The following is a 72,089-nucleotide window of genomic DNA, read 5'->3' as shown; positions in this document are numbered from 1 at the left end:
TTCAATCGTATAAAATGAATAATTGCAAACATTGTGAAAGTAATGGTCATTTCTACGTTCCGGGCAACCTAGGCATCACTCTAGGTCGTTGCTCCACCAGATCAAATAGCTAGTGACTTACAATTAAACGCCAGAAGCATAGAATACAATAAAAATACAACAGTTTTTCCATCGTATAACAGGACTAATAGCAAACAGTGTGAATGTAATGGTCATTTCTACGTTCCGGGCAACCTAGGATTCACTCTAGAGCGTTGCTCCAACAGATTGAATAGTTAGGTCCTTAAAAGTCAATGACCGAAGCATAAAATGCAATAAAAGCACAACAGTTTTCCATCATATAACAGGAATAACTGCAAACAGTTTGAAAGTGATAGCCATTTCTACGTTCCGGGTAACCTAGGCTTCACTCTAGGGCGTTGTTCCACCAGATCGAAAAGTTAGGCCCTAAGAAGTCAACGCCAGAAACATAAAATACAATATAAATATAACAGTTTTTCAATTGTATAAAACGGATGATAGCTACCAGTGTGAAAGTTATGGTCATTTCTACGGTCCGCGCAACCTGGGCTTTACCCTACGGCGATGTTCCACCAGATGGAACAGTTAGGGCCTAAGAAGTCAACGCCAGAAGCATAAAATACGATATAAATACAACAGCTTTTCCATCGTATAAAGCGAATAATTGCAACCAGTGTGTAAGTAATGGTCATTTCTACGTTCCGAGCAACCTAGGCGTCACTCTAGGGCGTTGCTCCACCAGATCGAATAGCTAGGGACTTAGAATTCAACGCCATAAGAATAAAACACAATATAAGTACAACAGTTTTTCCACCGTATAACAGGAATAATTGCAACCAGTGTGAAAGTTATGGACATTTCTACATTCCGGCCAACCTAGGCTTCACTCTAGCGCGTTGCACCACCAGATCGAATAGTTAGTACCTTAGAAGTCAACGCCAGAAGCATAAAATACAATATGAATACAACAGTTTTTCCATCGTATAAAATGAATAATTGCAAACATTGTGAAAGTAATGGTCATTTCTACGTTCCGGGCAACCTAGGCATCACTCTAGGGCGTTGCTCCACCACATCTAGTAGCTACGGCCTTAGAAGTCAACGCCAGAAGAATAAAATACAATAAAGTTTCAACAGCTTTTCAATCGTATAAAACGAATAATTGCAACCAGTGTGAAAGTTGTGGTCATTTCTACTTTCCGGGCAACCTAGGCTTCACTCTAGGGCGTCGCTCCAACAGATCGAATAGTTAGTACCTTAGAAGTCAACGCCAGAAGCATAAAATACAATATGAATACAACAGTTTTTCCATCGTATAAAATGAATAATTGCAAACATTGTGAAAGTAATGGTCATTTCTACGTTCCGGGCAACCTAGGCATCACTCTAGGGCGTTGCTCCACCACATCTAATAGCTACGGCCTTAGAAGTCAACGCCAGAGGAATAAAATACAATAAAGTTGCAACAGCTTTTCAATCGTATAAAACGAATAATTGCAACCAGTGTGAAAGTTGTGGTCATTTCTACTTTCCGGGCAACCTAGGCTTCACCCTAGGTCGTTGCTCCAACAGATTGAATAGTTAGGACCTTAGAAGTCAATGCCCGAAGCATAAAATGCAATAAAAATACAACTGTTTTTCCATCATATAACAGGAATAATTTCAACCAGTTTGAAAGTGATGGTCATTTCTTCGTTCCGGGCAACCTAGGCTTCACTCTAGGGCGTTGTTCCACTATATCGAACAGTTAGGGCCAAAGAAGTCAACGCCAGAAGCATAAAATACAATATAAATATAACAGTTTTTCCATTGTATAAAACGAATAATAGCAACCAGTGTGAAAGTAATGGTCATTTCTACGTTCCGGGCAACCTAGGCTTCACTCTAGGTCGTTGCTCCACCAGATCAAATAGCTAGTGACTTAGAATTAAACGCCAGAAGCATCGAATACAATAAAAATACAACAGTTTTTCCATCGTATAACAGGAATAACTGCAAACAGTGTGAAAGTACTGGCCATTTCTACGCTCCGGGCAACCTAGGATTCACTCTAGGGCGTTGCTCCAACAGATTGAATAGTTAGGGCCTTAAAAGTCAATGCCCGAAGCATAAAATACAAAATAAATAAAAAAGTTTTTCCATCGTATAAAACGAATAATTGCTACCAGTGTGAAAGTTATGGTCATTTCTACGTTCCGCGCAACCTGAGCTTTACCCTAGGGCGTTGTTCCACCAGATGGAACAGTTAGGGCCTAAGAAGTCAACGCCAGAAGCATAAAATACGATATAAATACAACACATTTTCCATCGTATAAAGCGAATAATTGCAACCAGTGTGGAAGTTATGGTCATTTCTACGTTTCGGGCAACCTAGGCTTCACTCTAGGGCGGTGCTCCATAAGATCAAATAGTTAGGGCCTAAGAAGTCAACGCCAGAAGCATAAAATACAACATAAATACAACAGATTTTCCACCATATATAATGTATATTTGCAAACAGTGTGAAAGTAATGGTCATTTCTACGTACCGGGCAACCTAGGTTCCACTCTAGGACGTTGCTCCACCAAACCGAATAGCTAGGGCCTTAGAAGTCAACGCCAGAAGCATAAAATACAATAAAGATGCAACAGTTTTTCCATCGTATAGCAGGAATATTTTGCAACCAGTGTGATAGTAGTGGTCATTTCTTCGTTCCGGGCAACCTAGGCTTCACTCTAGGGCGTTGTTCCACTATATCGAACAGTTAGGGCCAAAGAAGTCAACGCCAGAAGCATAAAATACAATATAAATATAACAGTTTTTCCATTGTATAAAACGAATAATAGCAACCAGTGTGAAAGTAATGGTCATTTCTACGTTCCAGGCAACCTAGGCTTCACTCTAGGTCGTTGCTCCACCAGATCAAATAGCTAGTGACTTAGAATTAAACGCCAGAAGCATCGAATACAATAAAAATACAACAGTTTTTCCATCGTATAACAGGAATAACTGCAAACAGTGTGAAAGTACTGGCCATTTCTACGCTCCGGGCAACCTAGGATTCACTCTAGGGCGTTGCTCCAACAGATTGAATAGTTAGGGCCTTAAAAGTCAATGCCCGAAGCATAAAATACAAAATAAATAAAAAAGTTTTTCCATCGTATAAAACGAATAATTGCTACCAGTGTGAAAGTTATGGTCATTTCTACGTTCCGCGCAACCTGAGCTTTACCCTAGGGCGTTGTTCCACCAGATGGAACAGTTAGGGCCTAAGAAGTCAACGCCAGAAGCATAAAATACGATATAAATACAACACATTTTCCATCGTATAAAGCGAATAATTGCAACCAGTGTGGAAGTTATGGTCATTTCTACGTTTCGGGCAACCTAGACTTCACTCTAGGGTGGTGCTCCATAAGATCAAATAGTTAGGGCCTAAGAAGTCAACGCCAGAAGCATAAAATACAACATAAATACAACAGATTTTCCACCATATATAATGTATATTTGCAAACAGTGTGAAAGTAATGGTCATTTCTACGTACCGGGCAACCTAGGTTCCACTCTAGGACGTTGCTCCACCAAACCGAATAGCTAGGGCCTTAGAAGTCAACGCCAGAAGCATAAAATACAATAAAGATGCAACAGTTTTTCCATCGTATAGCAGGAATATTTTGCAACCAGTGTGATAGTAGTGGTCATTTCTACGTACCGGGCAACCTAGGTTTCACTCCAGGGCGTTGCTCCACCAGATCGAATAGTTACGGCCTAAGAAGTCAACGCCAGAAGCATAGAATACAATAAAAATACAACAGTTTTTCCATCGTATAACAGGAATAATAGCAAACAGTGTGAATGTAATGGTCATTTCTACGTTCCGGGCAACCTAGGATTCACTCTAGAGCGTTGCTCCAACAGATTGAATAGTTAGGTCCTTAAAAGTCAATGACCGAAGCGTAAAATGCAATAAAAGCACAACAGTTTTTCCATCCTATAACAGGAATAACTGCAAACAGTTTGAAAGTGATGGCCATTTCTACGTTCCGGGTAACCTAGGCTTCACTCTAGGGCGTTGTTCCACCAGATCGAAAAGTTAGGCCCTAAGAAGTCAACGCCAGAAGCATAAAATACAATATAAATATAACAGTTTTTCCATCGTATAAAACGGATGATAGCAACCAGTGTGAAAGTTATGGTCATTTCTACGTTCCGGGCAACCTAGGCTTCACTCTAGAGAGTTGCTCCACCAGATCGAATAGTTAGGGCCTTAGAAGTCAACGCCTGAAGCATAAAATACAAAATAAATAAAACAGTTTTTCCATTGTATAAAACTAATAATTGCTACCAGTGTGAAAGTTATGGTCATTTCTACGGTCCGCGCAACCTGGGCTTTACCCTAGGGCGTTGTTCCACCAGATGGAACAGTTAGGGCCTAAGAAGTCAACGCCAGAAGCATAAAATACGATATAAATACAACAGCTTTTCCATCGTATAAAGCGAATAATTGCAACCAGTGTGTAAGTAATGGTCATTTCTACGTTCCGGGCAACCTAGGCTTCACTCTAGGGCGTTGTTCCACTATATCGAACAGTTAGGGCCAAAGAAGTCAACGCCAGAAGCATAAAATACAATATAAATACAACAGTTTTTCCATTGTATAAAACGAATAATAGCAACCAGTGTGAAAGTAATGGTCATTTCTACGTTCTGGGCAACCTAGGCTTCACTCTAGGTCGTTGCTCCACCAGATCAAATAGCTAGTGACTTAGAATTAAACGCCAGAAGCATAGAATACAATAAAAATACAACAGTTTTTCCATCGTATAACAGGAATAACTGCAAACAGTGTGAAAGTACTGGCCATTTCTACGCTCCGGGCAACCTAGGATTCACTCTAGGGCGTTGCTCCAACAGATTGAATAGTTAGGGCCTTAAAAGTCAATGCCCGAAGCATAAAATACAAAATAAATAAAAAAGTTTTTCCATCGTATAAAACGAATAATTGCTAGCAGTGTGAAAGTTATGCTCATTTCTACGTTCCGCGCAACCTGAGCTTTACCCTAGGGCGTTGTTCCACCAGATGGAACAGTTAGGGCCTAAGAAGTCAACGCCAGAAGCATAAAATACGATATAAATACAACAGCTTTTCCATCGTATAAAGCGAATAATTGCAACCAGTGTGTAAGTAATGGTCATTTCTACGTTCCGGGTAACCTAGGCATCACTCTAGGGCGTTGCTCCACCACATCTAGTAGCTACGGCCTTAGAAGTCAACGCCAGAAGAATAAAATACAATAAAGTTTCAACAGCTTTTCAATCGTATAAAACGGCTAATTGCAACCAGTGTGAAAGTTGTGGTCATTTCTACTTTCCGGGCAACCTAGACTTCACCCTAGGGCGTTGCTCCAACAGATTGAATAGTTAGGGCCTTAGAAGTCAATGCCGGAAGCATAAAATGCAAAATAAATAGAACAGTTTTTCCATCGTATAAAACGAATAATTGCTACCAGTGTGAAAGTAATGGTCATTTCTACGTTCCGAGCAACCTAGGCGTCACTCTAGGGCGTTGCTCCACCAGATCGAATAGCTAGGGACTTATAATTCATCGCTAAAAGCATAAAATACGATATAAATACAACACATTTTCCATCGTATAAAGCGAATAATTGCAACCAGTGTGGAAGTTATGGTCATTTCTACGTTTCGGGCAACCTAGGCTTCACTCTAGGGCGTTGCTCCAACAGATTGAAAAGTTAGGTCCTTAAAAGTCAATGACCGAAGCATAAAATGCAATAAAAGCACAACAGTTTTTCCATCCTATAACAGGAATAACTGCAAACAGTTTGAAAGTGATGGCCATTTCTACGTTCCGGGTAACCTAGGCTTCACTCTAGGGCGTTGTTCCACCAGGTCGAAAAGTTAGGCCCTAAAAAGTCAACGCCAGAAGCATAAAATACAATATAAATATAACAGTTTTTCCATCTTATAGAACGGATGATAGCAACCAGTGTGAAAGTTATGGTCATTTCTACGTTCCGGGCAACCTAGGCTTCACTCTAGAGAGTTGCTCCACCAGATCGAATAGTTAGGGCCTTAGAAGTCAACGCCTGAAGCATAAAATACAAAATAAATAAAACAGTTTTTCCATTGTATAAAACTAATAATTGCTACCAGTGTGTAAGTAATGGTCATTTCTACGTTCCGAGCAACCTAGGCGTCACTCTAGGGCGTTGCTCCACCAGATCGAATAGCTAGGGACTTAGAATTCAACGCCATAAGAATAAAACACAATATAAGTACAACAGTTTTTCCACCGTATAACAGGAATAATTCCAACCAGTGTGAAAGTTATGGACATTTCTACATTCCGGCCAACCTAGGCTTCACTCTAGCGCGTTGCTCCACCAGATCGAATAGTTAGTACCTTAGAAGTCAACGCCAGAAGCATAAAATACAATATGAATACAACAGTTTTTCAATCGTATAAAATGAATAATTGCAAACATTGTGAAAGTAATGGTCATTTCTACGTTCCGGGCAACCTAGGCATCACTCTAGGTCGTTGCTCCACCAGATCAAATAGCTAGTGACTTACAATTAAACGCCAGAAGCATAGAATACAATAAAAATACAACAGTTTTTCCATCGTATAACAGGACTAATAGCAAACAGTGTGAATGTAATGGTCATTTCTACGTTCCGGGCAACCTAGGATTCACTCTAGAGCGTTGCTCCAACAGATTGAATAGTTAGGTCCTTAAAAGTCAATGACCGAAGCATAAAATGCAATAAAAGCACAACAGTTTTCCATCATATAACAGGAATAACTGCAAACAGTTTGAAAGTGATAGCCATTTCTACGTTCCGGGTAACCTAGGCTTCACTCTAGGGCGTTGTTCCACCAGATCGAAAAGTTAGGCCCTAAGAAGTCAACGCCAGAAACATAAAATACAATATAAATATAACAGTTTTTCCATTGTATAAAACGGATGATAGCTACCAGTGTGAAAGTTATGGTCATTTCTACGGTCCGCGCAACCTGGGCTTTACCCTACGGCGATGTTCCACCAGATGGAACAGTTAGGGCCTAAGAAGTCAACGCCAGAAGCATAAAATACGATATAAATACAACAGCTTTTCCATCGTATAAAGCGAATAATTGCAACCAGTGTGTAAGTAATGGTCATTTCTACGTTCCGAGCAACCTAGGCGTCACTCTAGGGCGTTGCTCCACCAGATCGAATAGCTAGGGACTTAGAATTCAACGCCATAAGAATAAAACACAATATAAGTACAACAGTTTTTCCACCGTATAACAGGAATAATTGCAACCAGTGTGAAAGTTATGGACATTTCTACATTCCGGCCAACCTAGGCTTCACTCTAGCGCGTTGCACCACCAGATCGAATAGTTAGTACCTTAGAAGTCAACGCCAGAAGCATAAAATACAATATGAATACAACAGTTTTTCCATCGTATAAAATGAATAATTGCAAACATTGTGAAAGTAATGGTCATTTCTACGTTCCGGGCAACCTAGGCATCACTCTAGGGCGTTGCTCCACCACATCTAGTAGCTACGGCCTTAGAAGTCAACGCCAGAAGAATAAAATACAATAAAGTTTCAACAGCTTTTCAATCGTATAAAACGAATAATTGCAACCAGTGTGAAAGTTGTGGTCATTTCTACTTTCCGGGCAACCTAGGCTTCACTCTAGGGCGTCGCTCCAACAGATCGAATAGTTAGTACCTTAGAAGTCAACGCCAGAAGCATAAAATACAACATGAATACAACAGTTTTTCCATCGTATAAAATGAATAATTGCAAACATTGTGAAAGTAATGGTCATTTCTACGTTCCGGGCAACCTAGGCATCACTCTAGGGCGTTGCTCCACCACATCTAATAGCTACGGCCTTAGAAGTCAACGCCAGAGGAATAAAATACAATAAAGTTGCAACAGCTTTTCAATCGTATAAAACGAATAATTGCAACCAGTGTGAAAGTTGTGGTCATTTCTACTTTCCGGGCAACCTAGGCTTCACCCTAGGTCGTTGCTCCAACAGATTGAATAGTTAGGACCTTAGAAGTCAATGCCCGAAGCATAAAATGCAATAAAAATACAACTGTTTTTCCATCATATAACAGGAATAATTTCAACCAGTTTGAAAGTGATGGTCATTTCTTCGTTCCGGGCAAGCTAGGCTTCACTCTAGGGCGTTGTTCCACTATATCGAACAGTTAGGGCCAAAGAAGTCAACGCCAGAAGCATAAAATACAATATAAATACAACAGTTTTTCCATTGTATAAAACGAATAATAGCAACCAGTGTGAAAGTAATGGTCATTTCTACGTTCCGGGCAACCTGGGCTTCACTCTAGGTCGTTGCTCCACCAGATCAAATAGCTAGTGACTTAGAATTAAACGCCAGAAGCATAGAATACAATAAAAATACAACAGTTTTTCCATCGTATAACAGGAATAACTGCAAACAGTGTGAAAGTACTGGCCATTTCTACGCTCCGGGCAACCTAGGATTCACTCTAGGGCGTTGCTCCAACAGATTGAATAGTTAGGGCCTTAAAAGTCAATGCCCGAAGCATAAAATACAAAATAAATAAAAAAGTTTTTCCATCGTATAAAACGAATAATTGCTACCAGTGTGAAAGTTATGCTCATTTCTACGTTCCGCGCAACCTGAGCTTTACCCTAGGGCGTTGTTCCACCAGATGGAACAGTTAGGGCCTAAGAAGTCAACGCCAGAAGCATAAAATACGATATAAATACAACACATTTTCCATCGTATAAAGCGAATAATTGCAACCAGTGTGGAAGTTATGGTCATTTCTACGTTTCGGGCAACCTAGGCTTCACTCTAGGGCGGTGCTCCATAAGATCAAATAGTTAGGGCCTAAGAAGTCAACGCCAGAAGCATAAAATACAACATAAATACAACAGATTTTCCACCATATATAATGTATATTTGCAAACAGTGTGAAAGTAATGGTCATTTCTACGTACCGGGCAACCTAGGTTCCACTCTAGGACGTTGCTCCACCAAACCGAATAGCTAGGGCCTTAGAAGTCAACGCCAGAAGCATAAAATACAATAAAGATGCAACAGTTTTTCCATCGTATAGCAGGAATATTTTGCAACCAGTGTGATAGTAGTGGTCATTTCTACGTACCGGGCAACCTAGGTTTCACTCCAGGGCGTTGCTCCACCAGATCGAATAGTTACGGCCTAAGAAGTCAACGCCAGAAGCATAGAATACAATAAAAATACAACAGTTTTTCCATCGTATAACAGGAATAATAGCAAACAGTGTGAATGTAATGGTCATTTCTACGTTCCGGGCAACCTAGGATTCACTCTAGAGCGTTGCTCCAACAGATTGAATAGTTAGGTCCTTAAAAGTCAATGACCGAAGCGTAAAATGCAATAAAAGCACAACAGTTTTTCCATCCTATAACAGGAATAACTGCAAACAGTTTGAAAGTGATGGCCATTTCTACGTTCCGGGTAACCTAGGCTTCACTCTAGGGCGTTGTTCCACCAGATCGAAAAGTTAGGCCCTAAGAAGTCAACGCCAGAAGCATAAAATACAATATAAATATAACAGTTTTTCCATCGTATAAAACGGATGATAGCAACCAGTGTGAAAGTTATGGTCATTTCTACGTTCCGGGCAACCTAGGCTTCACTCTAGAGAGTTGCTCCACCAGATCGAATAGTTAGGGCCTTAGAAGTCAACGCCTGAAGCATAAAATACAAAATAAATAAAACAGTTTTTCCATTGTATAAAACTAGTAATTGCTACCAGTGTGAAAGTTATGGTCATTTCTACGGTCCGCGCAACCTGGGCTTTACCCTAGGGCGTTGTTCCACCAGATGGAACAGTTAGGGCCTAAGAAGTCAACGCCAGAAGCATAAAATACGATATAAATACAACAGCTTTTCCATCGTATAAAGCGAATAATTGCAACCAGTGTGTAAGTAATGGTCATTTCTACGTTCCGGGTAACCTAGGCATCACTCTAGGGCGTTGCTCCACCACATCTAGTAGCTACGGCCTTAGAAGTCAACGCCAGAAGAATAAAATACAATAAAGTTTCAACAGCTTTTCAATCGTATAAAACGGCTAATTGCAACCAGTGTGAAAGTTGTGGTCATTTCTACTTTCCGGGCAACCTAGACTTCACCCTAGGGCGTTGCTCCAACAGATTGAATAGTTAGGGCCTTAGAAGTCAATGCCGGAAGCATAAAATGCAAAATAAATAGAACAGTTTTTCCATCGTATAAAACGAATAATTGCTACCAGTGTGAAAGTAATGGTCATTTCTACGTTCCGAGCAACCTAGGCGTCACTCTAGGGCGTTGCTCCAACAGATTGAAAAGTTAGGTCCTTAAAAGTCAATGACCGAAGCATAAAATGCAATAAAAGCACAACAGTTTTTCCATCCTATAACAGGAATAACTGCAAACAGTTTGAAAGTGATGGCCATTTCTACGTTCCGGGTAACCTAGGCTTCACTCTAGGGCGTTGTTCCACCAGGTCGAAAAGTTAGGCCCTAAAAAGTCAACGCCAGAAGCATAAAATACAATATGAATACAACAGTTTTTCCATCGTATAAAATGAATAATTGCAAACATTGTGAAAGTAATGGTCATTTCTACGTTCCGGGCAACCTAGGATTCACTCTAGAGCGTTGCTCCAACAGATTGAATAGTTAGGTCCTTAAAAGTCAATGACCGAAGCATAAAATGCAATAAAAGCACAACAGTTTTCCATCATATAACAGGAATAACTGCAAACAGTTTGAAGGTGATAGCCATTTCTACGTTCCGGGTAACCTAGGCTTCACTCTAGGGCGTTGTTCCACCAGATCGAAAAGTTAGGCCCTAAGAAGTCAACGCCAGAAACATAAAATACAATATAAATATAACAGTTTTTCCATTGTATAAAACGAATAATAGCAACCAGTGTGAAAGTAATGGTCATTTCTACGTTCCGGGCAACCTGGGCTTCACTCTAGGTCGTTGCTCCACCAGATCAAATAGCTAGTGACTTAGAATTAAACGCCAGAAGCATAGAATACAATAAAAATACAACAGTTTTTCCATCGTATAACAGGAATAACTGCAAACAGTGTGAAAGTACTGGCCATTTCTACGCTCCGGGCAACCTAGGATTCACTCTAGGGCGTTGCTCCAACAGATTGAATAGTTAGGGCCTTAAAAGTCAATGCCCGAAGCATAAAATACAAAATAAATAAAAAAGTTTTTCCATCGTATAAAACGAATAATTGCTACCAGTGTGAAAGTTATGCTCATTTCTACGTTCCGCGCAACCTGAGCTTTACCCTAGGGCGTTGTTCCACCAGATGGAACAGTTAGGGCCTAAGAAGTCAACGCCAGAAGCATAAAATACGATATAAATACAACACATTTTCCATCGTATAAAGCGAATAATTGCAACCAGTGTGGAAGTTATGGTCATTTCTACGTTTCGGGCAACCTAGGCTTCACTCTAGGGCGGTGCTCCATAAGATCAAATAGTTAGGGCCTAAGAAGTCAACGCCAGAAGCATAAAATACAACATAAATACAACAGATTTTCCACCATATGTAATGTATATTTGCAAACAGTGTGAAAGTAATGGTCATTTCTACGTACCGGGCAACCTAGGTTCCACTCTAGGACGTTGCTCCACCAAACCGAATAGCTAGGGCCTTAGAAGTCAACGCCAGAAGCATAAAATACAATAAAGATGCAACAGTTTTTCCATCGTATAGCAGGAATATTTTGCAACCAGTGTGATAGTAGTGGTCATTTCTACGTACCGGGCAACCTAGGTTTCACTCCAGGGCGTTGCTCCACCAGATCGAATAGTTACGGCCTAAGAAGTCAACGCCAGAAGCATAGAATACAATAAAAATACAACAGTTTTTCCATCGTATAACAGGAATAATAGCAAACAGTGTGAATGTAATGGTCATTTCTACGTTCCGGGCAACCTAGGATTCACTCTAGAGCGTTGCTCCAACAGATTGAATAGTTAGGTCCTTAAAAGTCAATGACCGAAGCGTAAAATGCAATAAAAGCACAACAGTTTTTCCATCCTATAACAGGAATAACTGCAAACAGTTTGAAAGTGATGGCCATTTCTACGTTCCGGGTAACCTAGGCTTCACTCTAGGGCGTTGTTCCACCAGATCGAAAAGTTAGGCCCTAAGAAGTCAACGCCAGAAGCATAAAATACAATATAAATATAACAGTTTTTCCATCGTATAAAACGGATGATAGCAACCAGTGTGAAAGTTATGGTCATTTCTACGTTCCGGGCAACCTAGGCTTCACTCTAGAGAGTTGCTCCACCAGATCGAATAGTTAGGGCCTTAGAAGTCAACGCCTGAAGCATAAAATACAAAATAAATAAAACAGTTTTTCCATTGTATAAAACTAGTAATTGCTACCAGTGTGAAAGTTATGGTCATTTCTACGGTCCGCGCAACCTGGGCTTTACCCTAGGGCGTTGTTCCACCAGATGGAACAGTTAGGGCCTAAGAAGTCAACGCCAGAAGCATAAAATACGATATAAATACAACAGCTTTTCCATCGTATAAAGCGAATAATTGCAACCAGTGTGTAAGTAATGGTCATTTCTACGTTCCGGGTAACCTAGGCATCACTCTAGGGCGTTGCTCCACCACATCTAGTAGCTACGGCCTTAGAAGTCAACGCCAGAAGAATAAAATACAATAAAGTTTCAACAGCTTTTCAATCGTATAAAACGGCTAATTGCAACCAGTGTGAAAGTTGTGGTCATTTCTACTTTCCGGGCAACCTAGACTTCACCCTAGGGCGTTGCTCCAACAGATTGAATAGTTAGGGCCTTAGAAGTCAATGCCGGAAGCATAAAATGCAAAATAAATAGAACAGTTTTTCCATCGTATAAAACGAATAATTGCTACCAGTGTGAAAGTAATGGTCATTTCTACGTTCCGAGCAACCTAGGCGTCACTCTAGGGCGTTGCTCCAACAGATTGAAAAGTTAGGTCCTTAAAAGTCAATGACCGAAGCATAAAATGCAATAAAAGCACAACAGTTTTTCCATCCTATAACAGGAATAACTGCAAACAGTTTGAAAGTGATGGCCATTTCTACGTTCCGGGTAACCTAGGCTTCACTCTAGGGCGTTGTTCCACCAGGTCGAAAAGTTAGGCCCTAAAAAGTCAACGCCAGAAGCATAAAATACAATATGAATACAACAGTTTTTCCATCGTATAAAATGAATAATTGCAAACATTGTGAAAGTAATGGTCATTTCTACGTTCCGGGCAACCTAGGATTCACTCTAGAGCGTTGCTCCAACAGATTGAATAGTTAGGTCCTTAAAAGTCAATGACCGAAGCATAAAATGCAATAAAAGCACAACAGTTTTCCATCATATAACAGGAATAACTGCAAACAGTTTGAAGGTGATAGCCATTTCTACGTTCCGGGTAACCTAGGCTTCACTCTAGGGCGTTGTTCCACCAGATCGAAAAGTTAGGCCCTAAGAAGTCAACGCCAGAAACATAAAATACAATATAAATATAACAGTTTTTCCATTGTATAAAACGGATGATAGCTACCAGTGTGAAAGTTATGGTCATTTCTACGGTCCGCGCAACCTGGGCTTTACCCTACGGCGTTGTTCCACCAGATGGAACAGTTAGGGCCTAAGAAGTCAACGCCAGAAGCATAAAATACGATATAAATACAACAGCTTTTCCATCGTATAAAGCGAATAATTGCAACCAGTGTGTAAGTAATGGTCATTTCTACGTTCCGAGCAACCTAGGCGTCACTCTAGGGCGTTGCTCCACCAGATGGAATAGCTAGGGACTTAGAATTCAACGCCATAAGAATAAAACACAATATAAGTACAACAGTTTTTCCACCGTATAACAGGAATAATTGCAACCAGTGTGAAAGTTATGGACATTTCTACATTCCGGCCAACCTCGGCTTCACTCTAGCGCGTTGCTCCACCAGATCGAATAGTTAGTACCTTAGAAGTCAACGCCAGAAGCATAAAATACAATATGAATACAACAGTTTTTCCATCGTATAAAATGAATAATTGCAAACATTGTGAAAGTAATGGTCATTTCTACGTTCCGGGCAACCTAGGCATCACTCTAGGGCGTTGCTCCACCACATCTAGTAGCTACGGCCTTAGAAGTCAACGCCAGAAGAATAAAATACAATAAAGTTTCAACAGCTTTTCAATCGTATAAAACGAATAATTGCAACCAGTGTGAAAGTTGTGGTCATTTCTACTTTCCGGGCAACCTAGGCTTCACCCTAGGTCGCTGCTGCAACAGATTGAATAGTTAGGACCTTAGAAGTCAATGCCCGAAGCATAAAATGCAATAAAAATACAACAGTTTTTTCATCATATAACAGGAATAATTGGAAGCAGTTTGAAAGTGATGGTCATTTCTTCGTTCCGGGCAACCTAGGCTTCACTCTAGGGCGTTGTTCCACTATATCGAACAGTTAGGGCCAAAGAAGTCAACGCCAGAAGCATAAAATACAATATAAATATAACAGTTTTTCCATTGTATAAAACGAATAATAGCAACCAGTGTGAATGTACTGGTCATTTCTACGTTCCGGGCAACCTAGGCGTCACTCTAGGGCGTTCCTCCACCACATCTAATAGCTACGGCCTTAGAAGTCAACGCCAGAGGCATAAAATACAATACAAATTCAACAGCTTTTCCATCGTACAAAACGAATAATAGCAAATAGTGTGAAAGTAATGGTCACTTCTACGTTCCGGGCAACCTAGGCTTCACTCTAGGTCGTTGCTCCGCCAGATCAAATAGCTAGCGACTTAGAATTAAACGCCAGAAGCATAGAATACAATAAAAATACAACAGTTTTTCCATCGTATAACAGAAATAATAGCAAACAGTGTGAATGTAATGGTCATTTCTACGTTCCGGGCAACCTAGGATTCACTCTAGAGCGTTGCTCCAACATATTGAATAGTTAGGTCCTTAAAAGTCAATGACCGAAGCATAAAATGCAATAAAAACACAACAGTTCTTCCATCATATAACAGGAATAACTGCAAACAGTTTGAAACTGATGGCCATTTCTACGTTCCGGGTAACCTAGGCTTCACTCTAGGGCGTTGTTCCACCAGATCGAAAAGTTAGGCCCTAAGAAGTCAACGCCAGAAGCATAAAATACAATATAAATATAACAGTTTTTCCATCGTATAAAACGAATGATAGCAAGCAGTGTGAAAGTTATGGTCATTTCTACGTTCCGGGCAACCTAGGCTTCTCTCTAGAGAGTTGCTCCACCAGATCGAATAGTTAGGGCCTTAGAAGTCAACGCCTGAAGCATAAAATACAAAATAAGTAAAACAGTTTTTCCATCGTATAAAACTAATAATTGCTACCAGTGTGAAAGTTATGGTCATTTCTACGGTCCGCGCAACCTGGGCTTTACCCTAGGGCGTTGTTCCACCAGATGGAACAGTTAGGGCCTAAGAAGTCAACGCCAGAAGCATAAAATACGATATAAATACAACAGCTTTTCCATCGTATAAAGCGAATAATGGCAACCTGTGTGTAAGTAATGGTCATTTCTACGTTCCGGGTAACCTAGGCATCACTCTAGGGCGTTGCTCCACCACATCTAGTAGCTACGGCCTTAGAAGTCAACGCCAGAAGAATAAAATACAATAAAGTTTCAACAGCTTTTCAATCGTATAAAACGACTAATTGCAACCAGTGTGAAAGTTGTGGTCATTTCTACTTTCCGGGCAACCTAGACTTCACCCTAGGGCGTTGCTCCAACAGATTGAATAGTTAGGGCCTTAGAAGTCAATGCCGGAAGCATAAAATGCAAAATAAATAGAACAGTTTTTCCATCGTATAAAACGAATAATTGCTACCAGTGTGAAAGTAATGGTCATTTCTACGTTCTGAGCAACCTAGGCGTCACTCTAGGGCGTTGCTCCACCAGATCGAATAGCTAGGGACTTATAATTCATCGCTAAAAGCATAAAATACAATTAAAATACAACAGTTTTTCCATCGTATAACAGGAATAATTGCAACCAGTGTGAAAGTAATGGTCATTTCTACGTTCCGGGCAACATAGGTTTCAATCCAGGGCGATGCACACCAGATTGAATAGTTATGTCCTAAGAAGTCAACGCCAGAAGCATAAAATACGATATAAATACAACAGCTTTACCATCGTATAAAACGAATAATTGCAACCAGTTTGAAAGTGATGGTCATTTCTTCGTTCCGGGCAACCTAGGCTTCACTCTAGGGCGTCGCTCCACCAGATCGAATAGTTAGTACCTTAGAAGTCAACGCCAGAAGCATAAAATACAATATGAATACAACAGTTTTTCCATCGTATAAAACGAATAATTGCAAACATTGTGAAAGTAATGGTCATTTCTACGTTCCGGGCAACCTAGGCATCACTCTAGGGCGTTGCTCCACCACATCTAATAGCTACGGCCTTAGAAGTGAACGCCAGAGGAATAAAATACAATAAAGTTGCAACAGCTTTTCAATCGTATAAAACGAATAATTGCAACCAGTGTGAAAGTTGTGGTCATTTCTACTTTCCGGGCAACCTAGGCTTCACCCTAGGTCGTTGCTCCAACAGATTGAATAGTTAGGACCTTAGAAGTCAATGCCCGAAGCATAAAATGCAATAAAAATACAACTGTTTTTCCATCATATAACAGGAATAATTTCAACCAGTTTGAAAGTGATGGTCATTTCTTCGTTCCGGGCAACCTAGGCTTCACTCTAGGGCGTTGTTCCACTTTATCGAACAGTTAGGGCCAAAGAAGTCAACGCCAGAAGCATAAAATACAATATAAATATAACAGTTTTTCCATTGTATAAAACGAATAATAGCAACCAGTGTGAAAGTAATGGTCATTTCTACGTTCCGGGCAACCTAGGCTTCACTCTAGGTCGTTGCTCCACCAGATCAAATAGCTAGCGACTTAGAATTAAACGCCAGAAGCATAGAATACAATAAAAATACAACAGTTTTTCCATCGTATAACAGGAATAATAGCAAACAGTGTGAATGTAATGGTCATTTCTACGTTCCGGGCAACCTAGGATTCACTCTAGAGCGTTGCTCCAACATATTGAATAGTTAGGTCCTTAAAAGTCAATGACCGAAGCATAAAATGCAATAAAAACACAACAGTTCTTCCATCATATAACAGGAATAACTGCAAACAGTTTGAAACTGATGGCCATTTCTACGTTCCGGGTAACCTAGGCTTCACTCTAGGGCGTTGTTCCACCAGATCGAAAAGTTAGGCCCTAAGAAGTCAACGCCAGAAGCATAAAATACAATATAAATATAACAGTTTTTCCATCGTATAAAACGAATGATAGCAAGCAGTGTGAAAGTTATGGTCATTTCTACGTTCCGGGCAACCTAGGCTTCTCTCTAGAGAGTTGCTCCACCAGATCGAATAGTTAGGGCCTTAGAAGTCAACGCCTGAAGCATAAAATACAAAATAAGTAAAACAGTTTTTCCATCGTATAAAACTAATAATTGCTACCAGTGTGAAAGTTATGGTCATTTCTACGGTCCGCGCAACCTGGGCTTTACCCTAGGGCGTTGTTCCACCAGATGGAACAGTTAGGGCCTAAGAAGTCAACGCCAGAAGCATAAAATAAATAAAGATGCAAAAGTTTTTCCATCGTATAACAGGAATAACTGCAAACAGTATGAAAGTACTGGTCATTTCTACGTTCCGGGTAACCTAGGTTTCACGCTAGGGCGTTGCTCCACCAGATCGAATAGCTAGGGACTTAGAATTCAACGCCATAAGAATAAAATACAAAATAAGTACAACAGTTTTTCCATCGTATAAAATGAATAATTGCAACCAGTGTGAAAGTTATGGTCATTTCTACGTTCCGGGCAACCTAGGCTTCACCCTAGGGCGTTGTTCCACCAGATCGAATAGTTAGGGCCTAAGAAGTGAACGCCAGAAGCATAAAATACAATATAAATACAACAGTTTTTTCATCTTATAAAACGAATAATTGCAACCAGTATTGAAGATGTGGTCATTTCTACTTTCCGGGCAACCTAGACTTCACCCTAGGGCGTTGCTCCAACAGATTGAATAGTTAGGGCCTTAGAAGTCAATGCCGGAAGCATAAAATGCAAAATAAATAGAACAGTTTTTCCATCGTATAAAACGAATAATTGCTACCAGTGTGAAAGTAATGGTCATTTCTACGTTCCGAGCAACCTAGGCGTCACTCTAGGGCGTTGCTCCACCAGATCGAATAGCTAGGGACTTAGAATTCAACGCCATAAGAATAAAACACAATATAAGTACAACAGTTTTTCCACCGTATAACAGGAATAATTCCAACCAGTGTGAAAGTTATGGACATTTCTACATTCCGGCCAACCTAGGCTTCACTCTAGCGCGTTGCTCCACCAGATCGAATAGTTAGTACCTTAGAAGTCAACGCCAGAAGCATAAAATACAATATGAATACAACAGTTTTTCCATCGTATAAAATGAATAATTGCAACCAGTGTGAAAGTAATGGTCATTTCTACGTTCCGGGCAACCTAGGCTTCACTCTAGGTCGTTGCTCCACCAGATCAAATAGCTAGTGACTTAGAATTAAACGCCAGAAGCATAGAATACAATAAAAATACAACAGTTTTTCCATCGTATAACAGGAATAACTGCAAAAAGTGTGAAAGTACTGGCCATTTCTACGCTCCGGGCAACCTAGGATTCACTCTAGGGCGTTGCTCCAACAGATTGAATAGTTAGGGCCTTAAAAGTCAATGCCCGAAGCATAAAATACAAAATAAATAAAAAAGTTTTTCCATCGTATAAAACGAATAATTGCAACCAGTGTGGAAGTTATGGTCATTTCTACGTTTCGGGCAACCTAGGCTTCACTCTAGGGCGGTGCTCCATAAGATCAAATAGTTGGGGCCTAAGAAGTCAACGCCAGAAGCATAAAATACAACATAAATACAACAGATTTTCCACCATATATAATGTATATTTGCAAACAGTGTGAAAGTAATGGTCATTTCTACGTACCGGGCAACCTAGGTTCCACTCTAGGACGTTGCTCCACCAAACCGAATAGCTAGGGCCTTAGAAGTCAACGCCAGAAGCATAAAATACAATAAAGATGCAACAGTTTTTCCATCGTATAGCAGGAATATTTTGCAACCAGTGTGATAGTAGTGGTCATTTCTACGTACCGGGCAACCTAGGTTTCACTCCAGGGCGTTGCTCCACCAGATCGAATAGTTACGGCCTAAGAAGTCAACGCCAGAAGCATAGAATACAATAAAAATACAACAGTTTTTCCATCGTATAACAGGAATAATAGCAAACAGTGTGAATGTAATGGTCATTTCTATGTTCCGGGCAACCTAGGATTCACTCTAGAGCGTTGCTCCAACAGATTGAATAGTTAGGTCCTTAAAAGTCAATGACCGAAGCGTAAAATGCAATAAAAGCACAACAGTTTTTCCATCCTATAACAGGAATAACTGCAAACAGTTTGAAAGTGATGGCCATTTCTACGTTCCGGGTAACCTAGGCTTCACTCTAGGGCGTTGTTCCACCAGATCGAAAAGTTAGGCCCTAAGAAGTCAACGCCAGAAGCATAAAATACAATATAAATATAACAGTTTTTCCATCGTATAAAACGGATGATAGCAACCAGTGTGAAAGTTATGGTCATTTCTACGTTCCGGGCAACCTAGGCTTCACTCTAGAGAGTTGCTCCACCAGATCGAATAGTTAGGGCCTTAGAAGTCAACGCCTGAAGCATAAAATACAAAATAAATAAAACAGTTTTTCCATTGTATAAAACTAATAATTGCTACCAGTGTGAAAGTTATGGTCATTTCTACGGTCCGCGCAACCTGGGCTTTACCCTAGTGCGTTGTTCCACCAGATGGAACAGTTAGGGCCTAAGAAGTCAACGCCAGAAGCATAAAATACGATATAAATACAACAGCTTTTCCATCGTATAAAGCGAATAATTGCAACCAGTTTGAAAGTGATGGTCATTTCTTCGTTCCGGGCAACCTAGGCTTCACTCTAGGGCGTCGCTCCACCAGATCGAGTAGTTAGTACCTTAGAAGTCAACGCCAGAAGCATAAAATACGACATAAATACAACAGCTTTTCCATCCTATAAAAGGAATAATTGCAAACAGTGTGAAAGTAATGGTCATTTCTACGTTCCGGGCAACCTAGGCTTCACTCTGCGGTGTTGTTCCACCAGATCGAATAGTTAGGGCCTAAGAAGTCAACACCAGAAAAATAAAATACAAAATAAATGCAACAGCCTTTACACCGTATAAAACGAATAATTGCAACCTGTGTGAAGGTTATGGTCATATCTACGTTTCGGGCAACCTAGGCTTCACTGTAGGGCGTTGCTCCACCAGATCGAAATGTTAGGGCCTAAGAAGTCAACGCCCGAAGCATAAAATACGATATAAATACAACAGCATTTTCATCGTATTAAATGAATAATTGCAAACAGTGTGAAAGTAGTGGTCATTTCTACGTTCCGGGCAACCTAGGTTTCAATCCAGGGCGATGCTCCACCAGATTGAATAGTTATGTCCTAAGAAGTCAACGCCAGAAGCATAAAATACGATATAAATACAACAGCTTTACCATCGTCTAAAACGAATAATTGCAACCAGTGAGAAAGTAATGGTCATTTCTACGTTCCGAGCAACCTAGGCGTCACTCTAGGGCGTTGCTCCACCAGATCGAATAGCTAGGGACTTAGAATTCAGCGCCATAAGAATAAAACACAATATAAGTGCAACAGTTTTTCCATCGTATAAAATGAATAATTGCAACCAGTGTGAAAGTTATGGTCATTTCTACATTCCGAGCAACCTAGGCTTCACTCTAGGGCGTTGCTCCACCTGATCGAATAGTTAGGGCCTTAGAAGTCAACGCCAGAAGCATAAAATACAATAAAGATGCAACAGTTTTTCCATCGTATAGCATGAATATTTTGCAACCAGTGTGATAGTAGTGGTCATTTCTACGTACCGGCCAACCTAGGTTTCACTCCAGGGCGTTGCTCCACCACATCTAATAGCTACGGCCTTAGAAGTCAACGCCAGAAGAATAAAATACAATAAAGTTTCAACAGCTTTTCAATCGTATAAAACGAATAATTGCAACCAGTGTGAAAGTTGTGGTCATTTCTACTTTCCGGGCAACCTAGGCTTCACCCTAGGTCGTTGCTCCAACAGATTGAATAGTTAGGGCCTTAGAAGTCAATGCCGGAAGCATAAAATGCAAAATAAATAGAACAGTTTTTCCATCGTATAAAACGAATAATTGCTACCAGTGTGAAAGTAATGGTCATTTCTACGTTCCGAGCAACCTAGGCTTCACTCTAGGGCGTTGCTCCACCAGATCGAATAGCTAGGGACTTATAATTCATCGCTAAAAGCATAAAATACAATTAAAATACAACAGTTTTTCCATCGTATAACAGGAATAATTGCAACCAGTGTGAAAGTAATGGTCATTTCTACGTTCCGGGCAACCTAGGTTTCAATCCAGGGCGATGCACACCAGATTGAATAGTTATGTCCTAAGAAGTCAACGCCAGAAGCATAAAATACGATATAAATACAACAGCTTTACCATCGTATAAAACGAATAATTGCAACCAGTTTGAAAGTGATGGTCATTTCTTCGTTCCGGGCAACCTAGGCTTCACTCTAGGGCGTCGCTCCACCAGATCGAGTAGTTAGTACCTTAGAAGTCAACGCCAGAAGCATAAAATACAATATGAATACAACAGTTTTTCCATCGTATAAAATGAATAACTGCAAACAGTGTGAAAGTACTGGCCATTTCTACGTTCCGGGCAACCTAGGATTCACTCTAGGGCGTTGCTCCAACAGATTGAATAGTTAGCGCCTTAAAAGTCAATGCCCGAAGCATAAAATACAAAATAAATAAAAAAGTTTTTCCATCGTATAAAACGAATAATTGCTACCAGTGTGAAAGTTATGGTCATTTCTACGTTCCGCGCAACCTGAGCTTTACCCTAGGGCGTTGTTCCACCAGATGGAACAGTTAGGGCCTAAGAAGTCAACGCCAGAAGCATAAAATACGATATAAATACAACACCTTTTCCATCGTATAAAGCGAATAATTGCAACCAGTGTGGAAGTTATGGTCATTTCTACGTTTCGGGCAACCTGGGCTTCACTCTAGGGCGGTGCTCCATAAGATCAAATAGTTAGGGCCTAAGAAGTCAACGCCAGAAGCATAAAATACAACATAAATACAACAGATTTTCCGCCATATATAATGTATATTTGCAAACAGTGTGAAAGTAATGGTCATTTCTACGTACCGGACAACCTAGGTTCCACTCTAGGGCGTTGCTCCACCAAACCGAATAGCTAGGGCCTTAGAAATCAACGCCAGAAGCATAAAATACAATAAAGATGCAACAGTTTTTCCATCGTATAGCAGGAATATTTTGCAACCAGTGTGATAGTAGTGGTCATTTCTACGTACCGGGCAACCTAGGTTTCACTCCAGGGCGTTGCTCCACCAGATCGAATAGTTACGGCCTAAGAAGTCTACGCCAGAAGCATAAAATACGATAAAGATGCAACAGCTTTTCCATCGTATAAAACGAATAATTGCAACCAGTGTGAAAGTTATGGTCATTTCTACATTCCGAGCAACCTAGGCTTCATTCTAGGGCGTTGCTCCACCAGATCGAATAGTTAGATCCTTAGAAGTCAACGCCAGAAGCATAAAATACGACATAAATACAACAGCTTTTCCATCCTATAAAAGGAATAATTGCAAACAGTGTGAAAGTAATGGTCATTTCTACGTTCCGGGCAACCTAGGCTTCACTCTGCGGTGTTGTTCCACCAGATCGAATAGTTAGGGCCTAAGAAGTCAACACCAGAAAAATAAAATACGAAATAAATGCAACAGCCTTTACACCGTATAAATCGAATAATTGCAACCTGTGTGAAGGTTATGGTCATATCTACGTTCCGGGCAACCTAGGCTTCACTGTAGGGCGTTGCTCCACCAGATCGAAATGTTAGGGCCTAAGAAGTCAACGCCCGAAGCATAAAATACGATATAAATACAACAGCATTTTCATCGTATTAAATGAATAATTGCAAACAGTGTGAAAGTAGTGGTCATTTCTACGTTCCGGGCAACCTAGGTTTCAATCCAGGGCGATGCTCCACCAGATTGAATAGTTATGTCCTAAGAAGTCAACGCCAGAAGCATAAAATACGATATAAATACAACAGCTTTACCATCGTCTAAAACGAATAATTGCAACCAGTGTGAAAGTAATGGTCATTTCTACGTTCCGAGCAACCTAGGCGTCACTCTAGGGCGTTGCTCCACCAGATCGAATAGCTAGGGACTTAGAATTCAACGCCATAAGAATAAAACACAATATAAGTACAACAGTTTTTCCATCGTATAAAATGAATAATTGCAACCAGTGTGAAAGTTATGGTCATTTCTACATTCCGAGCAACCTAGGCTTCACTCTAGGGCGTTGCTCCACCTGATCGAATAGTTAGGGCCTTAGAAGTCAACGCCAGAAGCATAAAATACAATAAAGATGCAACAGTTTTTCCATCGTATAGCAGGAATATTTTGCAACCAGTGTGATAGTAGTGGTCATTTCTACGTACCGGGCAACCTAGGTTTCACTCCAGGGCGTTGCTCCACCACATCCAATAGCTACGGCCTTAGAAGTCAACGCCAGAAGAATAAAATACAATAAAGTTTCAACAGCTTTTCAATCGTATAAAACGAATAATTGCAACCAGTGTGAAAGTTGTGGTCATTTCTACTTTCCGGGCAACCTAGGCTTCACCCTAGGTCGTTGCTCCAACAGATTGAATAGTTAGGGCCTTAGAAGTCAATGCCGGAAGCATAAAATGCAAAATAAATAAAACAGTTTTTCCATCGTATAAAACGAATAATTGCTACCAGTGTGAAAGTTATGGTCATTTCTACGTTCCGCGCAACCTGAGCTTTACCCTAGGGCGTTGTTCCACCAGATGGAACAGTTAGGGCCTAAGAAGTCAACGCCAGAAGCATAAAATACGATATAAATACAACACCTTTTCCATCGTATAAAGCGAATAATTGCAACCAGTGTGGAAGTTATGGTCATTTCTACGTTTCGGGCAACCTGCGCTTCACTCTAGGGCGGTGCTCCATAAGATCAAATAGTTAGGGCCTAAGAAGTCAACGCCAGAAGCATAAAATACAACATAAATACAACAGATTTTCCGCCATATATAATGTATATTTGCAAACAGTGTGAAAGTAATGGTCATTTCTACGTACCGGACAACCTAGGTTCCACTCTAGGGCGTTGCTCCACCAAACCGAATAGCTAGGGCCTTAGAAATCAACGCCAGAAGCATAAAATACAATAAAGATGCAACAGTTTTTCCATCGTATAGCAGGAATATTTTGCAACCAGTGTGATAGTAGTGGTCATTTCTACGTACCGGGCAACCTAGGTTTCACTCCAGGGCGTTGCTCCACCAGATCGAATAGTTACGGCCTAAGAAGTCAACGCCAGAAGCATAAAATACGATAAAGATGCAACAGCTTTTCCATCGTATAAAACGAATAATTGCAACCAGTGTGAAAGTTATGGTCATTTCTACATTCCGAGCAACCTAGGCTTCATTCTAGGGCGTTGCTCCACCAGATCGAATAGTTAGATCCTTAGAAGTCAACGCCAGAAGCATAAAATACGACATAAATACAACAGCTTTACCATCCTATAAAAGGAATAATTGCAAACAGTGTGAAAGTAATGGTCATTTCTACGTTCCGGGCAACCTAGGCTTCACTCTGCGGTGTTGTTCCACCAGATCGAATAGTTAGGGCCTAAGAAGTCAACACCAGAAAAATAAAATACGAAATAAATGCAACAGCCTTTACACCGTATAAAACGAATAATTGCAACCTGTGTGAAGGTTATGGTCATATCTACGTTCCGGGCAACCTAGGCTTCACTGTAGGGCGTTGCTCCACCAGATCGAAATGTTAGGGCCTAAGAAGTCAACGCCCGAAGCATAAAATACGATATAAATACAACAGCATTTTCATCGTATTAAATGAATAATTGCAAACAGTGTGAAAGTAGTGGTCATTTCTACGTTCCGGGCAACCTAGGTTTCAATCCAGGGCGATGCTCCACCGGATTGAATAGTTATGTCCTAAGAAGTCAACGCCAGAAGCATAAAATACGATATAAATACAACAGCTGTACCATCGTCTAAAACGAATAATTGCAACCAGTGTGAAAGTAATGGTCATTTCTACGTTCCGAGCAACCTAGGCGTCACTCTAGGGCGTTGCGCCACCAGATCGAATAGCTAGGGACTTAGAATTCAGCGCCATAAGAATAAAACACAATATAAGTGCAACAGTTTTTCCATCGTATAAAATGAATAATTGCAACCAGTGTGAAAGTTATGGACATTTCTACATTCCGGCCAACCTAGGCTTCACTCTAGGGCGTTGCTCCACCTGATCGAATAGTTAGGGCCTTAGAAGTCAACGCCAGAAGCATAAAATACAATAAAGATGCAACAGTTTGTCCATCGTATAGCATGAATATTTTGCAACCAGTGTGATAGTAGTGGTCATTTCTACGTACCGGGCAACCTAGGTTTCACTCCAGGGCGTTGCTCCACCACATCTAATAGCTACGGCCTTAGAAGTCAACGCCAGAAGAATAAAATACAATAAAGTTTCAACAGCTTTTCAATCGTATAAAACGAATAATTGCAACCAGTGTGAAAGTTGTGGTCATTTCTACTTTCCGGGCAACCTAGGCTTCACCCTAGGTCGTTGCTCCAACAGATTGAATAGTTAGGGCCTTAGAAGTCAATGCCGGAAGCATAAAATGCAAAATAAATAGAACAGTTTTTCCATCGTATAAAACGAATAATTGCTACCAGTGTGAAAGTAATGGTCATTTTTACGTTCCGAGCAACCTAGGCGTCACTCTAGGGCGTTGCTCCACCAGATCGAATAGCTAGGGACTTATAATTCATCGCTAAAAGCATAAAATACAATTAAAATACAACAGTTTTTCCATCGTATAACAGGAATAATTGCAACCAGTGTGTAAGTAATGGTCATTTCTACGTTCCGGGCAACCTAGGTTTCAATCCAGGGCGATGCACACCAGATTGAATAGTTATGTCCTAAGAAGTCAACGCCAGAAGCATAAAATACGATATAAATACAACAGCTTTACCATCGTATAAAACGAATAATTGCAACCAGTTTGAAAGTGATGGTCATTTCTTCGTTCCGGGCAACCTAGGCTTCACTCTAGGGCGTCGCTCCACCAGATCGAGTAGTTAGTACCTTAGAAGTCAACGCCAGAAGCATAAAATACAATATAAATATAACAGTTTTTCCATTGTATAAAACGAATAATAGCAACCAGTGTGAAAGTAATGGTCATTTCTACGTTCCGGGCAACCTAGGCTTCACTCTAGGTCGTTGCTCCACCAGATCAAATAGCTAGTGACTTAGAATTAAACGCCAGAAGCATAGAATACAATAAAAATACAACAGTTTTTCCATCGTATAACAGGAATAATTGCAAACAGTGTGAAAGTAATGGTCATTTCTACGTTCCGGGCAACCTAGGCTTCACTCTGCGGCGTTGTTCCACCAGATCGAATAGTTAGGGCCTAAGAAGTCAACACCAGAAAAATAAAATACAAAATAAATCCAACAGCCTTTACACCGTATAAAACGAATAATTGCAACCTGTGTGAATCTTATGGTCATATCTACGTTCCGGGCAACCTAGGCTTCACTGTAGGGCGTTGCTCCACCAGATCGAAATGTTAGGGCCTAAGAAGTCAACGCCCGAAGCATAAAATACGATATAAATACAACAGCATTTTCATCGTATTAAATGAATAATTGCAAACAGTGTGAAAGTAGTGGTCATTTCTACGTTCCGAGGAACCTAGGCTTCACGCTAGGGCAGTGCCCCAACATATCGAATAGCTACGGCCTTAGAAGTCTACGATTGAAGCATAAAATACAAAATAAGTACAACAGTTTTTCCATCGTATAAAATGAATAATTGCAACCAGTGTGAAAGTTATGGTCATTTCTACGTTCCGGGCAACCTAGGCTTCACGCTAGGGCGTTGTACCACCAGACCGAATAGTTAGGGCCTAAGAAGCGAACGCCAGAAGCATAAAATACAATATAAATCCAACAGTCTTTTCATCGTATAAAACGAATAATTGCAACCAGTATTGAAGATGTGGTCATTTCCACTTTCCGGGCAACCTAGACTTCACCCTAGGGCGTTGCTCCAACAGATTGAATACTTAGGGCCTTAGAAGTCAATGCCGGAAGCATAAAATGCACAATAAATAGAACAGTTTTTCCATCGTATAAAACGAATAATTGCTACCAGTGTGAAAGTAATGGTCATTTCTACGTTCCGAGCAACCTAGGCGTCACTCTAGGGCGTTGCTCCACCAGATCGAATAGCTAGGGACTTATAATTCATCGCTAAAAGCATAAAATACAATTAAAATACAACAGCTTTTCCATCGTATAACAGGAATAATTGCAACCAGTGTGTAAGTAATGGTCATTTCTACGTTCCGGGCAACCTAGGCATCACTCTAGGGCGTTGCTCCACCACATCTAATAGCTACGGCCTTAGAAGTCAACGCCAGAGGAATAAAATACAATAAAGTTGCAACAGCTTTGCAATCGTATAAAACGAATAATTGCAACGAGTGTGAAAGTTGTGGTCATTTCTACTTTCCGGGCAACCTAGGTTTCACCCTAGGTCGTTGCTCCAACAGATTGAATAGTTAGGACCTTAGAAGTCAATGCCCGAAGCATAAAATGCAATAAAAATACAACAGTTTGTCCATCATATAACAGGAATAATTTCAACCAGTTTGAAAGTGATGGTCATTTCTTCGTTCCGGGCAACCTAGGCTTCACTCTAGGGCGTTGTTCCACTATATCGAACAGTTAGGGCCAAAGAAGTCAACGCCAGAAGCATAAAATACTATATAAATATAACAGTTTTTGCATTGTATAAAACGAATAATAGCAACCAGTGTGAATGTAATGGTCATTTCTACGTTCCGGGAAACCTAGGCTTCACTCTAGGTCGTTGCTCCACCAGATCAAATAGCTAGTGACTTAGAATTAAACGCCAGAAGCATAGAATACAATAAAAATACAACAGTTTTTCCATCGTATAACAGGAATAACTGCAAACAGTGTGAAAGTACTGGCCATTTCTACTTTCCGGGCAACCTAGGCTTCACCCTAGGTCGCTGCTTCAACAGATTGAATAGTTAGGACCTTAGAAGTCAATGCCCGAAGCATAAAATGCAATAAAAATACAACAGTTTTTCCATCATATAACAGGAATAATTGCAAGCAGTTTGAAAGTGATGGTCATTTCTTCGTTCCGGGCAACCTGGGCTTCACTCTAGGGCGTTGTTCCACTATATCGAACAGTTAGGGCCAAAGAAGTCAACGCCAGAAGCATAAAATGCAATATAAATATAACAGTTTTTCCATTGTATAAAACGAATAATAGCAACCAGTGTGAATGTACTGCTCATTTCTACGTTCCGGATAACCTAGGTTTCACTCTAGGGCGTTGCTCTACCAGATCGAGTAGCTAGGGACTTAGAATTCAACGCCAGAACGATAAAACACAACATAAGTACAACAGTTATTCCATCGTATAAAATGAGTAGTTGCAAACATTGTGAAAGTAATGGTCATTTCTACGTTCCGGGCAACCTAGGCGTCACTCTAGGGCGTTGCTCCACCACATCTAATAGCTACGGCCTTAGAAGTCAACGCCAGAGGCATAAAATACAATATAAATACAACAGCTTTTCGATCGTACAGAATGAATAATAGCAAACAGTGTGAAAGTAATGGTCATTTCTACGTTCCGGGCAACCTAGGCTTCACTCTAGGTCGTTGCTCCACCAGATCAAATAGCTAGTGACTTAGAATTAAACGCCAGAAGCATAGAATACAATAAAAATACAACAGTTTTTCCATCGTATAACAGGAATAATTGCAACCAGTGTGAAAGTAATGGTCATTTCTACGTTCCGAGCAACCTAGGCGTCACTCTAGGGCGTTGCTCCACCAGATCGAATAGCTAGGGACTCATAATTCATCGCTAAAAGCATAAAATACAATTAAAATACATCAGTTTTTCCATCGTATAACAGGAATAATTGCAACCAGTGTGAAAGTAATGGTCATTTCTACGTTCCGGGTAACCTAGGCTTCACTGTAGGGCGTTGTACCACCAGATCAAACAGTTAGGGCCTTAGAAGTCAACGCCCGAAGCATAAAACACGAAATAAATAGAACGGTTTTTCCATTGTATAAAACGAATAATTGCTACCAGTGTAAAAGTTATGGTCATTTCTACGTTCCGGGCAACCTAGGCTTCACCCTAGGGCGTTGCTCCACCTGATCAAATAGCTAGCGACTTAGAATTAAACGCCAGTAGCATAGAATAAAATAAAAATACAACTGTCTTTCCATCCTATAACAGGAATAATTGCAACCCGTGTGAAAGTGATTGTCATTTCTGCGTTCCAGGCAACCTAGGCTTCACTCTAGGGCGTTGCACCACCAGATCGAATGGTTGGTTCCTAAGAAGTGAACGCCAGAAGCATAAAATACAATATAAATACAACAGTTTTTTCATCGTATAAAACGAGTAATTGCAACCTGTATTGAAGATATGGTCATTTCTACTATCCGGGCAACCTAGACTTCACCCTAGGGCGTTGCTCCAACAGATTGAATAGTTAGGGCCTTAGAAGTCAATGCCGGAAGCATAAATTGCAAAATAAATAGAACAGTTTTTCCATCGTATAAAACGAATAATTGCTACCAGTGTGAAAGTAATGGTCATTTCTACGTTCCGACCAACCTAGGCGTCACTCTAGGGCGTTGCTCCACCAGATCGAATAGCTAGGGACTTATAATTCATCGCTAAAAGCATAAAATACTATTAAAATACAACAGAGTTTCCATCGTATAACAGGAATAATTGCAACCAGTGTGAAAGTAATAGTCATTTCTTCGTTCCGGGCATCCTAGGCTTCACTCTAGGGCGTTGTTCCACTATATCGAACAGTTAGGGCCAAAGAAGTCAACGCCAGAAGCATAAAATACAATATAAATATAACAGTTTTTCCATTGTATAAAACGAATAATAGCAACCAGTGTGAAAGTAATGGTCATTTCTACGTTCCGGGCAACCTAGGCTTCACTCTAGGTCGTTGCTCCACCAGATCAAATAGCTAGTGACTTAGAATTAAACGCCAGAAGCATAGAATACAATAAAAATACAACAGTTTTTCCATCGTATAACAGGAATAACTGCAAACAGTGTGAAAGTACTGGCCATTTCTACGTTCCGGGCAACCTAGGATTCACTCTAGGGCGTTGCTCCAACAGATTGAATAGTTAGGGCCTTAAAAGTCAATGCCCGAAGCATAAAATACAAAATAAATAAAAAAGTTTTTCCATCGTATAAAACGAATAATTGCTACCAGTGTGAAAGTTATGGCCATTTCTACGTTCCGCGCAACCTGAGCTTTACCCTAGGGCGTTGTTCCACCAGATGGAACAGTTAGGGCCTAAGAAGTCAACGCCAGAAGCATAAAATACTATATAAATACAACACCTTTTCCATCGTATAAAGCAAATAATTGCAACCAGTGTGGAAGTTATGGTCATTTCTACGTTTCGGGCAACCTAGGCTTCACTCTAGGGCGGTGCTCCATAGGATCAAATAGTTAGGGCCTAAGAAGTCAACGCCAGAAGCATAAAATACAACATAAATACAACAGATTTTCCGCCATATATAATGTATATTTGCAAACAGTGTGAAAGTAATGGTCATTTCTACGTTTCGGGCAACCTAGGCTTCACTCTAGGGCGGTGCTCCATAAGATCAAATAGTTAGGGCCTAAGAAGTCAACGCCAGAAGCATAAAATACGACATAAATACAACAGCTTTTCCATCCTATAAAAGGAATAATTGCAAACAGTGTGAAAGTAATGGTCATTTCTACGTTCCGGGCAACCTAGGCTTCACTCTGCGGTGTTGTTCCACCAGATCGAATAGTTAGGGCCTAAGAAGTCAACACCAGAAAAATAAAATACAAAATAAATGCAACAGCCTTTACACCGTATAAAACGAATAATTGCAACCTGTGTGAAGGTTATGGTCATATCTACGTTCCGGGCAACCTAGGCTTCACTGTAGGGCGTTGCTCCACCAGATCGAAATGTTAGGGCCTAAGAAGTCAACGCCCGAAGCATAAAATACGATATAAATACAACAGCATTTTCATCGTATTAAATGAATAATTGCAAACAGTGTGAAAGTAGTGGTCATTTCTACGTTCCGGGCAACCTAGGTTTCAATCCAGGGCGATGCTCCACCAGATTGAATAGTTATGTCCTAAGAAGTCAACGCCAGAAGCATAAAATACGATATAAATACAACAGCTTTACCATCGTCTAAAACGAATAATTGCAACCAGTGTGAAAGTAATGGTCATTTCTACGTTCCGAGCAACCTAGGCGTCACTCTAGGGCGTTGCTCCACCAGATCGAATAGCTAGGGACTTAGAATTCAACGCCATAAGAATAAAACACAATATAAGTACAACAGTTTTTCCATCGTATAAAATGAATAATTGCAACCAGTGTGAAAGTTATGGTCATTTCTACATTCCGAGCAACCTAGGCTTCACTCTAGGGCGTTGCTCCACCTGATCGAATAGTTAGGGCCTTAGAAGTCAACGCCAGAAGCATAAAATACAATAAAGATGCAACAGTTTTTCCATCGTATAGCATGAATATTTTGCAACCAGTGTGATAGTTGTGGTCATTTCTACGTACCGGGCAACCTAGGTTTCACTCCAGGGCGTTGCTCCACCACATCTAATAGCTACGGCCTTAGAAGTCAACGCCAGAAGAATAAAATACAATAAAGTTTCAACAGCTTTTCAATCGTATAAAACGAATAATTGCAACCAGTGTGAAAGTTGTGGTCATTTCTACTTTCCGGGCAACCTAGGCTTCACCCTAGGTCGTTGCTCCAACAGATTGAATAGTTAGTGCCTTAGAAGTCAATGCCGGAAGCATAAAATGCAAAATAAATAGAACAGTTTTTCCATCGTATAAGACGAATAATTGCTACCAGTGTGAAAGTAATGGTCATTTCTACGTTCCGAGCAACCTAGGCGTCACTCTAGGGCGTTGCTCCACCAGATCGAATAGCTAGGGACTTATAATTCATCGCTAAAAGCATAAAATACAATTAACATACAACAGTTTTTCCATCGTATAACAGGAATAATTGCAACCAGTGTGAATGTAATGGTCATTTCTACGTTCCGGGCAACCTAGGTTTCAATCCAGGGCGATGCACGCCAGATTGAATAGTTATGTCCTAAGAAGTCAACGCCAGAAGCATAAAATACGATATAAATACAACAGCTTTACCATCGTATAAAACGAATAATTGCAACCAGTTTGAAAGTGATGGTCATTTCTTCGTTCCGGGCAACCTGGGCTTCACTCTAGGGCGTCGCTCCACCAGATCGAGTAGTTAGTACCTTAGAAGTCAACGACAGAAGCATAAAATACAATATGAATACAACAGTTTTTCCATCGTATAAAATGAATAACTGCAAACAGTGTGAAAGTACTGGCCATTTCTACGTTCCGGGCAACCTAGGATTCACTCTAGGGCGTTGCTCCAACAGATTGAATAGTTAGGGCCTTAAAAGTCAATGCCCGAAGCATAAAATACAAAATAAATAAAAAAGTTTTTCCATCGTATAAAACGAATAATTGCTACCAGTGTGAAAGTTATGGTCATTTCTACGTTCCGCGCAACCTGAGCTTTACCCTAGGGCGTTGTTCCACCAGATGGAACAGTTAGGGCCTAAGAAGTCAACGCCAGAAGCATAAAATACGATATAAATACAACACCTTTTCCATCGTATAAAGCGAATAATTGCAACCAGTGTGGAAGTTATGGTCATTTCTACGTTTCGGGCAACCTAGGCTTCACTCTAGGGCGGTGCTGCATAAGATCAAATAGTTAGGGCCTAAGAAGTCAACGCCAGAAGCATAAAATACAACATAAATACAACAGATTTTCCGCCATATATAATGTATATTTGCAAACATTGTGAAAGTAATGGTCATTTCTACGTTCCGGGCAACCTAGGCATCACTCTAGGGCGTTGCTCCACCACATCTAATAGCTACGGCCTTAGAAGTCAACGCCAGAGGAATAAAATACAATAAAGTTGCAACAGCTTTTCAATCGTAAAAAACGAATAATTGCAACCAGTGTGAAAGTTGTGGTCATTTCTACTTTCCGGGCAACCTAGGCTTCACCCTAGGTCGTTGCTCCAACAGATTGAATAGTTAGGACCTTAGAAGTCAATGCCCGAAGCATAAAATGCAATAAAAATACAACAGTTTTTCCATCATATAACAGGAATAATTTCAACCAGTTTGAAAGTGATGGTCATTTCTTCGTTCCGGGCAACCTAGGCTTCACTCTAGGGCGTTGTTCCACTATATCGAACAGTTAGGGCCAAAGAAGTCAACGCCAGAAGCATAAAATACAATATAAATATAACAGTTTTTCCATTGTATAAAACGAATAATAGCAACCAGTGTGAAAGTAATGGTCATTTCTACGTTCCGGGCAACCTAGGCTTCACTCTAGGTCGTTGCTCCACCTGATCAAATAGCTAGTGACTTAGAATTAAACGCCAGAAGCATAGAATACAATAAAAATACAACAGTTTTTCCATCGTATAACAGGAATAATTGCAAACAGTGTGAAAGTAATGGTCATTTCTACGTTCCGGGCAACCTAGGCTTCACTCTGCGGCGTTGTTCCACCAGATCGAATACTTAGGGCCTAAGAAGTCAACACCAGAAAAATAAAATACAAAATAAATCCAACAGCCTTTACACCGTATAGAACGAATAATTGCAACCTGTGTGAATCTTATGGTCATATCTACGTTACGGGCAACCTAGGCTTCACTGTAGGGCGTTGCTCCACCAGATCGAAATGTTAGGGCCTAAGAAGTCAACGCCCGAAGCATAAAATACGATATAAATACAACAGCTTTACCATCGTATAAAATGAATAATTGCAACCAGTGTGAAAGTTATGGTCATTTCTACGTTCCAGGCAACCTAGGCTTCACCCTAGGGCGTTGTTCCACCAGATCGAATAGTTAGGGCCTAAGAAGTGAACGCCAGAAGCATAAAATACAATATAAATACAACAGTTTTTTCATCGTATAAAACGAATAATTGCAACCAGCACTGAAGATGTGGTCATTTCTACTTTCCGGGCAACCTAGACTTCACCCTAGGGCGTTGCTCCAACAGATTGAATAGTTAGGGCCTTAGAAGTCAATGCCGGAAACATAAAATGCAAAATAAATAGACCAGTTTTTCCATCGTATAAAACGAATAATTGCTACCAGTGTGAAAGTAATGGTCATTTCTACGTTCCGAGCAACCTAGGCGTCACTCTAGGGCGTTGCTCCACCAGATCGAATAGCTAGGGACTTATACTTCATCGCTAAAAGCATAAAATACAATTAAAATACAACAGTTTTTCCATCGTATAGCAGGAATATTTTGCAACCAGTGTGATAGTAGTGGTCATTTCTACGTACCGGGCATCCTAGGTCTCACTCCAGGGCGTTGCTCCACCAGATCGAATAGTTAAGGCCTAAGAAGTCAACGCCAGAAGCATAAAATACGATATAAATACAACAGCATTTCCATCGTATTAAATGAATAATTGCAACCAGTTTGAAAGTGATGGTCATTTCTTCGTTCCGGGCAACCTAGGCTTGACTCTAGGGCGTCGCTCCAACAGATCGAATAGTTAGTACCTTAGAAGTCAACGCCAGAAGCATAAAATACAATATGAATACAACAGTTTTTCCATCGTATAAAATGAATAATTGCAAACATTGTGAAAGTAATGGTCATTTCTACGTTCCGGGAAACATAGGCATGACTCTAGGGCGTTACTCCACCACATCTAATAGCTACGGCCTTAGAAGTCAACGCCAGAAGAATAAAATACAATAAAGTTGCAACAGCTTTGCAATCGTATAAAACGAATAATTGCAACCAGTGTGAAAGTTGTGGTCGTTTCTACTTTCCGGGCAACCTAGGCTTCACCATAGGTCGTTGCTCTACCAGATCGAGTAGCTAGGGACTTAGAATTCAACGCCAGAACGATAAAACACAACATAAGTACAACAGTTATTCTATCGTATAAAATGAGTAGTTGCATACATTGTGAAAGTAATGGTCATTTCTACGTTCCGGGCAACCTAGGCGTCACTCTAGGGCGTTGCTCCACCACATCTAATAGCTACGGCCTTAGAAGTCAACGCCAGAGGCATAAAATACAATATAAAAACAACATCTTTTCCATCGTACAAAATGAATAATAGCAAACAGTGTGAAAGTAATGGTCATTTCTACGTTCCGGGCAACCTAGGCTTCACTGTAGGGCGTTGTACCACCAGATCAAACAGTTAGGGCCTTAGAAGTCAACGCCCGAAGCATAAAATACGATATAAGTACAACAGCTTTACCATCGTATAAAATGAATAATTGCAACCAGTGTGAAAGTTATGGTCATTTCTACGTTCCAGGCAACCTAGGCTTCACCCTATGGCGTTGTTCCACCAGATCGAATAGTTAGGGCCTAAGAAGTGAACGCCAGAAGCATAAAATACAATATAAATACAACAGTTTTTTCATCGTATAAGACGAATAATTGCAACCAGTACTGAAGATGTGGTCATTTCTACTTTCCGGGCAACCTAGACTTCACCCTAGGTCGTTGCTCCAACAGATTGAATAGTTAGGGCCTTAGAAGTCAATGCCGGAAACATAAAATGCAAAATAAATAGAACAGTTTTTCCATCGTATAAAACGAATAATTGCTACCAGTGTGAAAGTAATGGTCATTGCTACGTTCCGAGCAACCTAGGCGTCACTCTAGGGCGTTGCTCCACCAGATCGAATAGCTAGGGACTTATACTTCATCGCTAAAAGCATAAAATACAATTAAAATACAACAGTTTTTCCATCGTATAGCAGGAATATTTTGCAACCAGTGTGATAGTAGTGGTCATTTCTACGTACCGGGCATCCTAGGTCTCACTCCAGGGCGTTGCTCCACCAGATCGAATAGTTACGGCCTAAGAAGTCAACGCCAGAAGCATAAAATACGATATAAATACAACAGCATTTCCATCGTATTAAATGAATAATTGCAAACAGTGGGAAAGTAGTGGTCATTTCTACGTTCCGAGCAACCTAGGCTTCACGCTAGGGCAGTGCTCCAACATATCGAATAGCTACGGCCTTAGAAGTCTACGACTGAAGCATAAAATACAATAAAAATACAACAGTCTTTTCATCGTATAACAGGAATAATTGCAACAAGCGTGATAGTAATGATCATTTCGGCGTTTCGGGCATCCTAGTCTTATCTCTGAGGCATTGCTCCACCAGATCGAATAGTTAGTACCTTAGAAGTCAACGCCAGAAGCATAAAATACCATATGAATACAACGGTTTTTCCATCGTATAAAATGAATAATTGCAAACATTGTGAAAGTAATGGTCACTTCTACGTTCCGGGCAACATAGGCATCACTCTAGGCCGTTGCTCCACCACATCTAATAGCTACGGCCTAAGAAGTCAACGCCAGAAGCATAAAATACGATAAAGATGCAACAGTTTTTCCATCGTATAAAACGAATAAATGCAACCAGTGTGAAAGTTATGGTCATTTCTACATTCCGAGCAACCTAGGCTTCACTCTAGGGCGTTGCTCCACCAGATCGAATAGTTAGGTCCTTAGAAGTCAACGCCAGAAGCATAAAATACGATATAAATACAACAGCATTTCCATCGTATTAAATGAATAATTGCTACCAGTGTAAAAGTTATGGTCATTTCTACGTTCCGGGCAACCTAGGCTTCACCCAAGGGCGTTGTTCCACCAGATCGAATAGTTCGGGCCTAAGATGTGAACGCCAGAAGAATAAAATACAATATAAATATAACAGTTTTTCCATCGTATAAAACGAATAATAGCAACCAGTGTGAAAGTTATGGTCATTTCTACGTACCGGGCAACCTAGGCTCCACTCTAGGGCGTTGCTCCACCAAATCGAATAGCTAGGTCCCTAGAAGTCAACGCCAGAAGCATAAAATACAATAAAGATGCAAAAGTTTTTCCATCGTATGACAGGAATAACTGCAAACAGTATGAAAGTACTGGTCATTTCTACGTTCCGGGTAACCTAGGTTTCACGCTAGGGCGTTGCTCCACCAGGTCGAATAGCTAGGGACTTAGAATTCAACGCCTTAAGAATAAAATACAATATAAGTACAACAGTTTTTCCATCGTATGAAATGAATAATTGCAACCAGTGTGAAAGTTGTGGCCATTTCTACATTTCGAGCAACCTAGGCTTCACTCTAGGGCGTTGTTCCACCAGATCGAATAGTTAGGGCCTAAGAAGTGAACGCCAGAAGCATAAAATACAATATAAATACAACAGTTTTTCCATCATATAAAACGAATAATTGCAACCAGTACAAAAGTTATGGTCATTTCTACTTTCCGGGCGACCTAGGCTTCACCCTAGGGCGTTGCTCCAACAGATTGAATAGTTAGGGCCTTAGAAGTCAATGCCCGAAGCATAAAATACATTATAAATACAACAGTTTTTCCATCATATAAAACGAATAATTGCAACTAGTATGAAAGTTATGGTCATTTCTACTTTCCGGGCAACCTAGGCTTCACCCTAGGGCGTTGTTCCACCTGATGGAATAGTTAGGGCCTAAGAAGTCAACGCCCGAAGCATAAAATACAAGATAAATAGAAGAGTTTTTCCATTGTGTAAAACGAATAATTGCTACCAGTGTAAAAGTTATGGTCATTTCTACGTTCCGGGCAACCTAGGCTTCACTCTATGGCGTTCTTCCACCACATCGAATAGCTACGGCCTCAGAAGTCAACACCTGAAGTCTAAAATACAATAAAAATACAACAGTCTTGCCATCCTATAACAGGAATAATTGCAACCCGTGTGAAGGTGATGGTCATTTCTGCGTTCCAGGCAACCTAGGCATCACTCTAGGGCGTTGTTCCACCAGATCGAATAGTTAGGGCCTAAGAAGTCAACGCCAGTAGCATAAAATACGATATAAATACAACAACTTTTCCATCGTATAAAACGAATAATTGCAACCAGTTTGAAGGTGATGGTCATTTCTACGTACCGGGCAACCTAGGCTTCACCCTAGGTCGTTGCTCCAACAGATTGAATAGTTAGGGCCTTAGAAGTCAATGCCGGAAGCATAAAATGCAAAATAAATAGAACAGTTTTTCCATCGTATAAAACGAATAATTGCTACCAGTGTGAAAGTAATGGTCATTTCTACGTTCCGAGCAACCTAGGCGTCACTCTAGGGCGTTGCTCCACCAGATCGAATAGCTAGGGACTTATAATTCCTCGCTAAAAGCATAAAATACAATTAAAATACAACAGTTTTTCCATCGTATAACAGGAATAATTGCAACCAGTGTGAAAGTAATGGTCATTTCTACGTTCCGGGCAACCTAGGTTTCAATCCAGGGCGATGCACACCAGATTGAATAGTTATGTCCTAAGAAGTCAACGCCAGAAGCATAAAATACGATATAAATACAACAGCTTTACCATCGTATAAAACGAATAATTGCAACCAGTTTGAAAGTGATGGTCATTTCTTCGTTCCGGGCAACCTAGGCTTCACTCTAGGGCGTCGCTCCACCAGATCGAGTAGTTAGTACCTTAGAAGTCAACGCCAGAAGCATAAAATACAATATGAATACAACAGTTTTTCCATCGTATAAAATGAATAATTGCAAACATTGTGAAAGTAAGGGTCATTTCTACGTTCCGGGCAACCTAGGCATCACTCTAGGGCGTTGCTCCACCACATCTAATAGCTACGGCCTTAGAAGTCAACGCCAGAGGAATAAAATACAATAAAGTTGCAACAGCTTTTCAATCGTATAAAACGAATAATTGCAACCAGTGTGAAAGTTGTGGTCATTTCTACTTTCCGGGCAACCTAGGCTTCACCCTAGGTCGTTGCTCCAACAGATTGAATAGTTAGGACCTTAGAAGTCAATGCCCGAAGCATAAAATGCAATAAAAATACAACAGTTTTTCCATCATATAACAGGAATAATTTCAACCAGTTTGAAAGTGATGGTCATTTCTTCCTTCCGGGCAACCTAGGCTTCACTCTAGGGCGTTGTTCCACTATATCGAACAGTTAGGGCCAAAGAAGTCAACGCCAGAAGCATAAAATACAATATAAATATAACAGTTTTTCCATTGTATAAAACGAATAATAGCAACCAGTGTGAAAGTAATGGTCATTTCTACGTTCCGGGCAACCTAGGCTTCACTCTGCGGCGTTGTTCCACCAGATCGAATAGTTAGGGCCTAAGAAGTCAACACCAGAAAAATAAAATACAAAATAAATCCAACAGCCTTTACACCGTATAAAACGAATAATTGCAACCTGTGTGAATCTTATGGTCATATCTACGTTCCGGGCAACCTAGGCTTCACTGTAGGGCGTTGCTCCACCAGATCGAAATGTTAGGGCCTAAGAAGTCAACGCCCGAAGCATAAAATACGATATAAATACAACAGCATTTTCATCGTATTAAATGAATAATTGCAAACAGTGTGAAAGTAGTGGTCATTTCTACGTTCCGAGCAACCTAGGCTTCACGCTAGGGCAGTGCCCCAACATATCGAATAGCTACGGCCTTAGAAGTCTACGATTGAAGCATAAAATACAATAAAAATACAACAGTCTTTTCATCGTATAACAGGAATAATTGCAACAAGCGTGATAGTAATGATCATTTCGGCGTTTCGGGCATCCTAGTCTTATCTCTGAGGCATTGCTCCACCAGATCGAATAGTTAGTACCTTAGAAGTCAACGCCAGAAGCATAAAATACAATATGAATACAACAGTTTTTCCATCGTATAAAATGAATAATTGCAAACATTGTGAAAGTAATGGTTATTTCTACGTTCCGGGAAACATAGGCATCACTCTAGGGCGTTGCTCCACCACATCGAATAGCTACGGCCTTAGAAGTCAACGCCAGAAGAATAAAATACAATAAAGTTGCAACAGCTTTTCAATCGTATAAAACGAATAATTGCAACCAGTGTGAAAGTTGTGGTCGTTTCTACTTTCCGGGCAACCTAGGCTTCACCATAGGTCGTTGCTCTACCAGATCGAGTAGCTAGGGACTTACAATTCAACGCCAGAACGATAAAACACAACATAAGCACAACAGTTATTCTATCGTATAAAATGAGTAGTTGCATACATTGTGAAAGTAATGGTCATTTCTACGTTCCGGGCAACCTAGGCGTCACTCTAGGGCGTTGCTCCACCACATCTAATAGCTACGGCCTTAGAAGTCAACGCCAGAGGCATAAAATACAATATAAAAACAACATCTTTTCCATCGTACAAAATGAATAATAGCAAACAGTGTGAAAGTAATGGTCATCTCTACGTTCCGGGCAACCTAGGCTTCACTGTAGGGCGTTGTACCACCAGATCAAACAGTTAGGGCCTTAGAAGTCAACGCCCGAAGCATAAAATACGATATAAATACAACAGCTTTACCATCGTATAAAATGAATAATTGCAACCAGTGTGAAAGTTATGGTCATTTCTACGTTCCAGGCAACCTAGGCTTCACCCTAGGGCGTTGTTCCACCAGATCGAATAGTTAGGGCGTAAGAAGTGAACGCCAGAAGCATAAAATACAATATAAATACAACAGTTTTTTCATCGTATAAAACGAATAGTTGCAACCAGTACTGAAGATGTGGTCATTTCTACTTTCCGGGCAACCTAGGCTTCACCCTAGGGCGCTGCACCAACAGATTGTATAGTTAGGGCCTTAGAAGTCAATGCCCGAAGCATATAATGCAATAAAAATACAACAGTATTTCCATCATATAACAGGAATAATTGCAACCAATTTGAAAATGATGGTCATTTATACGTACCGGGCAACCTACGCTTCACTCGAGGGCGTTGCTCCACCAGATCGAATAGTTAGGGCCTTAGAAGTCAACTCCCGAACCATAAAATACAAGATAAATAGAACAGTTTTTCCATCGTATAAAACGAATAATTGCTGCCAGTGTGAAAGTTATGGTCATTTCTACTTGCCGGGCAACCTAGGCTTCACCCTAGGGCGTTGTTCCACCTGATGGAATAGTTAGGACCTAAGAAGTCAACGCCAGAAGCATAAAATACGATATAAATACAACAGCGTTTCCATCGTATAAAACGAATAATTGCAACCAGTTTGAAAGTGATGGTCATTTCTACGTACCGGGCGACCAAGGCTTCACTCTAGGGCGTTGCTCCACCAGACGAAACAGTTAGGGCCTTAGAAGTCAACGCCCGAAGCATAAAATGCAATAAAAATACAACAGCCTTTCCATTATATAACCGGAATAATTGCAACCCGTGTAAGTTATGGTCATTTCTACTTTCCGGGCAACCTAGGCTTCACCCTAGGGCGTTGTTCCACATGATGGAATAGTTAGGGCCTAAGAAGTCAACGCCAGAAGCATAAAATACGATATAGATACAACAGCTTTTCCATCGTATAAAACGAATTATTGCTACCAGTGTGAAAGTTATGGTCATTTCTACTTTCCGGCCAACCTTGGCTACACCCTAGGGCGTTGTTCCACCTGATGGAATAGTTAGGGCCTAAGAAGTCAACGCCAGAAGCATAAAATACGATATAAATACAACAGCTTTTCCATCGTATAAAACGAATAATTGCAACCAGTTTGAAGGTGATGGTCATTTCTACGTACCGGGCAACCTAGGCTTCACTCTAGGGCGTTGCTCCACCAGACGAAACAGTTAGGGCCTTAGAAGTCAACGCCCGAAGCATAAAATACATAATAAATAGAACAGTTATTCCATTGTATAAAACGCATAATTGCTACCAGTGTAAAAGTTATGGTCATTTCTACGTTCCGGGCAACCTAGGCTTCACCCAAGGGCGTTGTTCCACCAGATCGAATAGTTCGGGCCTAAGAAGTGAACGCCAGAAGAATAAAATACAATATAAATATAACAGTTTTTCCATCGTATAAAACGAATAGTTGCAACCAGTGTGAAAGTTATGGTCATTTCTACGTTCCGGGTTACCTAGGTTTCACTCTAGGGCGTTGCTCCACCAGATCAAACAGTTAGGGCCTTAGAAGCCAACGCCCGAAGCATTAAATACAAAATAAGTAGAACAGTTTTTCCATTGTATAAAACGAATAATTGCTACCAGTGTAAACGTTATGGTCACTTCTACGTTCCGGGCAACCCAGGCTTCACTCTATGGCGTTGCTCCACTAGATCGAATAGCTAGGGCCTTTGAAGTCAACGCCAGAAGCATAAAATACAATATAAATACAACACTTGTTCCATCGTATAAAACAAATAATTGCAACCAGTATGAAACTTATGGTCATTTCTACTTTCCGAGCAACCTACACTTCACCCTAGGGCGATGCTCCAACAGATTGAATAGTTAGGGCCTTAGAAGTCAACGCCCGAAGCATAAAATGCAATGAAAATACAACAGTGTTTCCATCATATAACAGGAATAATTGCAATCAGTTTGAAAGTGATGGCCAATTCTACGTTCCGGGCAAACTAGGCTTCACTCTAGGGCGTTGCTCCACCAGATCGAATAGGTAGGGCCTTAGAAGTCAACGCCCGAAGCATAAAATACAGAATAAGTAGAACAGTTTTTCCATCGTATAAAACGAATAATTGCAACCAGTGTGAAAGTTATGGTCATTTCTACTTTCCGGGCAACCTAGGCTTCACCCTAGGGCGTTGCTCCAACAGATTGAATAGTTAGGGCCTTAGAAGTCAATGCCAGAAGCATAAAATACGATATAAATAAAACAGTTTTTCCATTGTATAAAACGAATAATTGCTACCAGTGTGAAAGTTATGGTCATTTCTACGTTCCGCGCAACCTGGGCTTTACCCCAGGGCGATGTTCCACCAGACAGAATAGTTAGGGTTTGGAAGAAGTCAACGCCAGAAGCATAAAATACAATATAAATGCAACAGCTTTTCCATCGTATATAATGTATATTTGCAAACAGTGTCAAATTAATGGTTATTTCTACGTACCGGGCAACCGAGGCTCCACTCTAGGGCGTTGCTCCACCAAATCGAATAGCTAGGTCCCTAGAAGTCAACGCCAGAAGCATAAAATACAATAAAGATGCAAAAGTTTTTCCATCGTATAACAGGAATAACTGCAAACAGTATGAAAGTACTGGTCATTTCTACGTTCCGGGTAACCTAGGTTTCACGCTAGGGCGTTGCTCCACCAGATCGAATAGCTAGGGACTTAGAATTCAACGCCTTAAGAATAAAAACAGTATAAGTACAACAGTTTTTCCATCGTATGAAATGAATAATTGCAACCAGTGTGAAAGTTATGGTCATTTCTACATTTCGAGCAACCTAGGCTTCACTCTAGGGCGTTGTTCCACATGATGGAATAGTTAGGGCCTAAGTAGTCAACGCCAGAAGCATAAAATACGATATAGATACAACACCTTTTCCATCGTATAAAACGAATTATTGCTACCAGTGTGAAAGTTAGGGTCATTTCTACTTTCCGGCCAACCTAGGCTACACCCTAGGGCGTTGTCCCACCTGATGGAATAGTTAGGGCCTAAGAAGTCAACGCCAGAAGCATAAAATACGATATAAATACAACAGCTTTTCCATCGTATAAAACGAATAATTGCAACCAGTATAAAAGTTATGGTCATTTCTACTTTCCGGGCGACCTAGGCTTCACCCTAGGGCGTTGCTCCAACAGATTGAATAGTTAGGGCCTTAGAAGTCAATGCCCGAAGCATAAAATACATTATAAATACAACAGTTTTTCCATGATATAAAACGAATAATTGCAACTAGTATAAATGTTATGGTCATTCCTACTTTCCGGGCAACCTAGGAATCACCCTAGGGCGTTGCTCCAACAGATTGAATAGCTAGGGCCTTAGAAGTCAAAGCCCAAAGCATAAAATGCAATAAAAATACAACAGCCATTCCATCATATATCAGGAATAATTGCAACCCGTGTAAGTTATGGTCATTTCTACTTTCCGGGCAACCTAGGCTTCACCCTAGGGCGTTGTTCCACATGATGGAATAGTTAGGGCCTAAGAAGTCATCGCCAGAAGCATAAAATACGATATAGATACAACAGCTTTTCCATCGTATAAAACGAATTATTGCTACCAGTGTGAAAGTTAGGGTCATTTCTACTTTCCGGCCAACCTAGGCTACACCCTAGGGCGTTGTTCCACCTGATGGAATAGTTAGGGCCTAAGAAGTCAACGCCAGAAGCATAAAATACGATATAAATACAACAGCTTTTCCATCGTATAAAACGAATAATTGCAACCAGTTTGAAAGTGATGGTCATTTCTACGTACCGGGCAACCTAGGCTTCACTCTAGGGCGTTGCTCCACCAGATCAAACAGTTAGGGCCTCAGAAGTCAACGCCCGAGGCATAAAATACAAGATAAATAGAACAGTTTTTCCATCGTATAAAACGAATAATTGCTGCCAGTGTGAAAGTGATGGTCATTTCTACTTGCCGGGCAACCTAGGCTTAATCCTAGGGCGTTGTTCCACCTGTTGGAATAGTTAGGACCTAAGAAGTCAACGCCAGAAGCATAAAATACGATATAAATACAACAGCGTTTCCATCGTATAAAACGAATAATTGCAACCAGTTTGAAAGTGATGGTCATTTCTACGTCCAGAGCACCCTAGGCGTCTCTCGAGGGCGTTGCTCCACCAGATCAAACAGTTAGGGCCTTAGGAGCCAACGCCCGAAGCACTAAATACAAAATAAATACAACAGTTTTTCCATTATATAAAACGAATAATTGCTACCAGTGTGAAAGTTATGGTCATTTCTACTTTCCGGGCAACCTAGACTTCACTCTAGGGCGTTGCTCCCCCAGATCAAACAGTTAGGGCCTCAGAGGTCAACGACCGAAGCATAAAATACAAGATAAATAGAAGAGTTTTTCCATTGTGTAAAACGAATAATTGCTACCAGTGTAAAAGTTATGGTCATTTCTACGTTCCGGGCAACCTAGGCTTCACTCTATGGCGTTCTTCCACCACATCGAATAGCTACGGCCTCAGAAGTCAACACCTGAAGTCTAAAATACAATAAAAATACAACAGTCTTTCCATCCTATAACAGGAATAATTGCAACCCGTGTGAAGGTGATGGTCATTTCTGCGTTCCAGGCAACCTATGCTTCACTCTAGGGCGTTGTTCCACCAGATCGAATAGTTAGGGCCTAAGAAGTCAACGCCAGTAGCATAAAATACGATATAAATACAACAACTTTTCCATCGTATAAAACGTATAATTGCAACTAGTTTGAAGGTGATGGTCATTTCTGCGTTCCGGGCAACCTAGGCTTCACTCTAGGGCGTTGTTCCACGAGACGAAACAGTTAGGGCCTCAGAAGTCAACGCCCGAAGCATAAAATACAAAATAAATAGAACAGTTATTCCATTGTATAAAACGCATAATTGCTACCAGTGTAAAAGTTATGGTCATTTCTACGTTCCGGGCTACCTATGATTCACCCTAGGCCGTTGTTCCACCAGATCGAATCGTTAGGGCCTAAGGAGTGAACGCCAGAAGCATAAAATACAATATAAATACAACAGTTTTTCCATCATATAAAACGAATAATTGCAACCAGTATGAAAGTTATGGTCATTTCTACTTTCCGGGCAACCTAGGCTTCACCCTGGGGCGTTGCGCCAACAGATTGAATAGTTTGGGCCTTAGAAGTCAATGCCCGAAGCATAAAATGCAATAAAAATACAACAGTTTTTCCATCGTAGAACAGGATTAATTGCAACCAGTTTGAAAGTGATGGTCATTTCTACGTTCCGGGCAACCTAGACTTCACTCTAGGGCGTTGCTCCACTAGATCGAAAAGCTAGGGCCTTAGAAGTCAACGCCAGAAGCATAAAATACGATATAAATACAACAGCTTTTCCATCGTATAAAACGAATAATTGCTACCAGTGTGAAAGTTATGGTCATTTCTACTTTCCGGGCAACCTAGGCTTCACCCTAGGGCGTTGTTCCACCTGATGGAATAGTTAGGGCCCAAGAAGTCAACGCCAGAAGCATAAAATACGATATAAATACAACAGCTTTTCCATCGTATAAAACGAATAATTGCAACCAGTTTGAAAGTGATGGTCATTTCTACGTACCGGGCAACCTAGGCTTCACTATAGGGCGTTGCTCCACTAGATCGAATAGGTAGGGCCTTAGAAGTCAACGCCAGAAGCATAAAATACGATAAAGATGCAACAGTTTTTCCATTGTATAAAACGAATAATTGCAACCAGTGTGAAAGTTATGGTCATTTCTACATTCCGAGCTACCTAGGCCTCACTCTAGGGCGTTGTTCCACCAGATCGAATAGTTAGGGCCTAAGAAGTGAACGCCAGAAGCATAAAATGCAATAAAAATACAACAGTTCTTCCATCGTGTAGCAGGAGTAATATGCAACCAGTGTGATAGTAGTGGTCATTTCTACGTTCCGGGCAACCTAGGCATCACTCCACGGCGTTGTTCCACCAGATCGAATAGTTAGGGCCTAAGAAGTCAACACCAGAAGAATAAAATACAAAATAAATACAACAGCCTTTACACCGTATAAAACGAATAATTGCAACCCGTGTGAAAGTGATGGTCATTTCTACGTTCCAGGCAACCTAGGCTTCACTCTAGGGCGTTGTTCCACCAGATCGTATAGCTAGGGCCTAAGAAGTAAACGCCAGAAGCATAAAATACGATATAAATACAACTGCTTTTCCATCGTATAAAACGAATAATTGCAGCCAGTGTGAAAGTAATGGTCATTTCTACGTTCCGGGCAACCTAGGCTTCACTCTAGGGCGTTGCTCCACCACATCTAATAGCTACGGCCTTAGAAGTCAACGCCAGAGGCATAAAATACAATATAAATACAACAGCGTTTCCATCGTATAAAACGAATAATTGCAACCAGTGTGAAAGTTATGGTCATTTCTACATTCCGAGCAACCTTGGCTTCACTCTAGGGCGTTGCTCCACCAGATCGAATAGTTAGGTCCTTAGAAGTAAACGCCAGAAGCATAAAATGCGATATAAATACAACAGCTTTTACATCGTATAAAAGGAATAATTGCAAACAGTGTGAAAGTAATGGTCATTTCTACGTTCCGGCCAACCTGGGCTTCACCCTAGGCCGTTGTTCCACCAGATCGAATAGTTAGGGCCTAAGAACTGAACGCCAGAACCATAAAATGCAATAAAAATACAACAGTTTTTCCATCGTATAACAGGATTAATTGCAACCAGTTTGAAAGTGATGGTCACTTCTCCTTTCCGGGCAACCTAGGCTTCACTCTAGGGCGTTGCTCCACCAGATCGAACAGTTAGGGCCTCAGAAGTCAACGCCCGAAGCATAAAATACAAGATAAATAGAAGAGTTTTTCCATTGTGTAAAACGAATAATTGCTACCAGTGTAAAAGTTATGGTCATTTCTACGTTCCGGGCAACCTAGGCTTCACTCTATGGCGTTCTTCCACCACATCGAATAGCTACGGCCTCAGAAGTCAACACCTGAAGTTTAAAATACAATAAAAATACAACAGTCTTTCCATCCTATAACAGGAATAATTGCAACCCGTGTGAAGGTGATGGTCATTTCTGCGTTCCAGGCAACCTAGGCTTCTCTCTAGGGCGTTGTTCCACCAGATCGAATAGTTAGGGCCTAAGAAGTCAACGCCAGTAGCATAAAATACGATATAAATACAACAGTTTTTCCATCATATAAAACGAATAATTGCAACCTCTATGAAAGTTATAGTCACTTCTACGTTCCGAGCACCCTAGGCGTCACTCGAGGGCGTTGCTCCACCAGATCAAACAGTTAGGGCCTTAGGAGCCAACGCCCGAAGCATTAAATACAAAATAAATACAACAGTTTTTCCATTATATAAAACGAATAATTGCAACCAGTATGAAAGTTATGGTCATTTCTACTTTCCGGGCAACCTAGGCTTCACCCTGGGGCGTTGCGCCAACAGATTGAATAGTTTGGGCCTTAGAAGTCAATGCCCGAATCATAAAATGCAATAAAAGTACAACAGTGTTTCCATCGTATAACAGGATTAATTGCAACCAGTTTGAAAGTGATGGTCATTTCTACGTTCCGGGCAACCTAGGCTTCACTCTAGGGCGTTGCTCCACTAGATCGAAAAGCTAGGGCCTTACAAGTCAACGCCAGAAGCATAAAATACAATATAAATACAACAGCTTTTCCATCGTATAAAACGAATAATTGCTACCAGTGTGAAAGTTATGGTCATTTCTACTTTCCGGGCAACCTAGGCTTCACCCTAGGGCGTTGTTCCACCTGATGGAATAGTTAGATCCCAAGAAGTCAACGCCAGAAGCATAAAATACGATATAAATACAACAGCTTTTCCATCGTATAAAACGAATAATTGCAACCAGTTTGAAAGTGATGGTCATTTCTACGTACCGCGCATCCTAGGCTTCACTATAGGGCGTTGCTCCACCATGTCAAACAGTTAGGGCCTTAGAAGCCAACTCCCGAAGCATTAAATACAAAATAAATAGAACAGTTTTTCCATTGTATAAAACGAATAATTGCTACCAGTGTATAAGTTATGGTTATTTCTACGTTCCGGGCGACATAGGCTTCACCCTAGGCCGTTGTTCCACCAGATCGAATAGTTACGGCCTAAGAAGTGAACGCCAGAAGCATAAAATACAATATAAATACAACAGTTTTTCCATCATATAAAACGAATAATTGCAACCTGTATGAAAGTTGTGGTCATTTCTACTTTCCGGGCAACCTAGGCTTCACCCTAGGTCGTTGCTCCAACAGATTGAATAGTTAGGACCTTAGAAGTCAATGCCCGAAGCATAAAATGCAATAAAAATACAACAGTTTTTCCATCATATAACAGGAATAATTGCAACCATTTTGAAAGTGATGGTCATTTATACGTACCGGGCAACCTACGCTTCACTCGAGGGCGTTGCTCCACCAGATCGAATAGTTAGGGCCTTAGAAGTCAACTCCCGTAGCATAAAATACAAAATAAATAGAACAGTTTTTCCATTGTATAAAACGAATAATTGCTGCCGGTGTGAAAGTTACGGTCATTTCTACTTGCCGGGCAACCTAGGCTTCACCCTAGGGCGTTGTTCCGCCTGATGGAATAGTTAGGGCCTAAGAAGTCAACGCCAGAAGCATAAAATACGATATAAATACAACAGCGTTTCCATCGCATAAAACGAATAATTGCAACCAGTTTGAAAGTGATGGTCATTTCTACTTTCCGCGCAACCTAGGCTTCACCCTAGGGCGCTGCTCCAACAGATTGTATGGTTAGGGCCTTAGAAGTCAATGCCCGAAGCATATAATGCAATAAAAATACAACAGTGTTTCCATCATATAACAGGAATAATTGCAACCATTTTGAAAGTGATGGTCATTTATACGTTCCGAGCACCCTAGGCGTCACTCTAGGCGTTGCTCCACCAGATCGAATAGTTACGGCCTTAGAAGTCAGCGCCAGAAGCATAAAATACGATATAAATACAACAGCTTTTCCATCGTATAAAACGAATAATTGCTACCAGTGTGAAAGTTATGGTCATTTCTACTTTCCGGGCAACCTAGGTTTCACTCTAGGCCGTTGCTCCACCAGATCAAACAGTTAGGGCCTCAGAAGTCAACGCCCGAAGCATAAAATACAAGATAAATAGAAGAGTTTTTCCATTGTGTAAAACGAATAATTGCTACCAGTGTAAAAGTTATGGTCATTTCTACGTTCCGGGCAACCTAGGCTTCACTCTATGGCGTTCTTCCACCACATCGAATAGCTACGGCCTCAGAAGTCAACACCTGAAGTCTACAATACAATAAAAATACAACAGTCTTTCCATCCTATGACAGGAATAATTGCAACCTGTGTGAAGGTGATGGTCATTTCTGCGTTCCAGGCAACCTAGGCTTCACTCTAGGGCGTTGTTCCACCAGATCGAATAGTTAGGGCCTAAGAAGTCAACGCCAGTAGCATAAAATACGATATAAATACAACAACTTTTCCATCGTATAAAACGAATAATTGCAACCAGTTTGAAGGTGATGGTCATTTCTACGTACCGGGCAACCTAGGTTTCACTCTAGGGCGTCGCTCCACCAGATCAAACAGTTAGGGCCTTAGGAGCCAACGCCCGAAGCATTAAATACAAAATAAATAGAACAGTTTTTCCATTTTATAAAATGAATAATTGCTACCAGTGTAAAAGTTATGGTCATTTCTACGTTCCGGGCAACCTAGGCTTCACCCTAGGCCGTTGTTCCACCAGATCGAATAGTTAGGGCCTTAGAAGTCAACGCCAGAAGCATAAAATACGATATAAATACAACAGCTTTTCCATCGTATAAAACGAATAATTGCAACGAGTGTGAAGGTACTGGTCATTTCTACGTTCCGGGTAACCTAGGTTTCACTCTAGGGCGTTGCTCCACCAGATCGAATAGCTAGGGCCTTAGAAGTCAACGCCCGAAGCATAAAATACAAAAAAATAGAACAGTTTTTCCATGTGTAAAACAAATAATTGCCACCAGTGAGAAAGTTATGGTCATTTCTACGTTCCGCGCAACCTAGGCTTCCCTCTAGGGCGTTACTCCACCAGATCAAACGGTTAGGGCCTTAGAAGTCCACGCCCGAAGCATTAAATACAAAATTAATAGAACAGTTTTTCCATTGTATAAAACGTATAATTGCTACCAGTGTAAAAGTTATGGTCATTTCTACGTTCCGGGCAACCTAGGCTTCACCCTAGGCCGTTGCTCCACCAGATCGAATAGTTAGGGCCTATGAAGTGAACGCCAGAAGCATAAAATACGATATAAATACAACAGGTTTTCCATCGTATAAAACAAATAATTGCAACCAGTATGAAGCTTATGGTCATTTCTACTTTCCGAGCAACCTAGGCTTCACCCTAGGGCGATGCTCCAACAGATTGAATGGTTAGGGCCTTAGAAGTCAACGCCCGAACCATAAAATGCAAAAAAAATACAACGGTGTTTCCATCATATAAGAGGAATAATTGCAACCAGTTTGAAAGTGATGGCCAATTCTACGTTCCGGGCAACCTAGGTTTCAATCCAGGGCGTTGCTCCACCAGACCGAATAGTTAGGTCCTTAGAAGTAAACGCCAGAAGCATAAAATACGTTATAAATGCAACAGCTTTTCCATCGTATAAAAGGATTAATTGCAACCAGTTTGAAAGTGATGGACATTTCTCCTTTCCCCGCAACCTAGGCTTCACCCTAGGGCGTTGCTCCAACAGATTGAATAGTTAGGGCCTTAGAAGTCAACGCCCGAAGCATAAAATGCAATAAAAATACAACAGTGTTTCCATCATATAACAGGAATAATTGCAACCCGTGTGAAAGTGATGGTCATTTCCACGTTCCAGGCAACCTAGGCTTCACCCTAGGGCGTTCTTCCACCAGACGGAATAGTTAGGGCATAAGAAGTCAACGCCAGAAGCATAAAACACTATATAAATACAACAGTTTTTCCATCATATAAAACGAATAATTGCAACCAGGATAAAAGTTATGGTCATTTCTACGTTCCCGGTAACCTAGGTTTCACTCTAGGGCGTTGCTCCACCAGATCGAATAGTTAACGCCTCAGAAGTCAACGCCCGAAGCATAAAATGCAAAATAAATAGAACAGCTTTTCCATTGTATAAAACGAATAACTGTAACCTGTGTGAAAGTACTGGTCATTTCTACGGTCCGGGTAACCTAGGTTTCGCCCTAGGTCGTTGCTCCACCAGATCGAATAGCTAGGCACTTAGAATTCAACGCCAGAAGGATAAAATACAATATAAGTACAACAGTTTTTCCATCGTATAAAATGAATAATTGCAGACATTGTGAAAGTAATGACCATTTCTACATTCCGGGCAACCTAGGCGTCGCTCTAGGGCCTTGCTCCACCACATCGAATAGCTACGGCCTTAGAAGTCAACGCCAGAAGCATAAAATACAATATAAATACAACGGCTTTCCCAACGTATAAAACGAATAATTGCAAACAGTGTGAAAGTAATGGTCATTTCTACGTTCCGGGTAACTCAGGCGTCACTCTAGGGCGTTGCTCCACCAGATCGAATAGTTAGGGCTTTAGAAGTCAACGCCAGAAACAGAAAATACAATAAAGATGCAACAGATTTTCCATCGTACAACAGGAGTAACTGCAATCAGTGTGAAGGTACTGGTCATTTCTACGTTCCGGGTAATCTAGGTTTCACTCTAGGGCGTTGCTCCACCAGATCGAATAGCTAGGGCCGTAGAAGTCAACGCCCGAAGCATAAAATACAAAAAAATAGAACAGTTTTTCCATGTGTAAAACAAATAATTGCCACCAGTGAGAAAGTTATGGTCATTTCTACGTTCCGGGCAACCTAGGCTTGACCCTAGGGCGTTGCTCCAACAGATTGAATAATTAGGGCCTTAGAAGTCAACGCCCGAACCATAAAATGCAAAAAAAAATTCAACAGTGTTTCCATCGTATAAAACGAATAATTGCAACCAGTATCAAACTTATGGTCATTTCTACTTTCCGAGCAACCTACGCTTCACCCTAGGCCGTTGTTCCACCAGATCGAATAGTTAGGGCCTATGAAGTGAACGCCAGAAGCATAAAATACGATATAAATACAACAGGTTTTCCATCGTATAAAACAAATAATTGCAACCAGTATGAAGCTTATGGTCATTTCTACTTTCCGAGCAACCTAGGCTTCACCCTAGGGCGATGCTCCATTAGATTGAATGGTTAGGGCCTTAGAAGTCAACGCCCGAACCATAAAATGCAAAAAAAATACAACGGTGTTTCCATCATATAAGAGGATTAATTGCAACCAGTTTGAAAGTGATGGTCATTTCTACGTACCGCGCAACCTAGGCTTCACTATAGGGCGTTGCTCCACCAGGTCAAACAGTTAGGGCCTTAGAAGCCAACTCCCGAAGCATTAAATACAAAATAAATAGAACAGTTTTTCCATTGTATAAAACGAATAATTGCTAACAGTGTAAAAGTTATGGTCATTTCTACGTTCCGGGCGACATAGGCTTCACCCTAGGCCGTTGTTCCACCAGATCGAATAGTTAGGGCCTAAGAAGTGAACGCCAGAAGCATAAAATACAATATAAATACAACAGTTTTTCCATCATATAAAACGAATAATTGCAACCAGTATGAAAGTTATGGTCATTTCTACTTTCCGGGCAACCTAGGCTTCACCCTAGGGCGCTGCTCCAACAGATTGTATAGTTAGGGCCTTAGAAGTCAATGCCAGAAGCACAAAATTCAATAAAGATGCAACAGTTTTTCCATCGTATAACAGGAGTAACCGCAAACAGTGTGAAAGTACTGCTCATTTCTACGTTCCCGGTAACCTAGGCTTCACTCTAGGGCGTTGTTCCACCAGATGGAATTGTTAGGGCCTAAGAAGTCAACGTCCGAAGCATAAAATACAAAATAAATAGAACAGTTTTTCCATTGTATAAAACGAATAATTGCTACCTGTGTAAAAGTTATGGTTATTTCTACGTTCCGGGCAACCTAGGCTTCAACCTAGGGCGTTGTTCCACCAGATCGAATAGTTAGGGCCTAAGAAGTGAACGCCAGAAGCATAAAATACAATATAAATACAACAGTTTTTCCATCATATAAAACGAATAATTGCAACCAGTATGAAAGTTATGGTCATTTCTACGTTCCGAGCACCCTAGGCGTCACTCTAGGGCGTTGCTCCACCAGATCAAACAGTTAGGGCCTCAGAAGTCAACGCCCGAAGCATAAAATACAAGATAAATAGAAGAGTTTTTCCATTGTGTAAAACGAATAATTGCTACCAGTGTAAAAGTTATGGTCATTTCTACGTTCCGGGCAACCTAGGCTTCACTCTATGGCGTTCTTCCACCACATCGAATAGCTACGGCCTCAGAAGTCAACACCTGAAGTCTAAAATACAATAAAAATACAACAGTCTTTCCATCCTATGACAGGAATAATTGCAACCCGCGTGAAGGTGATGGTCATTTCTGCGTTCCAGGCAACCTAGGCTTCACTCTAGGGCGTTGTTCCACCAGATCGAATAGTTAGGGCCTAAGAAGTCAACGCCAGTAGCATAAAATACGATATAAATACAACAGCTTTTCCATCGTATAAAACGAATAATTGCAACGAGTGTGAAAGTAATGGTCATTTCTACATTCCGAGCAACCTAGGCTTCACTCTAGGGCGTTGCTCCACCAGATCGAATAGTTAGGTCCTTAGAAGTAAACGCCAGAAGCATAAAATACAAAATAAATAGAACAGCTATTCCATTGTATAAAACGGATAATTGCTACCAGTGTAAAAGTTATGGTCATTTCTACGTTCCGGGCAACCTAGGCTTCACCCAAGGGCGTTGTTCCACCAGATCGAATAGTTCGGGCCTAAGATGTGAACCCCAGAAGAATAAAATACAATATAAATATAACAGTTTTTCCATCGTATAAAACGAATAATAGCAACCAGTGTGAAAGTTATGGTCATTTCTACGTTCCGGGCAACCTAGCTTTCACTCTAGGGCGTTGCTCCACCAGATCAAACAGTTAGGGCCTTAGAAGCCAACGCCCGAAGCATTAAATACAAAATAAATAGAACAGTTTTTCCATTGTATAAAACGAATAATTGCTAACAGTGTAAAAGTTATGGTCATTTCTACGTCCCGGGCTACCTAGGCTTCACCCTAGGCCGTTGTTCCACCAGATCGAATAGTTAGGGCCTAAGGAGTGAACGCCAGAAGTATAAAATACAATATAAATACAACAGTTTTTCCATCATATAAAACGAATAATTGCAACCAGTATGAAAGTTATGGTCATTTCTACTTTCCGGGCAACCTAGGCTTCACCCTGGGGCGTTGCGCCAACAGATTGATTAGTTTGGGCCTTAGAAGTCAATGCCCGAATCATAAAATGCAATAAAAATACAACAGTTTTTCCATCGTATAACAGGATTAATTGCAACCAGTTTGAAAGTGATGGTCATTTCTACGTACCGCGCAACCTAGGCTTCACTATAGGGCGTTGCTCCACCAGGTCAAACAGTTAGGGCCTTAGAAGCCAACTCCCGAAGCATTAAATACAAAATAAATAGAACAGTTTTTCCATTGTATAAAACGAATAATTGCTAACAGTGTAAAAGTTATGGTCATTTCTACGTTCCGGGCGACATAGGCTTCACCCTAGGCCGTTGTTCCACCAGATCGAATAGTTAGGGCCTAAGAAGTGAACGCCAGAAGCATAAAATACAATATAAATACAACAGTTTTTCCATCATATAAAACGAATAATTGCAACCAGTATGAAAGTTATGGTCATTTCTACTTTCCGGGCAACCTAGGCTTCACCCTAGGGCGCTGCCCCAACAGATTGTATAGTTAGGGCCTTAGAAGTCAATGCCCGAAGCATATAATGCAATAAAAATACAACAGTATTTCCATCATATAACAGGAATAATTGCAACCAATTTGAAAGTGATGGTCATTTATACGTACCGGGCAACCTACGCTTCACTCGAGGGCGTTGCTCCACCAGATCGAATAGTTAGGGCCTTAGAAGTCAACTCCCGTAGCATAAAATACAAGATAAATAGAACCGTTTTTCCATCGTATAAAACGAATAATAGCAACCAGTGTGAAAGTTGTGGTCATTTCTACGTTCCGGGCAACCTAGGTTTCACTCTAGGGCGTCGCTCCACCAGATCAAACAGTTAGGGCCTTAGGAGCCAACGCCCGAAGCATTAAATACAAAATAAATAGAACAGTTTTTCCATTTTATAAAACGAATAATTGCTACCAGTGTAAAAGTTAAGGTCATTTCTACGTTCCGGGCAACCCAGGCTTCACCCTAGGCCGTTGTTCCACCAGATCGAATAGTTAGGGCCTAAGAAGTGAACGCCAGAAGCATAAAATACAATATAAATACAACAGTTTTTCCATCATATAAAACGAATAATTGCAACCTGTATGAAAGTTATGGTCACTTCTACGTTCCGAGCACCCTAGGCGTCACTCGAGGGCGTTGCTCGACCAGATCAAACAGTTAGGGCCTTAGGAGCCAGCGCCCGAAGCATTAAATACAAAATAAATAGAACAGTTTTTCCATTGTATAAAACGAATAATTGCTACCAGTGTAAAAGTTATGGTCATTTCTACGTTCCGGGCAACCTAGGCTTCACCCTAGGCTGTTGTTCCACCAGATCGAATAGTTAGGGCCTACGAAGTGAACGCCAGAAGCATAAAATACAATATAAATACAACAGTTTTTCCATCATATAAAACGAATAATTGCAACCAGTATGAAAGTTATGGTCATTTCTACGTTCCGAGCACCCTAGGCGTCACTCTAGGGCGTTGCTCCACCAGATCAAACAGTTAGGGCCTCAGAAGTCAACGCCCGAAGCATAAAATACAAGATAAATAGAAGAGTTTTTCCATTGTGTAAAACGAATAATTGCTACCAGTGTAAAAGTTATGGTCATTTCTACGTTCCGGGCAACCTAGGCTTCACTCTATGGCGTTCTTCCACCACATCGAATAGCTACGGCCTCAGAAGTCAACACCTGAAGTCTAAAATACAATAAAAATACAACAGTCTTTCCATCCTATGACAGGAATAATTGCAACCCGTGTGAAGGTGATGGTCATTTCTGCGTTCCAGGCAACCTGGGCTTCACTCTAGGGCGTTGTTCCACCAGATCGAATAGTTAGGGCCTAAGAAGTCAACGCCAGTAGCATAAAATACGATATAAATACAACAACTTTTCCATCGTATAAAACGAATAATTGCAACCAGTTTGAAGGTGATGGTCATTTCTACGTACCGGGCAACGTAGGCTTCACTCTAGGGCGTTGCTCCACCAGACGAAACAGTTAGGGCCTTAGAAGTCAACGCCCGAAGCATAAAATACAAAATAAATAGAACAGCTATTCCATTGTATAAAACGGATAATTGCTACCAGTGTAAAAGTTATGGTCATTTCTACGTTCCGGGCAACCTAGGCTTCACCCAAGGGCGTTGTTCCACCAGATCGAATAGTTCGGGCCTAAGATGTGAACGCCAGAAGAATAAAATACAATATAAATATAACAGTTTTTCCATCGTATAGAACGAATAGTAACAACCAGTGTGAAAGTTATGGTCACTTCTACGTTCCGGGCAACCTAGGCTTCACTCTAGGGCGTTGCCCCACCAGATCAAACAGTTAGGGCCTTAGATGTCAACGCCCGAAGCATAAAATACAAAATAAATAGAACAGTTTTTCCATTGTATAAAACGAATAATTGCTACCAGTGTGAAAGTTATGGTCATTTCGACGTTCCGGGCAACCTAGGCTTCACCACAGGGCGTTGTTCCACCAGATCGAATAGTAAGGGCCTAAGAAGTGAACGCCAGCAGCATAAAATACAATATAAATACAACAGTCCTTCCTTCATATAAAACGAATGATTGCAACCAGTATTAAAGTTATGGTCATTTCTACTTTCCGGGCAACCTAGGCTACACCCTAGGGCGTTGCTCCAGCAGATTGAATAGTTAGGGCCATAGAAGTCAATGCCCGAAGCATAAAATGCAATAAAAATACAACAGTTTTTCCATCACATAACAGGAATAATTGCAACCAGTTTGAAAGTGATGGTCATTTCTACGTTCCGGGCAACCTCGGCTTCACTCTAGGGCGTTGCTCCGCCAGATCGAATAGTTAGTGCCTTTGAAGGCAACGCCAGAAGCATAATATACAATATAAATATAACAGTTTTTCCATCGTATAAAACGAATAATAGCAATCAGTGTGAAAATTATGGTCATTTCTACGTTCCGGGCTACCTAGGCTGCACTCTAGGGCGTTGCTCCACCAGATCGAATAGGTAGGGCCTTAGAAGTCAACGCTAGAAGCATACAATACAATATAAATACAACAGCTTTTCCATCGTATAAAATGAATAATTGCAAACAGTGTGAATGTTGTGGACATTTATACATTCCGAACAACCTAGTGTTCACTCTAGGGAGTTGCTCCACCAGATCGAATAGTTAGGGCATTAGAAGTCAACGCCAGAAGCATAAAATACAATAAAGATACAACAGTTTTTCCATCGTATAACAGGAATAACTGCAACCAGTTTGAAAGTGATGGTCATTTCTACGTTCCGGGCAACCTAGGTTTCACTCTAGGGCGTAGCTCCACCAGATCGAAGAGTTAGGGCCTTTGAAGTCAACGCTAGAAGCATAAAATGCAATATAAATATAACAGCTTTTCCATCGTATAAAACGGATAATTGCAACCAGTGTGAAAGTAATGGTCATTTCTCCGTTCCGGGCAACCTAGGCTTCACTCTAGGGCGTTGCTCCACCAGACCGAATAGTTAGGGCCTTAGAAGTCAACGCCAGAAGCATAAAATACAAAATAAATAAAACAGTTTTTCCATCGTATAAAACGAATACTTGCTACCAGTGTGAACGTTATGGTCATTTCTACGTTCCGGGCAACCTAGGTTTCACTCTATGGCGTTGATCGACCAGATCGAATAGCTAGGGCCTTAGAAGTCATCGCCAGAAGAATAAATTGCAGTATAAGTACAAAAGCTTTTCCATCGTATAAAATGAATAATTGCAAACATTGTGAAAGTAATGGTTATTTCTACGTTCCGGGCAACCTATGCGTCACTCTAGGGCGTTTCTCCACCACATCTAATAGCTACGGCCTTAGAAGTCAACCACAGATGAATAAAATACAATAAAGATGCCACAGCTTTTCCATCGTATAAAACGAATAATTGCAACCAGTGTGGAAGTTATGGTCATTTCTACTTTCCGGGCATCGTAGGCTTCACTCTAGGGCGTTGCTCCACCAGATCGAATAGTTAGGGCCTAAGAAGTCAACGCCAGAAGCATAAAATACAATATAAATATAACAGTTTTTCCATCGTATAGGACGAATGATAGCAACCAGTGTGAAAGATATGGTCATTTCTACGTTCCGGGCAACCTAGGCTTCACTCTAGGGCGTTGGTCCACCAGATCGAATAGTTAGGGCCTTAGAAGTCAACGCCCGAAGCATATAATACAAAATAAATAAAACAGTTTTTCTACCGTATAAAACGAATAATTGCAACCAGTATGAAAGTTAACGTCATTTCTACTTTCGGGGCAACATAGGCTTCACCATTGGGCGTTGCACCAACAGATTGAATAGTTAGGCCCTTAGAAGTCAACGCCCGAAGCATAAAATACAAAATAAATAGAACAGTTTTTCCATCGTATATAATGTATATTTGCAAACATTGTGAAAGTAATGGTCATTTCTACGCTCCGGGCAACCTAGGCGTCACTCTAGGGCGTTGCTCCACCACATCTAATAGCTACGGCCTTAGAAGTCAACGCCAGATGAATAAAATACAATAAAGATGCCACAGCTTTTCCATCGTATAAAACGAATAATTGCAACCAGTGTGAAAGCTATGGTCATTTCTACTTTCCGGGCAACCTAGGCTTCACCCTAGGGCTGTGCTCCACCGGATCAAATAGTTAGGGCCTAAGAAGTCAACGCCAGAAGCATCAAATACAATATAAATAAAACAGTTTTTCCATCGTCTAAAACGAATAATAGCAACCAGTGTGAAAGTTATGGTCGTTTCTACGATCCGGGCAACATAGGCTTCACTCTAGGGTGTTGCTCCACCAGATCAAACAGTTAGGGCCTTAGAAGTTAACGCCAGAGGCATAAAATACGATATAAATACAACAGCTTTTCCATCGTATAAAACGAATAACTGCAACCAGTGTGGAAGTTATGGTCATTTCTACGTTCCGGGCAACCTAGGCTTCACTCTAGGGCGTTGCTCGACCAGATCGAATAGCTAGGGCCTTAGAAGTCAACGCCCAAAGCATAAAATACAAAATAAATAGAACAGTTTTTCCATCGTATAAAACGAATAATTGCTACCAGTGTGAAAGTTATGGTCATTGCTACGTTCCGCGCAACCTAGGCTTCACCCAAGGGCGTTGTTCCACCAGATGGAATAGTTAGGGCCTAAGAAGTCAACGCCAGAAGAATAAAATACGATATAAATACAACAGCTTATCCATCGTATAAGACGAATAATTGCAACCAGTGTGAATGTAATGGTCATTTCTACGTTCCGGGCAACATAGGCTTCACTCTAGGTCGTTGCTCCACCAGATCGAATAGCTGGGCCTTTGAAATCAACGCCAGAAGCATAAAATACAATAAAGATGCAACAGCTTTTCCATCGTATAAAACGAATAATTGCAACCAGTGTGAAAGTTATGGTCATTTATAATTTCCGGGCAACCTAGGCTTCACCCTAGGGCGTTGCTCCAACAGATTGAATAGTTAGGAGCTTAGAAGTCAACGCCCGAAGCATAAAATACCAAATAAATTGAACGGTTTTTCCATTGTATAAAACGAATTATTGCTACCGGTTTAAAAGTTATGGACATTTCTACGTTCCGGGCAACCTAGGCTTCAAACTAGGGCGTTGTTCCACCACATCTAATAGCTACGGCCTTAGATGTCAACCCCAGATGAATAAAATACAGTAAAGATGCAACAGCTTTTCCATTGTATAAAACGAATAATTGCAACCCGTGTGAAAGTGATGGTCATTTCTACGTTCCAGGCAATCTAGGCTTCACTCTAGGGCGTTGTTCAACCAGATCGAATAGTTAGGGCCTAAGAAGTCAACGCCAGAAGAATAAAATACAATATGAGTACAAAAGCTTTTCCATCGTATAAAATGAATAATTGCAAACATTGTGAAAGTAATGGTCATTTCTACGTTCCGGCCAACCTAGGCGTCACTCTAGGGCGTTGCTCCACCACATCTAATAGCTACGGCCTTAGAAGTCAACCGCAGATGAATAAAATACAATAAAGGTGCCACAGCTTTTCCATCGTATAAAAGGAATAATTGCAACCAGTGTGAAAGTTATGGTCACTTCTACTTTCCGGGCATCCTAGGCTTCACCCTAGGGAGTTGTTCCACCAGATCGAACAGTTAGGGCCTCAGAAGTCAACGCCAGAAGCATAAAATACAATATAAATATAACAGTTTTTCCATCGTGTAAAACGAATGATAGCAACCAGTGTGAATGTTATGGCCATTTCTACGTTCGGGGCAACCTAGGCTTCACTCTAGGACGTTGGGCAACCAGATCGAATAGTTAGGGCCTTAGCAGTCAACGCCTGAAGCATAAAATACAAAATAAATAAAACAGTTTTTCCATCGTATAAAACGAATAATTACAACCAGTATAAAAGTTAACGTCATTTCTACTTTCCGGGCAACATAGGCTTCACCCTTGGGCGTTGCACCAACAGATTGAATAGTTAGTGCCTTAGAAGTCAACGCCCGAAGCATAAAATACAAAATAAATAGAACAGTTTTTCCATCGTATAAAACGAATAATTGCTACCGGTGTGAAAGTTATGGTCATTTCTCCGTTCCGGGCAACCTAGGCTTCACTCTAGGGCGTTGCTCCACCAGATCGAATAGTTAGGACCTTAGAAGTCAACGCCAGAAGCATAAAATACAAAATAAATAAAACAGTTTTTCCATCGTATAGGACGAATGATAGCAACCAGTGCGAAAGTTATGGTCATTTCTACGTTCCGGGCAACCTAGGCTTCACTCTAGGGCGTTGCTCCACCAGATCGAATAGTTAGGGCCTTAGAAGTCAATGCCCGAAGCATAAAATACAAAATAAATAAAACAGTTTTTCCACCGTATAAAACGAATAATTGCAACCAGTATGAAAGTTAACGTCATTTCTACTTTCGGGGCAACATAGGCTTCACCCTTGGGCGTTGCACCAACAGATTGAATAGTTAGGCCCTTGGAAGTCAACGCCCGAAGCATAAAATACAAAATAAATAGAACAGTTTTTCCATCGTATATAATGTATATTTGCAAACAGTGTGAAAGTAATGGTCATTTCTACGTACCGGGCAACCTGGGCTCCACTCTAGGGTGTTGCTCAACGAAGTCGAATAGCTAGGGCCTTAGAAGTCAACGCCCGAAGCATAAAATACAAGATAAATAGAACAGTTTTTCCATCGTATAAAGCGAATAATTGATACCGGTGTGAAAGTTATGGTCATTTCTCCGTTCCAGGCAACCTAGGCTTCACTCTAGGGCGTTGCTCCACCAGATCGAATTGTTAGGGCCTTAGAAATCAACGCCAGAAGCATAAAATACAAAATAAATAAAACAGTTTTTCCGTCGTATAAAACGAATAATTGCTACCAGTGTGAAAGTTATGGTCATTTCTACGTTCCGCGCAACCTAGGCTTCACCCGAGGGCGTTGTTCTACCAGATGGAATAGATAGGGCCTTAGAAGTCAACGCCAGATGCATAAAATACAATAAAGGTGCAAAAGTTTTTCCATCACATAGCTGGAATAATTGTAACCAGGATGAAAGTTATGGTCATTTCTACTTTCCGGGCAACCTAGGCTTCACCCTAGGGCGTTGTTCCACCCGATGAAATAGTTAGGGCCTAAGAAGTTTACGCCAGAGGCATAAAATACGATATAAATACAACAGCTTTTCCACCGTATAAAACGAATAATTGCAAACAGTCTGAAAGTAATGGTCATTTCTACGTTCCAGGCAACCTAGGCTTCACCCTAGGGCGTTGTTCCACCAGATCGAATAGGTAGGGCCTAAGAAGTCAACGCCATAAGAATAAAATACAATATAAATATAACAGTTTTTCCATCGTATAAAACGAATAATAGCAACCAGTGTGAAGGTTATGGTCATTTCAACGTTCCGGGCAATCTAGGCTTCACTCTAGGGCGTTGCTCCACCAGATCAATCAGTTAGGGCCTTAGAAGTCAACGCCCGAAGCATAAAATACAAAATAAATAGAACAGTTCTTCCATTGTATAAAACGAACAATTGCTACCAGTGTAAAAGCTATGGTCATTTCTACGTTCCGGGCAACCTAGGCTTCACTCTAGGGCGTTGCTCCACCAGATCGAATAGTTAGGGCCTTAGAAGCCCACGCCAAAAGCATAAAATACGATAAAGATGCAACAGTTTGTCCATCGTGGAACAGGAATATTTGCAACCAGTGCGAAAGTTATGGTCATTTCTGCGTTCCGGGCAACCTAGGCTTCACTCTAGGGCGTTGCTCCACCAGATTCAACAGTTAGGGCGTTAGAAGTCAACGCCCGAAGCATAAAATACAAAATAAATAGAACAGTTTTTCCATTGTATAAAACGAATAATTGCTACCAGTGTAAAAGTTATGGTCATTTCTACGTTCCGCGCAACCTAGGTTTCACTCCATGGCGTTGCTCCGCCAGATCGAATAGTTTCGTCATAAGAAGTCAACGCAAGAAGCATAAAATACGATACAAATACAACAGATTTTCCATCGTATAAAACGGATAATTGCAACCAGTGTGAAAGTAATGGTCATTTCTACGTTGCGAGCAACCTAGTCGTCACTCTAGGGCGTTGCTCCACCAGATCGAATAGCTAGGGACTTAGAATTCATCGCTAAAAGCATAAAATACAATTAAAATACAACAGTTTTTCCATCGTATAACAGGAGTAATTGCAACCAGTTTGAATGTGATGGTCATTTCTACGTTGCGGGCAACCTAGGCTTCACTCTAGGGCGTTGATCCACCAGATCGAATAGTTAGTACCTTAGAAGTCAACGCCAGAAGCATAAAATACAATATGAATACAACAGTTTTTCCATCGTATAAAATGAATAATTTCAAACATTGTGAAGGTAATGGTCATTTCTACGCTCCGGGCAACCTAGGTGTCACTCTAGGGCGTTGCTCCACTACATCTAATAGTTACGGCCTTAGAAGTCAACGCCAGAAGAATAAAATACAATAAAGATGCAACAGTTTTTCCATCATATAACAGGAATAATTGCAACCAGTTTGAAAGTGATGGTCACTTCTTCGTTCCGGGCATCCTAGGCTTCACTCTAGGGCGTTGTTCCACCATATCGGACAGTTAGGGCCGAAGAAGTCAACGCCAGAAGCCTAAAATACAATATAAGTATAACCGTTTTTCCATTGTATAAAACGAATAATAGCAACCAGTGTGAATGTACTGGTCATTTCTACGTTCCGGATAACCTAGGTTTCACTCTAGCGCGTTGCTCTACCAGATCGAGAAGCTAGGGACTTAGAATTCAACGCCAGAAGGATAAAATACAACATAAGTACAACAGTTATTCCATCGTATAAAATGAGCAGTTGCAAACATTGCGAAAGTAATGGTCGTTTCTACGTTCCGGGCAACCTAGGCGTCACTCTAGGGCGTTGCTCCACCACATCTAACAGCTACGGCCTTAGAAGTCTACGCCAGACGCATAAAATACAATATAAATACAACAGCTTTTCCATCGTACAAAATGAATAATAGTAAACAGTGTGAAAGTAATGGTCATTTCTACGATCCGGGCAACCTAAGCTTCACTCTAGGTCGTTGTTCCACCAGATCAAATAGCTAGCGACTTAGAATTAAACGCCAGAAACATAGAATACAATAAAAATACAACAGCTTTTCCATCGTATAACAGGAATAATTGCAACCAGTGTGAATGTAATGGTCATTTCTACGTTCCGGGCAACCTAGGATTCACTCTAGGACGTTGCTCCTACAGATTGAATAGTTAGGGCCTTACAATTCAATGCCCGAAGCATAAAATGCAAAATAAATAGAACTGTTTTTCCATCGTATAAAACGAATAAATGCTACCAGTGTGAAAGTTATGGTCATTTCTACTTTCCGGGCAACCTAGGCTTCAACCTAGGGCGTTGATCCACCAGCACGAATAGTTAGGACCTAAGAAGTCAACCCCAGAAGCATAAAATACGATATAAATAAAGCAGCTTTTCCATCGTATAAAACGAATAATTGCAACCAGTGTGAAAGTTATGGTCATTTCTACGTTCCGGGCAACCTAGGCTTCACTCTAGGGCGTTGCTCCACCAGATCGAATAGTTAGGGCCTAACAAGTCAACGCCAGAAGCATAAAATACAACATAAATACAACAGATTTTCCATCATATATAATGTATATTTGCAAACAGTGTGAAAGTAGTGGTCATTCCTACGTTCCGGGCAACCTAGGCTTCACCCTAGGGCGTTGCTCCAACAGATTGAATAGCTAGGGCCTTCAAAGTCAATGCCCGAAGCATAAAATGCAATAAAAATACAACAGTTTTTCCATCGTATAACAGGAATAATTGCAACCAGTGTGAAAGTTATGGACATTTTTACATTGCGGCCAACCTAGGCTCCACTCTAGGGCGTTGCTCCACCAGATCGAATAGTTAGGGCCTCAGAAGTCAACACCAGAAGCATAAAATACAATAATGATGCAACAGTTTTTCCATCGTTTAACAGGAATAACTGCAACCAGTGTGAATGTACTGGTCATTTCCACGTTCCGGGTAACATAGGTTTCACTCTAGGGCGTTGCTCCAGCAGGTCGAATCTCTAGGGACTTAGAATTCAACGGCATAAGAATAAAATACAATATAAGTACAATAGTTTTTCCACCGTATAAAATGAATAATTGCAACCAGTGTGAATGTAATGGTCATTTCTACGTTCCCGGCAACGTAGGTTTCACTCTAGGGCGTTGATCCACCAGAGGGAATAGTTAGGGCCTAAGAAGTCAACGCCAGAAGCATAAAATACAATATAAATACAACAGCTTTTCAATCGTATAAAAGGAATAATTGCAACCAGTGTGAAAGTTATGGACATTTCTACATTCCGGCCAACCTAGGCTTCACTCTAGGGCGTTGCTCCACCAGATCGAATAGTTAGTACCTTAGAAGTCACCGCCAGAAGCATAAAATACAATATGAATACAACAGTTTTTCCATCGTATAAAATGAATAATTGCAAACATTGTGAAAGTAATGGTCATTTCTACGTTCCGGGCAACCTAGGCGTCACTCTAGGGCGTTGCTCCACCACACCTAATAGCTACGGCCTTAGAAGTCAACCCCAGATGAATAAAATACAATAAAGATGCCACAGCTTTTCCATCGTATAAAACGAAAAATTGCAACCAGTGTGAAAGTTATGGTCATTTCTACGTTCCGCGCAACCTAGGCTTCACTTTAGGGCATTCTTCCACCAGATCGAATAGTTAGTACCTTAGAAGCCAACGCCAGAAGCATAAAATACAATATAAATACAACAGCTTTTCCATCGTATATAATGTATATTTGCAAACTCTGTGAAAGTAATGGTCATTTCCATGTTCCGGGCAACCTAGGCGTCACTTTAGGGCGTTGCTCCACCAGATCGAATAGCTACGGACTTAGAATTCAACGCTAAAAGCATAAAATACAATAAAAATACAACAGTCTTTCATCGTATATCAGGAATAATGCCAACCAGTTTGAAAGTGATGGTCATTTCTACGTCCCGGGCAACCGAGGCTTCACTCTAGGGCGTTGCTATACCAGATCGAATAGTTAGGGCCTGAGAATTCAACGCCAGAAGGATAAAATACAGTATAAGTACAACAGTTCTTTCATCGTATGAAATGAATAATTGCAAACATTGTGAAAGTAATGTTCATTTCTACGTTCCGGGCAACCTAGGCTTCACTCTAGGGCGTTGCTGCACCAGATCGAATAGCTAGGGCCTTAGAAGTCAACGCCCGAAGCATAAAATACAAAATAAATGGAACAGTTTTTCCATCGTATAAAACGAATAATTGCTACCAGTGTGAAAGTTATGGTCATTTCTACGTTCCGGGCAACCTAGGCTTCACCCTAGGGCGCTGCTCCACCAGATCGAAGAGTTAGGGCCTTAGAAATCAACGCCAGAAGCATAAAATACAATAAAGATGCAACAGTTTTTCCATCGTATAAAACGGATTATTGCTACCAGTGTAAAAGTTATGGTCATTTCTACGTTCCGGGCAACCTAGGCTTCACTCTAGGACGTTGCTCCACCAGATCGTATAGCTAGGGCCTTAGAAGTCAACGCCCGGAGCATAAAATACAAAATAAACAGTACAGTTTTTCCATCGTATAAAACGAATAATTGCTACTAGTGTGGAAGTTCTGGTCATTTCTACGTTCCGGGCAGCCTAGGCTTCACTCTAGGGCGTTGCTCCACCAGATGGAATAGTTAGGGCCTTAGAAGTCAACGCCAGATGCATAAAATACAATAAAGATGCAACAGTTTTTCCATCGTATAACAGGAATAATTGCAACCAGTTTGAAAGTGATGGTCATTTCTACGTTCCGGGCAACCTAGGCTACACTCTAGGGCGTTGCTCCACCAGATCGAATAGATAGGGCCTTAGCAGTCAACGCCGGAAGCATAAAATACGATATAAATACAGCAGCTTTTCCATCGTATAAAACGAATAATTGCAACCAGCGTGATAGTTATGCTCATCTCTACGTACCGGGCAACTTAGGCATCACCCTAGGGCGTTGCTCCAACAGATTGAATAGTTAGGGCCTTAAAAGTCAATGCCCGAAGCATAAAATGCAATAAAAATACAACAGTTTTTCCATCGTATAACAGGAATATTTGCAACCAGTGTGAAAGTTCTGGTCATTTCTACGTTCCGGGCAGCCTAGGCTTCACTGTAGGGCGTTGCTCCACCAGATGGAATAGTTAGGGCCTTAGAAGTCAACCACAGATGAATAAAATACAATAAAGATGCCACAGCTTTTCCATCGTATAAAACGAATAATTGCAACCAGTGTGAAAGTTATGGTCATTTCTACTTTCCGGGCATCGTAGGCTTCACCCTAGGACGTTGTTCCACCGGATCGAACAGTTAGGGCCTAAGAAGTTAACGCCAGAAGCATAAAATACAATATAAATATAACAGTTTTTCCATCGTATAGAACGAATGATAGCAACCAGTGTGAAAGTTATGGTCATTTCTACGTTCCGGGCAACCTAGGCTTCACTCTAGGGCGTTGCTCCACCAGATCGAATAGTTAGGGCCTTAGAAGTCAACGCCCGAAGCATAAAATACAAAATAAATAAAACAGTTTTTCCACCGTATAAAACGAATAATAGCAACCAGTATGAAAGTTAACGTCATTTCTACTTTCGGGGCAACATAGGCTTCACCCTTGGGCGTTGCACCAACAGATTGAATAGTTAGGCCCTTGGAAGTCAACGCCCGAAGCATAAAATACAAAATAAATAGAACGGTTTTTCCATCGTATATAATGTATATTTGCAAACAGTGTGAAAGTAATGGTCATTTCTACGTACCGGGCAACCTGGGCTCCACTCTAGGGTGTTGCTCAACCAAGTCGAATAGCTAGGGCCTTAGAAGTCAACGCCCGAAGCATAAAATACAAGATAAATAGAACAGTTTTTCCATCGTATAAAGCGAATAATTGATACCGGTGTGAAAGTTATGGTCATTTCTCCGTTCCAGGCAACCTAGGCTTCACTCTAGGGCGTTGCTCCACCAGATCGAATTGTTAGGGCCTTAGAAATCAACGCCAGAAGCATAAAATACAAAATAAATAAAACAGTTTTTCCGTCGTATAAAACGAATAATTGCTACCAGTGTGAAAGTTATGGTCATTTCTACGTTCCGCGCAACCTAGGCTTCACCCGAGGGCGTTGTTCTACCAGATGGAATAGATAGGGCCTTAGAAGTCAACGCCAGATGCATAAAATACAATAAAGGTGCAAAAGTTTTTCCATCACATAGCTGGAATAATTGTAACCAGGATGAAAGTTATGGTCATTTCTACTTTCCGGGCAACCTAGGCTTCACCCTAGGGCGTTGTTCCACCCGATGAAATAGTTAGGGCCTAAGAAGTTTACGCCAGAGGCATAAAATACGATATAAATACAACAGCTTTTCCACCGTATAAAACGAATAATTGCAAACAGTCTGAAAGTAATGGTCATTTCTACGTTCCAGGCAACCTAGGCTTCACCCTAGGGCGTTGTTCCACCAGATCGAATAGGTAGGGCCTAAGAAGTCAACGCCATAAGAATAAAATACAATATAAATATAACAGTTTTTCCATCGTATAAAACGAATAATAGCAACCAGTGTGAAGGTTATGGTCATTTCAACGTTCCGGGCAATCTAGGCTTCACTCTAGGGCGTTGCTCCACCAGATCAATCAGTTAGGGCCTTAGAAGTCAACGCCCGAAGCATAAAATACAAAATAAATAGAACAGTTCTTCCATTGTATAAAACGAACAATTGCTACCAGTGTAAAAGCTATGGTCATTTCTACGTTCCGGGCAACCTAGGCTTCACTCTAGGGCGTTGCTCCACCAGATCGAATAGTTAGGGCCTTAGAAGCCCACGCCAAAAGCATAAAATACGATAAAGATGCAACAGTTTTTCGATAGTATAACAGGAATAATTCCTACCAGTTTGATAGTGATGGTCATTTCTACGTTCCGGGCAACCTAGGCTTCACTCTAGGGCGTTGTTACACCAGATCGAATAGTTAGGGCCTTAGAAGTCAACGCCCGAAGCATAAAATACAAAATAAATAAAACAGTTTTTCCATCGTATAAAACGAATAATTGCAACCAGTATGAAACTTATGGTCATTTCCACTTTCCGAGCAACCTAGGCTTCACCCTAGGGCGTTGTTCCACCTGATCGAATAGTTAGGGCCTTAGAAGTCAACACCAGAAGCCTAAAATACAATAAAGATGCAACAGTTTTTCCATAGTATAAAACGAATAATTGCAAACAGTCTGAAAGTAATGGTCATTTCTACGTTCCAGGCAACCTAGGCTTCACCCTAGGGCGTTGATCCACCAGATCGAATAGGTAGGGCCTAAGAAGTCAACGCCATAAGAATAAAATACAATATAAATATAACAGTTTTTCCATCGTATAAAACGAATAATAGCAACCAGTGTGAAGGTTATGGTCATTTCAACGTTCCGGGCAATCTAGGCTTCACTCTAGGGCGTTGCTCCACCAGATCAATCAGTTAGGGCCTTAGAAGTCAACGCCCGAAGCATAAAATACAAAATAAATAGAACAGTTCTTCCATTGTATAAAACGAACAATTGCTACCAGTGTAAAAGCTATGGTCATTTCTACGTTCCGGGCAACCTAGGCTTCACTCTAGGGCGTTGCTCCACCAGATCGAATAGTTAGGGCCTTAGAAGCCCACGCCAAAAGCATAAAATACGATAAAGATGCAACAGTTTTTCGATAGTATAACAGGAATAATTCCTACCAGTTTGATAGTGATGGTCATTTCTACGTTCCGGGCAACCTAGGCTTCACTCTAGGGCGTTGTTACACCAGATCGAATAGTTAGGGCCTTAGAAGTCAACGCCCGAAGCATAAAATACAAAATAAATAAAACAGTTTTTCCATCGTATAAAACGAATAATTGCAACCAGTATGAAACTTATGGTCATTTCCACTTTCCGAGCAACCTAGGCTTCACCCTAGGGCGTTGTTCCACCTGATCGAATAGTTAGGGCCTTAGAAGTCAACACCAGAAGCCTAAAATACAATAAAGATGCAACAGTTTTTCCATAGTATAAAACGAATAATTGCAAACAGTCTGAAAGTAATGGTCATTTCTACGTTCCAGGCAACCTAGGCTTCACCCTAGGGCGTTGTTCCACCAGATCGAATAGTTAGGGCCTAAGAAGTCAATGCCAGAAGCATAAAAGACAATATAAATATAACAGTATTACCATCGTATAAAACGAATAATAGCAACCAGTGTGAAAGTTATTGTCATTTCTACGTTCCGGGCTTCCTAGGCTTCACTATATGGCGTTGCTCCACCAAATCGAATAGCTACGGCCTTAGAAGTCAACGCCTGAAGCATAAAATGCAATAAAAATACAACAGTTTTTTCACCGTATAACCGGAATAGTTGCAACAAGCGTGAAGGTAATGGTCATTTCTGGGTTCCGGGCAACCTAGGCTTCACCCTAGCGCGTTGTTCCACCAAATCTAATAGTTAGGGCCTAAGAAGTGAACGCCAGAAGCATAAAATACAATATAAATACAACAGTTTTACCATCATATAAAACGAATAATTGCAAGCAGGATGAAAGTTATGGTCATTTCTACTTTCCGGGCAACCTAGGCTTCACCCTTGGGCGCTGCTCCAATAGATTGATTAGTTAGGGCCTTAGAAGTCAATGCCCGAAGCATAAAATGCAATAAAAGTACAACATTTCTTCCATCATATAACAGGAATAATTGCAACCAGTGTGAAAGTAATGGTCATTTCCATGTTCCCGGCAACCTAGGCTTCACTCTAGGGCGTTGCTCCACCTGATCGAATAGTTAGGGCCTTAGAAGTCAACGCCAGGAGCCTAAAATACAATAAAGATGCAACAGTTTTTCCATAGTATAAAACGAATAATTGCAAACAGTCTGAAAGTAATGGTCAT

Source organism: Calliopsis andreniformis, unplaced genomic scaffold (assembly GCF_051401765.1).
Source record: "Calliopsis andreniformis isolate RMS-2024a unplaced genomic scaffold, iyCalAndr_principal scaffold0007, whole genome shotgun sequence".
Lineage (NCBI taxonomy): Eukaryota > Metazoa > Arthropoda > Insecta > Hymenoptera > Andrenidae > Calliopsis > Calliopsis andreniformis.
This window is presented reverse-complemented; position numbering follows the sequence as displayed.